The sequence below is a fragment of the Coffea arabica genome, chromosome 6c, assembly GCF_036785885.1.
Source record: "Coffea arabica cultivar ET-39 chromosome 6c, Coffea Arabica ET-39 HiFi, whole genome shotgun sequence".
Taxonomy (NCBI): Eukaryota; Viridiplantae; Streptophyta; class Magnoliopsida; order Gentianales; family Rubiaceae; genus Coffea; species Coffea arabica.
Genome location: NC_092320.1, coordinates 17,495,336 through 17,547,564, shown reverse-complemented (window position 1 = coordinate 17,547,564; position 52,229 = coordinate 17,495,336). Strand labels below are relative to the sequence as shown.

The 52,229-nt window shown below is 34.0% G+C and overlaps 2 protein-coding genes and 2 long non-coding RNA genes across 7 annotated transcripts; 3 read left to right on the top strand and 1 right to left on the bottom strand.

Annotated features, from left to right (window-relative positions):
* Window positions 1-17,901: 17,901 nt before the first annotated feature.
* On the top strand, window positions 17,902-24,603 carry LOC140008005 (uncharacterized). 3 transcript variants are annotated; one of them, XR_011815419.1, is made up of 11 exons: window positions 17,902-17,966; window positions 18,116-18,256; window positions 18,872-18,947; window positions 19,107-19,235; window positions 19,429-19,518; window positions 19,598-19,700; window positions 20,528-20,604; window positions 20,990-21,070; window positions 21,501-21,570; window positions 22,132-22,178; window positions 23,066-24,603. It is a non-coding gene; the product is annotated as an uncharacterized lncRNA (long non-coding RNA). The 3 variants fall into 3 exon arrangements; XR_011815418.1 differs by lacking the exon at window positions 17,902-17,966 and having other exon boundaries at window positions 17,988-18,256; XR_011815420.1 differs by lacking the exons at window positions 17,902-17,966; window positions 20,990-21,070; window positions 21,501-21,570 and having other exon boundaries at window positions 17,988-18,256.
* Window positions 24,604-27,148: 2,545 nt separating this feature from the next.
* Window positions 27,149-28,228, bottom strand: LOC140008525 (uncharacterized). Its single transcript, XR_011815938.1, has 2 exons — window positions 27,830-28,228; window positions 27,149-27,591 (listed from the first exon to the last, which is right to left on the bottom strand). It is a non-coding gene; the product is annotated as an uncharacterized lncRNA (long non-coding RNA).
* Window positions 28,229-34,348: 6,120 nt separating this feature from the next.
* Window positions 34,349-39,849, top strand: LOC113694295 (MADS-box transcription factor 23-like). Of its 2 annotated transcripts, none has more exons than XM_027213211.2 (8): window positions 34,349-34,708; window positions 36,513-36,588; window positions 37,089-37,153; window positions 37,530-37,629; window positions 37,774-37,815; window positions 38,278-38,319; window positions 38,425-38,558; window positions 39,507-39,849. In XM_027213211.2, the coding sequence occupies exons 1-8, from the start codon at window positions 34,527-34,529 to the stop codon at window positions 39,592-39,594; spliced, it is 729 nt and encodes a 242-aa protein (XP_027069012.1). In that variant the 5' UTR covers window positions 34,349-34,526; the 3' UTR covers window positions 39,595-39,849. The 2 variants fall into 2 exon arrangements, with proteins under 2 accessions (XP_027069012.1, XP_027069013.1); XM_027213212.2 differs by having other exon boundaries at window positions 34,351-34,708; window positions 38,284-38,319.
* A 7,303-nt stretch (window positions 39,850-47,152) lies between these two features.
* Window positions 47,153-48,583, top strand: LOC113692369 (protein MIZU-KUSSEI 1-like). Its single transcript, XM_027210764.2, has one exon. It carries the CDS (start codon window positions 47,431-47,433, stop codon window positions 48,244-48,246), a length of 816 nt encoding a protein of 271 aa, XP_027066565.2. The 5' UTR covers window positions 47,153-47,430; the 3' UTR covers window positions 48,247-48,583.
* Window positions 48,584-52,229: the final 3,646 nt, after the last annotated feature.

Here is a 52,229-nt window from a genome sequence, read left to right as displayed (position 1 = left end):
TGGAAGACGTGATTGGGCTCGGAGTTTGGGCTGGGCTTTGCTTTTTGCGATCAGCAAAATCTGTAAAAGGCTGCCTAATAGGCTAATAGGCTGGTGTTGAGCGTGCATTACAGTTTCTGCTTACCCTACAGAGGTTTTAAGGTCAGGCAACTTCAGGGCGCGTGAGGGTTCAGATTCGCTCTTATTCATTTTACCATTAATTATTTCCCTAATTGACATGAAAATCTGTTAGAAAATCAGAATTGGGGATGGATATGAAACTTTGCCTTTTAAGGAACAGATTTGACTTGCAAACTTTCAATCTGTGACTATGATGGATTCGAGTTTCTTCCAATGATTTCTGTAGCAATCTTCATCGTGTAATCACAAAAATACTTGCGTAGGTGATCAACTTTAGTGCCTTTTTTTTAGGGAATAATTATTCTTGTGTGACAATGTGCAACTTTTTTCTTTCTTTTTTGTCTGATTAGTTTATGTTATATGTATAACTTGTAAATCTAATCATAAGCAACATGTCTGCATGAAAACTTTATATTTAAGAAAATTTGAATGTCACGAATTTAACTTGTTTTGGTTTAGAATATTTCAAACATCGATAAGAAAAGAAATTCAGAAGAAGTGAAGATTCACCGGTCTCCATAAAATTTCTATAAGCTCTCCATGCTCTTGGACATATGTTCTTAGAGTTAGATATGCTCTTAGAAGAAAACTACCAAAATTTGATTCCACAAAAAGTTTTAAAGATTATTAAATTGATTTCTAGCCTAGGTCATTCAAAATGAACTCAAGTGGTGATGTACATGATATCCTTTATAGCTTATCATGTTTGCTTTAGATTGAGATCCTCTATGATTGTAGAGGAAATCATATAGAGCAATGGATGATTGGAGATCGAGCTCGAGCGACCTGACTCAATTTTAGTCGTCCATTTAAAATTTTCAAATGGACAACTGAGAACGAGTCAGGTCGCTCGAGCTCGATCTCTAATTCAAATCTCACTAAATTACAATTCAGCTATCAAAGATGGAACAATACAAATCAAATAATTTTTTTAAAACCAAATAACTTCATAAAGCCCAATGCAAATAGATATATTTTTCAACTGATAATCTTAATTTACAAGAAATTACTATTATTTATAGGCCACCTTCTTCTTTTTTTCCAAATAGCACAAATCATTAAGAACTTCCTAGCTGGAAAAGTAATTTATTTACAATTATTGGATTCTTCCTCTGATTTTGAATTATCATTAGTTTAGATAATTAAAGCGAATATGCGATTCAATTATCATTCATTTAAATTAAATTGGCTGTTTACTCATTATATTATTTGTTAACAAATGAAAATTACATGTACAATTGAGCTGACAAAATCGCCATGTAATTTTACATAAATATAGCAGTTGATTTTCAAAAAATATCAATTTAATTGTCATTCATCTAAATTAAATTGGTCATTACATATGTTGTATAAGGGCAAAATGATTGATTTAAGGATCTACAATTCCATTTATAATCACAACTAGATGTAAAATGAGCCTATAGAACCGCCATCTAGTTTTACTCAAGTATAGCCAGATTAATTTGTTTCCAAAATTTATCTATGTAACCAGCCAATACAGCTTGCATTTGCTCAATGAACAACAGTGGAGAGTGAACAACAGTGGAGACTAATATATTCATAACTTTTTATTTTATTTGAATTTTTCATTGATTGAAAATAAATTAAATTACAAAACTGCACTTGCATTTGGAATTACAAATTAGCAGTTTAATTTTTACTGTAATGGAAAAATAATTTGTTCATTATATTTTTCCTTTTCAAATCAACCTACATTTGCATTCACAATTTCTGAATTCCTCCTCTACTTTTAAATTCTCATAATTTACCTGATCCATTTGCACATACAATTTCTCCACTGTTACAAAATTAACCATTGAATTTTTACAGGGAAAAAGAAACAAGGCTGCGTTGCACCAATGAAGAAAACCGAAGGCTGCAAATAAGAAAGATTACGTATTCCTCCGGTTAGTCCACGTGGCAATCCTACAGTGAAAAGTAGAACTCCAGTTTATCTAGTGAGTAGACTAGGAGGTTTTCCCTATAATCTGTTGTCATATATTTTTGTATAAGATAAGATTAACAGTAATGTTTGTGAAATAGCATTTTTTAAATCATAAATTATCAATCAAACATGTGGCTAACAATATAAGACTAAACAAAATCAGAAAACTATCAACATTGCAAAAGATAAAAGAAGATGACAAAAGATTGGCAAGTAGTTTTACAAATAGCTTGATATTTTCAAGTGTAAGTTAGTCTTACAGAGACGGGAGAAGACATGCTGAATACTTAATATAAAGTGCAATGATAATCTGCAATTACAAAATATCCAATATTGAGATCCATTAAGTTGCACAAAAGAACAATTTCTTAATAGATGTCAATATTGTGTCAAAAGATGCAAGATTAGTAATTCAGCTGTAAAGTGCTTCAAGATTAGCAAGATTAGCAATTCAAAAGGCTTCAAGCAAGTTTAGTGTTCATTATCACGCCGCTTCTTCAAGGGACTTCTTGGTGCAAGATTAGTTGGAGCGAAAGCTGAGAGTGCATTGGTGGGCAGTGAGGCAGGTGTAATAGCTTCAGCAGAATTTGATCCAATTTCAGGAGGTACAGTTCCAAAAACCAAGAATCTCTTTGCCGTGGTCATTGGAGGCTGCACTTTGTTTGCAGTAGCAGAAGTTTCAGCGATGGTATCAAGCAGTTTTTTGGTTAATGGATTGAAAAATTCATTTTTGTTAGCGGACTGCAACATAGTAGCATGAAGGTCTGGAATTTTTTCATTCGTTTCTACAGCCATGATTGCCATTGGAATATGAGCTGATTCCTTAGTAATGTATACCTTGCAATGTTATACTTGCCTTCCTTTTAGCCTTGATAATTTGCCTCATAGTAGCGGATGAAATACAAAATCGAATGTTTTCCGATTGCATATGCTAGTTCAACAGAAAAGTTAAGCTCCTGCAATTTTTTGTTTTAAAGTATAAATAATTATCAAGTGTATCCTGAAATATTAGCTATTTGTTTGGAAGTAGAAGTTCTTATTGTATATTTTGCTCCTATACACTCTGCTGATATATATGAATAGGTCTATACAATATGCCAATATATATATGAGCTCTTTGTCTGTTTTAATAACATTTGACCACTACTAATTTCGTCAAAGAGACAATTTATTGAATTTCAGTGTTGGCTTGTTTTTCTTTTTGGCATTCCATAGCATAGCACAGAGGTCTGACTAATGATTAACTAACACACTAGCAACTAAAAGTGCATACACATAGTCAGTTTTAACCCGAGCCAAACATGTCATGTATAGATACCAAGATAATAACCAAGAACTCAAGCACATACAATAAACAAAACTTACTATCAGATTTTAGGGAGAAGAACATATTTTATGTTTCTTAATGGTTATTAATGTTAATAAAAGCAAAAACTTTCCATCAGAAAATATGCGGCCTCTAATTTAATCAATAACATAACAGTTTCAAAACTCTAAATACATAAAAAAAAGTGCAAATCAAAAGCATAAAGCTTAAATTTGATCTTGAGTTTTTTAGACAAACCTCGTAGCAACGTATGCAGATTTGCAAGAACAAAGCACAAATAGCCTATAACAGAGGCAACTTCAATTTAAATGAAAATTTTGGTTTTGCAATTAAAGCCAAAAAAAAAACATAAAATTCAATGCAGATAAGGGGGAAAATTTCAAAATTTTAAAAAATATTAATAAATCAATATAAATAAGCAAGAGAGAAAAGGTAATTTATTGTTTTTTATCAGGTGAAAGATGGAAAAAAAAAGATAGCAAAAAAATAAATCATACCACGTGGGGAAAGTGAAGCAACAAGAGCAAAACACCAATTGTTTTTTTTTCTTATCCTTCTTAAACCAAATAAGTGATCATGATTACTTGTGAATAAGGCTTAAAGGAAGCATCAAATCTATCAATGATCTCTTGGTTGATCAATGGTTTAAAATTGAGAAGGTACAATAAAGGTTAGAGAAAGATGGTGTTTTCTCTAAAAGGTTTTCATGCCCTAGACAAGTTAGACTAAACAAAACAGCAAACAACGCACACACTAAGTTGCTTAATCAATAGTCACTTAGATGACTAAACAAGTTTTGCAAATAACAGCCTTTCTGCATTGACCTTAAAGATCTCTGAAAAATAGTTAATCACTCCTATTTCTCATTTAGAACAACAACAGGGCACATATCTCATCTGAGATATTATAACTATAATTCATTCTAAGAAAAACTATCTTAGGTTCTGTATAACTTCTTATTTTTATGTGTTACCAAACTGTCCATTGTGATTAAAGATAAAAGCACCAGTCGCAGGAGGTTGAAATTAGTTAAAATGGAACTTGTCATGTAATAATAACTTTAGCATAGCAGCCACAACCCCAAAATCAGCACAAACAAAAGTTTGTCTCACAAAATATATTGTGCTAATGACTTTGGCTTACAAAATTTGTTATTGATGTCCATTACTACAATTTTTTTTCTAGTGTATATGTCAATTTGACTGTTTGATTGTACATTGATTATACACAAACCAGTAGGACAGCTTAATTGGCCAGAATCACATCAGCAAATGGATCTCTCTTTTTTGTAGGTATTCCACTAATAATATATATATATATTCAAGAATTCGCCAAATTTCAAAATAAGGATTATTGAGTTGGGACCTGGATTCGTATCTTCATTTTTGGCTTGTTTTTTCAGGTGAATGGGTTGCAGCAGCACAATTAGATTGAGAAAATATTAACACAATCACCTACTCAAATAAACAACCATTTGTTTCACAAAGGATCACACAAAATAAATAGCACCAGCAAACTTAAAATAAATGAAGCAGAAACTGAAGAAAAACTACTAAAAAGAAAAGGGAACGGTGAAATTTCACTATTGAAAATATAGTCACATAAAGAGCAAATTATCCAATTGGCCCTTGAACTCTTTGTTTAGGTAAAACTAAGTCCCTCATCTATTTTTTACTGACTTTAAGCTCTCGAACTTGTAAAATTGGGCACCCGTGACCCTTTTAGCCAGTTTTCCTGGTTTTGTAACCGGAAAGCCAATTCATACGAATGCCACTGTGCTTCTTCAAAGGGCATTTTTGTCCACATCTTCTAAGCAAAAAAGGAACAAATCCTCGTCCTTCCCTCTACAAAACCCTCGCTGCCGCCGCTTTCTTAACCTGACCCTCATTTGATTTTAACCTTGCTTTGTCTTGAGATACATTAGCTCCACCACCAGCAAAATCAAGCCGTACAAAGCCGCGGCTGCAAGCGTTATGAGGACCCCAAAACATACATCTTGGTGGACTCACCCTTGGGCCGGTCACTACTGGTATGCAAAGCCAGAACCCCAGCTCCCACGGCCAGCAAAACAATGGCGTTGACTGAATATGCAGCAAACTTCTACTTGACAAGAAGGAAAGCAAAGACAGCAGTGAAAGCAAGCTGTGAAGCAATGATGATGGAAGAGGTCGAAACAGGAAGCTGAGCCATTCTGTAGGTGTACAAGTAGTCGCCTATGCTGGTCAGGAGGCCGATGACGGTGGCGGCAATGAATAGAGGATATTTCATCAATACTAGCTTGGTGTTTGGCCCTTCAGTTTTGCGGCCGTGGAAATAGGAGATGAGTAGTGGGATGGCAATAATAGGAAATTCTACTGTTTGTAACCAGCCCGAAAGCCAGATTCTTTTGCCTCCTTTGACAAAGTAGAGACGTATGATTATAGAGTGATTAGACCAGTTTTTTGTCCTCTTGATTTGTTTATAAATTTTTTCTCCCAGCAAACTAGATTGCGTCAGAAAAGCAGCTCAATTGAACCAGTTCAATGTCAATGCATACAAAAAGAAAAAAAGAAAGAAGAATTGATTGGAAACACCTAAAAAGACCCTCAGGCTTAGAAGGGAGCCAAGTACTCCTTAAGGCTTCCCGGCGATCTGCCGAGGAAAACCCCGTCTGAATTCCGACGAACCCAAGAAGCTTCCGCCGCTCCGTGCTAGTGGCATTTCCGATGCCAGAGTCTCCTCCTCCGAGTCGCCAAGTGCTGGAAATAGAATAGAAGGCTCTGAAAGTGTCCTGAATACGGCCACAACGGAAGATAGGAGAGGGCCTGGGATGAAGGACGGCGAGGAGAAAGAAGCTGATTCTAGCAACACCGATGAGGAAGTAGAGAGCTGAAATTACGGTAATGGGTAGAGGAGTCCTAGGTCGGGATGAGATTTGAAGTGGTGAAATTACGACTTGGGCGAAAGTGATGAATTTTTCTGCTTTGATCTGTCGAAAGTTGAAACTTGCCAAGGCTGCGACAAAAATGCCCTTTGAAGAAGTACAATGAGATTCGTGTAAATTGGCCTTCCGGTTGCAAAATCGGAGAAACTGGCTAAAAGGGTCACGGGTGTCCAATTTTACAAGTTCGAGGGCTTAAAATCAATAAAAAATAGATGAAGGGCTTATTTCTATCTAGACAAAGAGTTCAAGAGCCAATTGGATAATTTGCCGTCATATAAATGAAGAAAAGCTGCTCATAGATTCAAGAAAGACAACAAACTGACCTTCAAGTTAAAGAATTCCTTGACTGATGATATGAATTACAGCAGAAGGAACCTATCAATTGAATCATATGTGTATATTAGAATTTATTAATCTGTCTATTATTCATACGGGAAAATTTGACAAAAAAAAATGAAGGATTTTTTCTCACCAAAGAGACTCCAAAGAGAAAGTGTAAAGATCAAGATGCTTCTTCTTGCAATTTATAAGACAGAGGAGCCAGCACCATGCGCTGATAAATACCTCTATTCCATTTTTTGATTTCATAATTTACTGGAAAGGTTACAGACTAAATGAATAGGAAACCTATTTCTTATCATAATTGGAATAAGGGAAAAATCACATCTGAAAAGATATTTCTCATCATAATCGTACGGTTGATGAGAATTGAAAAGAAAGCATGATTTGAGCAGAAAATTGAATGGCATAGCTAATGAGAATAGAATGTCATATCTAATCTAACAAAAAGTTCCCAATTCGCTCATTTGAAGTACAATTATCACGTTAGTGTCCAACAATTCTTGCAACATGAAATCAATAGAAAGAGAAATGGGTTAACATGAAATCAATTCTTGCAACATGAAATGGGTTAATTTGATATTAGAGAAAGAGGAAACTACGGCAAGTGTAGACAAGAGCAGTTCACCTGCTCCTAACTTTCCTTTTTTGAAGTACAAACATCATGTGAGTGATCAGCAATCTCTGCAACATGAAATCAAGTGTCTGCAGGAGTAGCAATTGACCTACTGGCTTGAAGAAGGAACTCACAAAACCCATCTCCCAAATCATGTAAAAATTCCAACTTTTTGGCTAGAATAGACGTTTCGAATTGGGTTTGGTAGAATAGCTGTTTGGAATTGGATTTGTTCAGAATAGGCGACCGAATTTTGGCTCAGAATAGCCGTCTGGTAGAGAGAAAGGAAGAAAAGGCTTCAACAGCAATTTGAGAAAGAAACTGTTCAATGCCAAAAGAAAGAACAAGTTTTGGACAATTTAGAAGGAATATTTGACTTTTCCACATGGCAAAAGAAAAAGAAAAACACTAATGAGAAAGAAACAGTTCAATGCCAAAAGAAAGAGAAGACTTCAGACAATTTGAAAGAAATATTAAGAGAAGACTTCAGACAATTTGCAAGAAATATTTGACCTTGCCACTTGTCAAATAATTAAGAAGCCACTTGGCAAAAGAAAAGGAAAACACTAAACCTTCATCTTTTCTTATATACAAGATAGATATTGCAGAGAACCAATTGCTGTAAGCTTCGGTGTCTCTGGTTATCTCAACAAAATGGTGCATTTTTACCATTATTATTTCTCTTTTTATCTTTTTTCTGCCTGCCTGTCCAGTAATTTACAAAATTCAGTTCTCCTTAATTGAAATTCTAGACGCTTATAAACCTAGGTTTAATTTAAAAGACGAATGCATGTACAAAATTGTTATATTATTTTAAAAGACACTCAACCTGTCCGTTATAGTAGGATTCTTTGGAATTTGTAGTTTACTTTGTGTAATTCGAATTTTGTATCACCATATTTCTTTCGAGAAATGCATGATTGATTTTTTTTTGTGTAATTAATTTCTGCACGGGAGAATGCCAATCTATAATCTTTACGATAAATTACTTACCCATATATACTTTACTCCTCATCTTATATTTATAGCTAAAATGCTATTTAGCAATTTCTTTTGTTTTTTTTGGGGGGGGTCGACATAGGAGCCTGTTGCTCCTTTGTGGAATTAGAATTTCGTTCATATATAGTTTTACTATTCATTTTCTATGATTCTGTCATTTATTTTCAACTCTGTCGACGGCTTATTCCAACATTTTTTTGCACCTCTTTTCGATGGCTTATTCCAACGTCGTGATTGGCAAAAGCACAAAGATTATTAGGAATATCAAGAAAAAAAAAACAAAGGAAGAAATTAGACACATAATGTCACTTTTAAAAGTTCATAATTTACCATTAATTACAAGAGCAAACTTGTTCCAATTTATTCCAAAAAAAAAAAAAATCCCTCCATCAGCACACAGTGATCCATTGAGATTACCAGCTAACTACAATTTACTCACACCAACTCGCACTTATTCGCCTCAACTTTCATCGTCTTTGTCTACTAAAACAAACTTTACAGAGAGAAATTTCGATAAATATAATTTTAGTTAATTGCACACTTATCAGGAAGTGCCAAGAAGGTTTTGGTCTCTAAAGTTGAGAAATCAAGAAGAAGCAGAGATTCTGGATTCAAATCTTCTTTTTCCCATTTTCAAACCCTTCAACAAGATGACAGAGCAAATGTTGAAACTGAGCTAGAGAAGGGAGGCGTCAACCAAATGGCTGGGATTTCTTCCAGTTTTGTCATTCTTTAATGAACGAAGGACTTCCATTGCTTGGAAGTGTACTAAAAGTTAAACTGGTGCTGGAATCTTGTTGAATTCAATGAAAGCAAAAAAGGAAGAACACTGAGGGTATAACAGAAAAGACCAAGAGATCGAAGTCAGTCGGATAAATCTCTCATTCAACCTTGATTAAAGCAACCAATCGGATTTATCATCTACAGATCAAAATAATGTATTGGAACCGTTGTATGGCAGGAACCAATTCATTAAAAATAGCCCGCCGTGTGTTTGGCATATGGCGGCCCTATTTTAATTTATTTACGCCTGCCACCTTATTTTTCCTCCATTCTCAAATGAGTACGTTTGATTATTTAACTTCCATGTCTTGCTTATCAGTATGCCAAATATTGAGCGCTCTAGAAGTTCTGATTCGTGTTGCGAATTAAGTTGGAAATCATGCATTGCCATCTTTCCATATCCTTGCATTAAAGAGTCAGCGCAAGTCATGTTTTGTTCAAATAATACCTGTAATATTCAACTACTCACAGTTAATACACCATTCAGGTAAGTTGATAGATCATGGTCAAATTTTTTGCAACCGATTCACCATTGTGCATTACGGTTCTTACTCAGGTGCAATACTTAATCCGAAGAGAATTCGAGTCTCAGTTGGCTTTAGGGTTTGCAATTGCAGTTTCTTGACTAATTGATGGAACCTGTTAAGAAAGTACAACCATAGAACATAAGCTTCTGCTACAGATTAATGGAAATAATAGCTAGAATCACAAACAAAGCTTTAAGAAGTTCCATTCTGCGTGACAATGCATTTTTGCATTCAGTGAGATGGTCAAGCTACTACAATCTAATATTACCATATTTGAGCCAATATAGCAGATATCAAGCTCAGCTGAAGTCTCAAATCATCTAGTAATCTGTGACAAAGACCTCTGGCAGTTATGCACCCGTAAATTTAACTGGACTGCCTAACATCAGACTGCAAATCCAACTGTTGAATTACAAGATCGGAGACGGTGTTTCAACCCTGACAGTTATAATAACGAGTTGTTGTTGTTTTAGCATCTCGTATGGCTGCTTATTCATTGAGATTTATGTTTATCAACGTAAATGTGATGCAAAATGAAGCTTATGATCAGATAAGGAACAAATACTGGAAAACACTCTTAACAATCAACTACTGGAAAACACTCTTATGACAATGAACCATGGAAAACACTTTTTCTTATTACAATCAACTACTGGAAAACACTCTTAACAATTCAATACATTATCTTGAGCAGTCTCTGCCTATGAAATTAACCTTTCTGAAGCTTAAAATTTCGGACATGTTTAGGAGTGCACTTCAAAACCTAAATATAAATAGCTTCTTATTGGGGTTCCCATTAGCTTTCCAGCTATTTAGCTTCAAAATTAATAATATACTATCTTAGTTTTTTTTTAATATACTATCTTAGTTCTGCTTCTGTTCTTGGATTTTCATTTTATCATTACTATATAAAAAGTCTTAATCTTGGTATTAGGGAGTGCAAGTGCAAGCAATTTTTTATCTTAGTTTTTGTTATCCCTAAATTACCTTCATATCTTTTAATTAGAATTATGGTATTTTAACGTAGTACTAATTAAAAGAAATAAAAACACTCCAAATGATTACATCTTAATAGTATTGATAATTATAATTAAAACTTGCTCAGACTCCATCTCCAATTATTATACATATCAAAATTTCTTAATTGAAGCATGAAAAACTTCTCATTAGTCATTAGTTAAGATTATGAAAAAAAAAATCAATGTCAAAAAATAAATACTTTCTAGAAAATGGAGAAACATACGAGGAGAAGAGAACCCTTATTCTTCTGTATATTTTCATCCTAATATCATGAGCAAATTTTACAATTATGCACTTTTTTACCAATATGAAGAATTTTCATGTTGCACCCAATGGAATTTCAATATACAAAAAATGATGACATCTTTATAATTGAAATAGTAGTATTAAACTAGAAAAACAAATTTGAAATAGCACCACAGAAACCATTATTTTCATTAAAGCAACCGATCAAAACAAGAAGAACTAAAAAAAATTGAAAACTATATATAAAATGAAATAAAGTAAATAGCAAATGAATTAAAAAGATAAAATACAATTCAAATTATACCAAAGACAACATCCAAATCGCTGATATCCAGAGGAAGACAAACATTATTATTCACAATAATATAGTAATGCTTCATTTGTATTGGTTTGAGCAGACCAAATCCATCCATCAAGTTAGAAGCCATCTCCAATGATAAAATAAGAATTATAATAAGAGTAAAACTTAAAATGAAGAATGATAAAATAAAAATGATATCCAAATTACTTTTCGTGATGCTCAAATACCCTTATTTTTCTAATGATTACATATATTTATTGTATTGCAATGTTAGTGAATAATGGAAGTAGTTATGAAATGAAAAGCTTTAAAATTAAGTAAATTTTATTTACGGTGACAATTGTAATTAGATAGATTTAGTGTGTTCCAATAATTGATAATAATGATAGCGGTTATGGATTAAAAATTGAAAATTAAAAAATAAAACACTGCAATATACAACAATTAATATTAACATTTTTAATTAGCCATAATTCTCATTCCAATTGCATGATCATTAAAAAAACTAACAGTAAAACAAAAAATATTATGCTCAAATGAAAAAATTAGACTTGTTACTTTTGCTTTGCATTAGATTGTGCTAAAAATATGAAGAATAAAAAGGAAATTAGAAAAACTCCAACTATCCCTATCTATAAAATTTCAATTATCAAAATGTACAAATCAAAAAAAACTTTACGTGGTGGATCATTTATACTCTATTATTGACAAAAATAGAATTAACATAACTCAAAGAATTCAAATTACATGTCTGTTTATTTTTCTGACCTAATTATATTCTTCGTTTATAAAAAATTGTAATGATTGTAGTTTATATGCAATAGAATCATGAATATAAAATAATTTTGGTAAAACATGATATTATCAATATATGATATGTTAGAGTTCAATCTATAAATCAAAATCTCAAGGGACATGTCAACTACATTTAAATGATTTCTGTCTCTTTTCATTTAATAATATTTTTAAATGTAACTAACTTAAAAATATAAATAACATAAAATACTATATTATAATGTTGATGGTCAAAATTTCATAAAAAAAAATTTTAGTATCTAAAGAATAATATATTTTAAGATATTACAATCACGTGCAAAAGCATGTAAACTATTGCTAGTATACTTTAGGTACCAAATGACAACTAAAACCCATTTCCTTTAAGTTAAGAGACCAAATTAAACAACTCAATATGCAATTGATCTTAGAAGCCTGAGTCTGTTAAAGTTGTCACAAGATTTAGTGAATCTCATTTAAAGGGCTGTTGAACAAAGTGTTCATGAGGCCATAAAAACTGATAAAAATGAAAATGATCTCCTAATCTTTGCTTGAGCTTGCTGAAAAAGGTTATGAACTAATTGTGAAAAAATTGGCTGCTTAGAATTTAATACATTGTCCATCAATTGAAGATGAGTATAATCTTGAAAGTGACTTTAAGATTCATTGAAAGTGACCTATCAATTGCAATGATGTTGTAGTTAGATTCAATTGGTGGTAACCGATTAAGACTCCAAGTAACGCTAGTCCTTTAGGCCTCGAGCAAGGCCTGAAGATATGCCTATTATTCCCACTATGTAACTAAATTTTGTTTCCAAGCCAAATTACCAGGGAAAGGAAATCTTCCAACAAATTAATCTCCTAACTAATCTGGTGGAATTCGCAACTGGAGACATATGCCGCAAGAGTAAAGGGAGGGGTAGTCTGACCAGCATAACTTGAATACAATTGTCTCTTGCTGAGGCCCTTCGCGTTCTACTTACTAGAATTTACACGACAACATTGAACAATCAGCTCAAGCTAGAATGGACTAAAAAATGTTAGCCAACATATTCCCTTCCCGTTCGTGATACAGCTAATTTTACATTGTTAACATTCACAGCAGATGGTGATATTTGCTATTGTGTACTCATACGAGGAAAGTATCTACATCCATGACAAATACTAGGTTTGAAAGTCAATCAGCAAAATTTTCAATTAGAGGAAGAGGGTACGATACCAGGTGCCTGGCAAAAAGTAGTCGAATAATTAAGGCAGATAAATCCAATTCCAATTATACAACAAGTGTGCCATGCCATGAATAAAATAGATGATCATGAACACAAATATTAATATAGTTAGCCTATTGCACTTGTTCTGATGTCGTATTTTCATAGGAATGATATTTTGACATTGTAAACTAAACTCCTAATGCTTGCTTTTATGATATCTGCAGTTAAATGTGAATAGTTATTTTGGCACTTGGATGACGATAGTTGCAAGAGTGTTTATCATAAGGACATCAACACCTAACAACTCACTCCAACATTTACCGCATTCCGTCATACATTAATTGCTAATACTTGATTACTTTTCCATCCCTTCCTGCCTCGTTCTTTCATTTGTGTTGGAGTATGATTCAGTTGGTTTGTTTTGGTTGGGGGCTAAGGATATGTGTACTTTTGGAAAAGATCAGTAGTTCTATTTTGCCGGAATTTTGTAGTTGAGGCCTGAGGGATGAGGGATGGTCCCGATTAGACTTAGATAGAAATCTACGAGAATACTAGGATGTCCTTGTGTGTGTGTGTGTGTATTATATATCTAACGAAGAATACATAGCTTAGAAAAGAAAACTCTAAAGCATTTGTGATTGTAGCATATAAAAGAAAGCGAGCCAGTTTTGAAGGCAATCATCATACAGTCAAAAATAGGGCATTAGGCTAAAGAAGTAGCAAACTGCAAAAGGAGTTCCTGCATGTGTCACTTAGGCACAAACAACTCAGTTACTCAAAATCTCTCCAATCATAACCAAACTCTTGTAATGAGCTACGGTAAGCAGCAGTTGTTATAGTCTAAGTACCAGAATATCATGCACTTGTCCAAAAGAATTTGTTCAGATTGAAGTACAACTAATGCGGTGTCACACTGTGAAAGCATTCGAGCAGTTGCTCCAGATTCAACCCAATCGTTGATTGAAGGTGGTGCAAGATTTCCTTGAAGTGTGGGTGATTGCTCAGTTTCGAAAGAACACTGCAAGCGGCAATGATGGATGGGCGGAACTTCAGGACTTTGATATCTGGACAATGGAAAATGGGTTAAATATGGTACAAAGTGTTTACACTCACAAACTGAATTTGAGAATTACTTCTTTTTCACGTCAAAGCATAATGCATAAAAGCAAAAATAGATTTTGAATCCTAAACAAGGTATATAATTATATATTTAATCACTAATCAGCCAAAGACAGTAAAAAAGAGAGTTAAGAACTTGTAATCCCACTGCAAGCTTAAAGCATAACATCTCAAGCAGCTCAAAAAATGAACGGAACACATTCCCCGCCACCGAAAAGTTAGCTGCCACCATAAATTTCCCGAGTAATCAATCCTATTATTTGAAGTTGCACTACAATTATATCAGCAATAACATGCACTAGCAAATTCGCACAGATAAGATACCATTAAGGATTAAAAGAAAATAAAAGTATCAGACAAATATTTGATGGTAAATAAGGTATTCGTCCTCAATTTAATAAGGAAAACATTGTCCACAAACATTTTTACAAATGAAGGACAAACAAAACATTAGTCATCAAAATTAGCGATCCCTCCCAACCTTGAAAACAACAAAGAAAGAATCTTTTCAAGAAAATATTTTGAAAAATAAAAACGAAGGTAGATGACTAATTTTACAATTGAAAAGTGGTAAATACTTCAGGGAAGTTTCCATGGCAGAATTCCCCATACTTATAACATCAGATGCTACAGATATTCAACTAGTAAACTTAAAACTTAGTACTTACTGTAGAACATCAGTTTCACACAAAATATGGCCCAACACCTCAATTCAGTTGGGTTGTTAACCCAATGTCCTACCACCTGGATGAAGTAGTCTACAAAATTCAGGGGAGTAACTGAATTCAAATTGAAAGAAATCAGAGTTGAGACATGATTCTCGACGGCTCTAGCTTCAGGGTCATATTCCAAAACATGATCGACATATGAATATGTTATCTTCAGTGCCAAGATCCAACAACTAAGCACAATAAAGTACACGGCATCAGGATGCGCCTGCATGGCAATCAATTCTTGTTATTGTTAGAAAATTGGTTTAATTTCTTTTAAGTAGGTTTCTTGTTTTATGTGGAAGTAATTAGTTTCCTAATTGGTTTTAGTTATTTGAAACAGTTGTCAAGAAATATTCTATTTAGTTTAGAATTAGAAGTTATTTCCTATAAGTGTAGGAATTATAATTGATTTTCTATTGTTATTTGGATTTTGACTAAATAATGTTCCCTATAAATAGGTGAGCCGGCATACTACACAAGGGTACACGAGAGGGCATCATGTAGTCTTATATATGGGGTAAGAGAGAATTCTTGAAAAATGAGAAATGGTATATAAGGGTTGAATTTGGGTTCAAGTTATATTCTTGTATAGGGTTTTTCTCTCATAATAAAGAACGGGTTTCTCTCTGTGGATGTAAGCTCGATGGTAGAGCTGAACCACGTTAAATATTGTGTGTCGTTTATCTTTCATGCTTGTGATTTGTTTGTCATTAAATTATTGTGCACTTGATATCTTAGTAGTTGTATATTTCACGCTTGAATCCAAACAAGTGATATCAGAGCTTGGTTGTGAGATTGGGTTGCTTACAAGCACTTGGATGCTAACAAATTGAATGGTTAGATCAAGAGTTTGGTTATTTAATATTGGATCCTGGTTAACTATTGAAATCAAATGGATTTGTAGTTGTTACTAATTGAATAATTTAATTAGTGGTATCCTTGTTTCAATGATTTGGTAAAAAGTATTGATGATAAAGGATGGAAAGTCGAAAAGTATGGAGATTCTTGACGGTGCATTTAGGCAGGTGATTCAAGGGTCAAGGAAAAGGTGTAGAGTCAAATGTTGATTTTGGACATGAATCGTTGGAAACTTTCTCACACCTCCAATGGTTGATACTTCATTCCGGTGATTTTTAGATTTCAATTATATTTTTTAAATGGTGTGGCACGTGTCCCAAAGAAACAATGAGATCTAGTTTTCATGCGTCAGAAGACTCTGATAGTTATGAATTTTTCGTTTTAGGTGGAGTTTTAAAAATCACACGTGGTAAGATAGTCCTGAAGATGGGAAGAAGTATGGTGATTTTACCACTTGGTTGACTCAATAGTTAGGGTTAGAACTCACAGAAGGGGATCTCGGATTGCAAGTGGTGATGAGAAGAAATCCTGCAAATGGAGATGGTGAATTGAGGCACTTTCTCAAGTGTCAACTGGAGATTAGACTCGGTGTAACTACACATGTTCTTTACCGATTGAATCAATTTGGTGTTAGGACTATATTGATTCGGATGTGTAGTTCAGTACCATATTATTTGGTAGTTGAAGGCAAATGGTTGCTAAAAAAATTTTTAGCCAAGGTGGAGATTTGTTAGGAAATTGGCTTAATTCTTTTTAGGTAGGTTTCTTGTTTTGAGTGGAAGCAACTAGTTTTCTAATTGATTTTAGTTACTTAAGTAGTAGCCAAGAAATATTTTATTTTGTCTAGAATTAGAAGTTATTTCCTACAAGTGTAGGAATTAGAATTTGTTTCCTATTATTATTTGAGTTTTGGCCAAATAATATTCCCTATAAATAGGTGGGTTGGCATATTACACAAGAGTACACAAGAAAGCATCATGTAGCCTTATACATGGGGTGAGAGAGAATTCTTGGAAGATGAGAGATGGTATACAAGGGTTGAGCTTGGATTCAAGTTGTATTCTTGTATAGGATTTTTCTCTCATAATAAAGAATAGGTTTCTCTCCATGGACGTACGCCTGATGGTGGAGGCAAACCACGTTAAATATTATATGTCATTTATCTTTCATGCTTGTAGCTTGTTTGCCATTAAATTGTTGTGTATTTGATATTTCAATAGTTGTATATTCCATGCTTGGGTCCTAACAATTATGATCAGCAATAGTCATTGGGATGACTGACACTACTGAAAATAGGTATTGTGGGAGTGGGATTTTACCATATATCCTTGCTCAGCTCTTGACATGTAGCGATCGTAATAGTTGAGTGTCAGAAATGGAAGATATTCACTGTTTTCCCCAAGATCGGCTAAAGCCGCAACTTTCTGTAGAAACGCAAAAGCATGATCAAATGGGTTCTTTCTTTCTTTCTTTCTTTTTTAATGTTTTTCTTGGTATTTTTCTCAAAGAATTTGAAGTATAAATAGGTTTCTTGAAGAATTTTCTCTGGGTTTCTTCAACATATTCGGAAAAATATTGTTCTGGGCAGCAGAGGACTAAAGAGTTCTTGATTGTGAAAAATACAAATTAATGAAATGCATTCATCATATCATACCTGATAGATGATACTGATTGCTGTGTGTCTGGGTATGTTGTTTTCTGGCACCAGCCAGTAGCCTGTACTCACCATGGAATCATCCTCCGTAACTAGTAATCCATTGATTGTTTCTTCATCAACATGGCAATAAGCCTTCGCATTTTGCAAAGGAATGGGCATGATTAGTTCTTGACCTTAGTTGCTTGGTTTTTCTCAGTTGTAAACTTGCTTTGGAGGGAAAAATTTGGACATCAGGGTAATTTGGCCAATTTAACCATTGGGTTGGGACAAGGGGATGGGGTTGAGAAAGCCTATGGAGAGAATTGGAGCCTATGAAGTGAATTGGGCTGAACTTTCAAGTAGAGGCCCCAAATGCTTGGGTTCATTAACATAAATAGTATAAGAGCCAAGGAATGGTTTAGGTCTGAAGTACATGATGTTTTCATCGGCTCTAGTGCTGGTCACATGCTTGGATAAGCAGCACCGTTTTTGGTCAAAACTAAAACTAGGTATCTAGGGTAAAGAATTGAGACCACGCAGTTCTCTCTTTCTTTTCTCTTCTTAGAAATTTTGTCGCATTTACGTTTCTTCTCCTCTTTAAAACGTTCCATCTCTCATTTCTTCTTCGTTTTTTTTCCTTTCTCCTGTATGATCGTAGATGAACTTTCGAAATATTCGTGGACGATATGCTCTGTGCTTGTGTAGGTGCCATCTCTTTTGCTGTCGTACTTTCATATCTCTGCAAACAAGACGGGAAGGACGTTATCCTGAGACTGGTGGATTTTTAATTGGTTTGAAGGTAAACCCTAAACAAGCTTGGACAGAGAAATTGCGGCATCATTCAGATTCGCATTTGAGTCTGTTCATTGGTTATTAGCACGAATTGGCACTTTATCTTTGCATTTTTTATGCCATTTTATTTTTAATTTTTTTTGTCTTTGTTATAGGAAGACAATTCAGAAAATACTGTCAATTATGAGGTAGATGATATGATTTTTGTTAAAGAAGAGAAAGTTTTTCCAACTATTAAAGCTGATGATTTCCTTATAGAGAAAGAAATCAAGGGTACCAGTGATACTATGGAAGCAAAGCCTAATGGCAAGAGAAAGTTGCTTGAGAAAATCGCTGAGAAAAAAGTTTTTCTCCTTTATCTCACACTCTCTCCTCTCTCTGGGTTCCTTTAGATTTGGTATTGGCTTCTATCTGACAACTTTAAAGTTAAACATTTAGGGGTGGTTTATAATTTTCTACCATTTTAGTTAACATAACTACTTCAGATGTTACTTGTTACTGATGCTAGTGTTATATTTATAATGAATACGTCTCACAGGACGTTTTATTTGATTATTATGTGGTGATATTGAAGATACACTTTTCTATGGCAACATATTAAGTTTAGTTTATGCATTTGCAGGAAGCAAATAAGCCTCCTGATAGTTGGTTTGAGTTGAAAGCTAACACACATGCCAGATGATATTACTGTTGATAAGGTTAGCGAGTAATGTTGTTCTTTTGGTTTCTCGTATTCTAGTGAATTTTCAAAACAAAAATTTAGCATTTCAATACGCCTTTTATTGGTTTAGAATCTTTCATTGTTTTAGCATCTTATATTTTCTCTGTGGATGTGGCCAACATGAAATCTTGTGCAGGTTGTAGAAGTATTCTCCAAATGTGGAATCATAAAAGAGATGAGACTTCTCTGCCATTGTCTTAATCATTCTCAGATGAAGTAAAATACATCCTTTTACTTTCAACCTTGTGCCTTAACCTGCATCTGTGTAAGTTTTTAAAGCAATGGCTACTAAACTATCCAGCTATTTATAGGATAATTATTAAATTTTGTTGCTTGGCATAGATATCTATTAAGTTGTTTGTGATACTTTGTTATATCTATCTTGTCTTGTGGTGCTTAGATACATGAGATGCTTCATGCAACTTTCTTTGACAAGTTCCTATGGTTCTGGCATACAGGATTTTGAAACGAAGAAACCTCGTGTAAAGATCTATGTTGACAAAGAAAGTGGAAGGCAAAAGGAGGATGCACTTGTGACCTTTTCAAAGGTACTGTTGGAATTTGTATCACTGAAATTTGCATCCTTTTTAGCCATGGATCTTATGTTTTTTTTTGCTGTGCATTCAGGAGCCTTCAGTAGATTTGGCAATCCAAATTTTGGATGGTACACCTTTTTAGGCTGGTGGCAAAATTCCTATATCTGTTACAAAAGCTAGGTTCAAGCAGAAAGGTAATACATAATATATCTGGATGGCAAGTTTCCTCCTAACAATAGTTCTTCATGCATAGGATTTATATCCACGGTCACTGTTCAATTAGCATATATATATATATATATATATATATATATATATATATATATATATATATATATATATATCAAACAATAAACTTTATTGCTTAATGGTGGATGCTGGATTGTGCTAGATTTACGTGTCTTTTCATGTTGATTTGACAACTCTTTGTTGATTTCACAAGGGAAACATTCTTACCAAAGAAAGTGGATAGGAGAAAGAAGAAAAAGCTCCAGCACCTTGAACAAAAAATGCTTGGCTGGGGTAGAGTTTTCTTTCACAATTTTTACTTTCTTAGGGACATATTTGAGAAACAGAAAATTATAACTTCTTGCTCTTTCTCCAGATAATTTTTCCTTTTAGTTTTGGGGTTTCTTTTTCCCCCTTTTCCTTTTTCACCAGAAGCAGGGAAAGAGGGGAGTATAAGTTTGCTATTGCATGCTTTTGACTCTTTCACTTATCACTTGTTTTAAGCTTACGATCACAATTTATAAAGACCCTGAATATAGGTATTGTAATCAAAGTGAATTGTGTTGCCCAACGAGCTAACAAAAAGGAAAAGTAAAGAATATTGAATTTATGCATAGCACTTCGAGTCAATTCTAACATGACTACACCAAATTCTATGGACATTGCTATAACAGTATTTTTGCACTTATTAACTTTATGTAAAATGTTTCTCGTTTTTACCTGCTGCATCATTGATTATCTTGAAGTCACTTTTATGTTCTTAGATTTGTGTTTTTATTTGTTTTGTTGTTAGGTGGTAAAGATGATGCCAAATTATTGATTCTAGCCACTGTAATTCTGCAGTATATGTTCACCCCAGTTGAAATCAAGGTACTGCTAAGAGCACATCTCCTCCTCCTCCTGTTCTTAAATACAGTTTCTCAATTTGGCAATCGTTATTTGGCAATTGTTGGATATTACCTAATCTATCTCTATAGGGAGAACTAAAATGGTTGCTCAGAATCATGGAAATTTCTAATTAGGTTAATTATTATACCAAAGGGTGGAGACGTTTTACTGTTTAAAGCTTTTCTGAGCTATTTATGTTGTGTTAATATTTGGATCAGAATTTTGACCTTGCCCTGGTTGTTGGGTCTAATCACATTTGAAGTTGTTTCGTTTGTGCTTTTTTTATTACAGTGTTTATCAATTGCTATGTTAAATTATCTTTTGGGCTCGTAATCTGCTTTAAGTTGCAAATTCCTATTTTTGATAGGCTGATGAGAACTTATGCTTTGAATTGGAGGAAGATGTTAGAGATAAGTGTACAAAGCTTAGTCCACTAGAGTCAGTCAAGGTATCTGTTATGGTTCCCGTCAAGTGTCAATGACCTACTTGATTATATTCTTGTTAGTCTACAAGTTGTGCAGTTGTTTTCTTCAGTGTGTGCTTTGTTTTGCTGATGCTGTATGTTACGTACTTCTATCTTGCTAAAGTTCCACTAAGCTTGTAATCTTAACTTTGAGTAGAGTAATGTTGTCACTCTAAACATCTTTAGTAATGGTACTTTTTCTTCTTTCTATGCTTTTTTAGGCTAGAAAAATATCATTAGGGACTCTATTATATACGAGTTAAATTCACCTGTTGCTCCTATCTTGTATTCAACTTTTTAATACATTGCATGATGTTGTGGATTGTTGTACGCACCATCTGATCATTTTTATTTAGTGCCCTTATTTATTATTGGTGATTTTTGTAAATTGAGTGCTTAAACTTTACTATTGTAGGTTTGACTGTAATAATCCTAATAGCTATATTAGCAGCGGTAATCCCAAAAAGAAAGATGGATTATTTCAGGTTATGCCACTGTCAAGCAACAAGTACTTTTTTTCCTCCTTTTTTTTCCAGAGCATTGGATTTATGTGTTCAATTTATTTTTTATTCATAAAGTTTAAACTACCAAGCTATCTTGAGGGATATTTTGTAATTATGAATTTGTTAGAAGCGGGTGATATGTTATTTCACATTTTTATTGGTTGGAAGAAATATGAAAGTGATCTATTTGAAAAAATCAGAATAGATTCTAAGGAGACCCTTGTGAAACTATGGTGGAAGTTATTTCTTTTTGAAAATTTTTAACTCATAAGGAAAGTGTTAGGTAAATGGTGTAAAAGATATGATTTGTTAATGAATCTTGATAAGATGAAACTTTTGAAGCAAGTCTAGAGGATAACCTTGAATCCTGTGAAATACTTTTCTATCTTCTTATAATCTTGTGTATTTATTTTTAATTAAGAAACTAATGTGTATGAAGGTTGAATGGTTAACTGGGTTTGAAGGTTTTTCTAAGAGTCTATGTTGTGACTATTTGAGTTGATTTTCTGAATTTTAATGTTTGGATTTTTTGGTTGGTGGCAGTTGAGACTTGGGAGTGTGTTTCATGAGGGAGAATCACTTGTATTTAGGTTTGTTTCTTTCTTTATTTCTTCTCTGTTTGAATAATCTATTCCAATGCTTCCCTATTCAGTTAGTTTCCTGTTTTATTTTTAAAAGTTGTGTTGCCTTTCTTTCTATTGTAAATATGAAGCAATTGTTGAGTTGTAGATAGTTTTTTTGCCCTGCAAATGCTTGTTTGATGGGTCTAAGCCTAGATAGCCCAAAGGTAATATTGGTTCCTTAACAGGTAGTTTTGTCATCTTGTACCTTTATATTCTTTTTTTCAGCATAAAAAAATGCTAAATTTGAAAATTAATATGGTTATGCATGTTGTAGAGTTGTAGATAGTTTTTTTGCCCTGCAAATGCTTGTTTGATGGGTCTAAGCCTAGATAGCCCAAAGGTAATATTGGTTCCTTAACAGGTAGTTTTGTCATCTTGTACCTTTATATTCTTTTTTTCAGCATAAAAAATGCTAAATTTGAAAATTAATATGATTATGCATGTTGTATTCTATTCCATACTTCTACTTTATTTAAAATACCTAGAACATTATTTAACCTTCCTTTTGTTCATTTTGTTACAGAGCATCCTCTAACATGCTTGTTTTCTTTATTTCATCAATTTGGTGGTGAGAAAATTTGTGAGAGGGGCCCTTACTTCTGGGTGGTTGGCTTGTGTTTTTCCCTGAGATTTTAGTATCTTGGCTTTTCTAAAAATCATTTGAAATTAATGCAGTGACTTTAAATCTTGTTCGGGAGATCTTTTGCTTCTCTTCCTACAATGCTTTTCAAATATTTTAAGCATTGTTGTCACTTGGCTGATATTTTCCCTTTTGTTTGTTTGAGCTTATGATTTTTATAGTTTGAGCAGCATAACTTTTGATATTTTTTGTTCTGTTTCTCTATGTTTTGAAGCCATGTGATTGGCGTTTGCGGAAGGGAAGTTGCGCATGCCTAAGGGTGAGAGCAGCATCATTGTTGGCTCTGAACAAATGTTGATAGAGATTGTTCACATTCATGAGAAGATTAATTGCTTTACTCAATTGGCAGTTTTGCTCTATCTTCTTTTTTCATGAAAAAATCGATTGATAAGAAAAGTAAAATGTGGAGAGTCCAACTTTTTGAAAGATCCAAAAAATATATAAAGGAAAACAGTCTTATTCGCTTAGACATGATGTAGAAATTGAGGAACAGTATCAAACTAATGGCCTTACGATGCAATGGGTAATAAGTATACGAATTGTTGTCGAGGTGCTAAATGAACAGGGAAGCAGTTCTTTGCCGCCCGAGTTTGATCCTACAAGCTTTAAAGACTTAGCCATTTATGCTGATTCTTTTTGCTTTCTTTTTTAGTGTTTGGTTTTGGTTGTCTCCTTTTTTTATTTTAACACAGTTAATTCTCTCATCCTCCCTCCTTTCCCCCCGCCCCAAAAAAACAACAAACACCTCTGGATTTCAGTTGAAGCTCAGCTACACTAATGTTTTGTCTTGTTCTTGTGGAGTCCAGTTGGAGTATAAAGGTGAGGTTCTTTGGGCTTTTGGAAGAAATAGCTCCTAGCGCTGAAGCACCCTCCACTGATTGTCCCATCTCATAATATCCTTCTGCTGTGGTTGCTGACCACACAAGCTGTGCTGTCTCAGAGACTAAGAGAGATTATACACTGATTGCCTCTAATGTGCTTATTCAATCTGAAATCTTTTTGGAGAAAGAAAAGATTGACATCAGTTATGAGTTCCCTTCTTAAGTGGTGTTTGAGTTCTAACATCAGCATATTCGATGATATCATGGCTATTGAGGCTTAATTCGTTTCCTTCTATACTAGATTTCATTCCCTTCACATTGGACTTTATGCATTTGGTCATTGGGAACTTAACTTCTCACAGATAGCTTGTTCATGTAATTGAATGTTCTCTTTAATATGTGCAATAGACACCTATAATTTTCAAAGGGATTAGTCACTCGCTAAACCCAAATAATGATTTGGTAATTTAGGCTGTATTATTCCTTGTCACAGAAGTTTCCGAGGAAAAATTGTATTTTGTTTACATATGCAATATCTCAGTTTGTTTTTTGCATTTCAACTCACCAGATATGGTAAACTTGTGTTTTTGACATATCCTATTTCATTTCCCATTGTATTATGTCTTTTTAAATACATTAGAATGTTAAAGTCGTGGAATTAAGGAACCAGATACTTGAAACTTATAGAGAACAGAATTGGTCAGAAAACATGCATGAGTTTACCTGTAATAGTGCCTTATGTTGATCTTCTTGACTCTGTTATTCTGCTTCGATGCTGTTTGTGTGTATATGTTAGAGGTGGACCCCGGAGAAGACTTAATGTACTCTCAGCTAGGTTTATGATGTACTGGTACTGGATAACATGTTGTAAGAGTATATGTGCTACAGCCAATTTGCTACTATAATGACTACCAAAGATATCTTTGCATCATTTTTCTTCCTTTTTTTCCCCCTACGAGAGCCAATAAAGCTTGTTTTCTCCCTGGTGTGTGTGGACTATAACACTTGCGATAGTTTGGGGTGCCTGGGTAAGCAAAGCCTAAAAAATGATAGCCTGTCATAAGTGGGAAAAGCCTTTACTTGTAGTCATTATCAAATAATATTTATTCTTAACTAACTATACAGATTATTATTCATCTTCATGAATCTATGTTTAATTGGGCATGTTTTCTGCTCATTCTAACGAGCATCGCGTGATTTATGCCTCCTAGTTCTATATATACGGTTGCCTGCATTCTATACATGGTCCTCTTTATTTTATTCCCTTGCTTTATATGCTACATATTGTTTGGAGAACGATATCTATCCGTGAAAGTACCCTAATCCTTTCGAAAACTACATCTAGATCTTTAGGTACATAATTCTTTAACCAAGTTCGTATGAAGTAGCTGAGGTTTGGATATTTTGGCTAAGCACATGAGAAAATAAAACCTTATTTTCATTGGTAGTTTCATGCTTTATTTGTCTATTTTTAATTCTTACAGACATTTGGTCAACAAAGTTATGAATAGCCAGCTATATAGCAGCGACCTCGACTCCAGCACCGCAATCTAGTGCTACTTTCTCCGATATTAGAGAGGTGTTTTTTACGAAAACAATTTGAAATGAGAAAGATAATGGTTAAGCATCCGCACACAACTATTACTTGCAAGCTTCATTGGATTTCTTCAAGCTCAATAATAGTTATTGGCTTTGCTTATTGAACTATCTTTGAGCAATTGTGATAGTCTTTATTTGGGACTTGCTTGAGTTTTGTTTGATGACAGTGTCTACAATAAGCAACTTATTAGGAATTCCAGTGCATTAAATAGAGCTAGATTATCATTTAGAAGACAGAAAAATGTTTACAACAGAAAGGGATAAAATAATTTTGTGGGTTTAGGCATCAGACGTCTTCCTGTTTACACACTAATTCACGACATTAGACGTCTCATTATTTGAATTTCTGCTCATGTTATGAGTGTCAATGCTGCCCCATCTTAGAAGCTACTTGCAGAGCAACAGCTTTGTCTAGGTTAGACAATGAATGTCCCTCAAATCACTTGGTGAGAATGAGTCCTTCATTGAGAATCCATGCTGGAGAAAAAATTTAGTTCTTCACTGAGAATCCATCATAGCATGGTAATAGCTCTTCAACCTCAATTTGTGAACCGGAGCAACTCATGCTTTTCTTGATTTGGTTACAATTAATGGGCTCAACCTCTGTGTGTGTGTATATATATACACACACTGTACAGTAGTCTTTGATCAGAGAACCACGACTCATCTTGGTGGATGCCTCGACCATACCATAATAGACGGTTGCACCAGGTAGGTGTTCTCTGTTTCTCTTTTGGGTCATATCATCACCAGCATAAATAGCAAAACAGTCTTTAACCTTATAAGATGAACACAATTCAGGATAGACATAAATAAAGTCCATTCAAGCATAAATAATCCGTTAAAAACATTATTATGTGCAGTCAAGAGTAATGAGTTGGTCTAAAAAGCATCAGCTTTTCCTATACATAGGAATTAGGGAAAGTGGAATATAGACTGGCCAAAGTGGAAGCACAAGCGGGAAGCACAGCCAGTACCCAACATCAATAAACCGACAATTCTTTACAGGGTCATGAGGAATACCAAGTGCTTCCAATTTCCTAGTTCGGATGTTGTATGAGACCACGTCGTAGCCCCATTTCAAATAAACAACTTCTACATCATACGGATGGAAACATACAAGAGAGGGACTAGCACTACGGTGATACAAATTAGTGTCAACTACAATGTCTTTATTCGCAACTGCATGCTGCAAATGCTAGCGCTCATAACTGCAGTCCTCAAGCACCTATATTTTGAAATGTGTAAATCCACTTTGTGGATGACATGAGTGAGTAACTTCAAAATACTTGAGATATCCTTGATGGACACCGCACATGCTAGAAACTGAACTATATCTTCCCCTAATATTTTTCCTGTATACATTATATGGAAATTTGATGAGGTGCAACTTATTAGGACAGTTGTAAGGATCGTACGCTATAACTCCAAGGTCATAATCTTCCCAATGCAAATAGCCGTTCAGAAGTACAGGCTTCTTGCGAGACGAGACTTGAATTTTGCATCTGGAGTCAACAGTATATTCAACCCATTCTCCCATTTCAGAAGAATATATCTCAAATTCGAGGAAATTTTGTTTTATAGGAGAACAATGAATTAACAATAGTTTATAACTTTTCAAACTTCATGCTTCAACTTGTGTAATGAACCCTGCACTGACTAGTCTGGAGCCGTATTTTTGTTGAGGAAGAAGAAACCATTGCTTGGTTAAAGGATTACAAATGTAGTATTCGCGAATGCGATTGTCAGAATTGTCGTTGTATTGGTACCAACTATATAGCACGAACCTATTTTCAACTGCTTGAATGAAATACTTTTTCCCTTTAGCTTCCTGAGAATTTGGCAGATGAAGGACATGATAATTAGGGGAAGTCGAGTTACTAGGAGAATACATAATCTCCAATAACTTGTCCACAGGAAATTGGGACAAGTTAGAATTACCGTCAACAGACATTCTCTTGTAGATAAAGACCCATGGAGGGCAATACGGCACTGATTTTGAGAGAGCTAAGGCTAAGACTGAGATTGAGGCTGAAGCCCGATAGACATTATAGAAACGGGCAAAAAAAGAATCTGAGATTAAAGAAAACCACTATCTTGAGACACATTTGCACCTAAAGATGACCCTTAATAGGAAGCCTACAAAGAACTTTCATCAAGAACCAATCAGGAAAACAGCCATCCTCAGAACTTGTCGGACATGGACTTGTAGATTTCACAAGTCTTCTCCTTTTGGAGAGCTTCTTCACATCTACAAGACAGCAACACTTGACTCTTCCATTGATTGCCATCTCAATACTTTTTGGCATTATTGATTAGCCTATAATTTGAAAAAATTCCTCACAACGATAAGTAAATATTAGAGAATCATATTCAAACCTTTAGTACAGTAACCAATCTGAGTAATATGGTACCTAAAGTTCGGATTTAAGGTGTTTTATCAGATTTCATCCGATTAGTAGAAACACAACCACCACACAGACGTGCACGGAAATTAAATTAATCAGGACAATTCAAAGAAAAGGAAAAAGAGGAGGAGAAAGATCAGTTTCACAGACCTCCTTGTGCAGCAGTGAAGAATCTTCGGCAAAAGGTCTCTTATAATTCCTTCACCATCTGCAGAAACTCTTCTTAGAATTTGGATTTTGCTAGTGTTTCAGGAAAATTGATGCTGGATATCCAGGAACAAAAGTGCTTGAGTTCAGAAAAAGCCTAGAATGGAGTGCAATAGAGTCACAACAATAGCTATTTAAAGAAATTTTGGGGAAATCAGAGGCCTAATTGAATTTGGAGGTTTCAGCCAAATTGCCCGAAATTTTAGGGAAATCCAAGGCCAAATTGAATTTGGACGATAAGCTAAATTGGTAGATTTGAATTACAGTAGGAATATAATTTGTTGTCGCAACGGATAATGAAATGTGAGACATCTCACAGGGAGGGGAACAAGAAATTGCGATAGAGAGTGGTACAAAAATGGAATAGAAGATTCATTGCATTACATCATTCTATACACGAGTAAATAATAAGAAGTTAAAATCATTCAAAACATCATTTATATTTTACTAAATTAATTTTTTAATCTTTCACTTTAAAAATGGTATCTTTACTTCCCTTATAAAATTAAGTTAATAAATTTGGTTCCAATCTAAATTGTGACTACTTTTTACCCTAAATTTATCATATGATCCATCTGCGGTTATTTTTTGTGTGGCAAAAAAAAAAATAGATTCCATTTGTATGATCTTACCAATATTTATTTTTGTTATATTTGACTCAATTCAGATTCATTTTTTTCTCCTAAAAAAACTGACTCAATCTATATTCATAGCTACAACACTTGATAAGTATAAAATGTTAGTAATTCATATCATAACTAGGTGTAAATAAAGAATAAATCCCATGATCAGTGTACTATAAAAGTTCAAAAATGATTAATAGTGACAAATATATAAACTATCAAGAACATCAATACCATTACATTTTTAGAGACTTATGGCACGAAGTGATTATTACTGTAGGGCAAATTTATTCCCATGTATCAATTTGGGCAAAAATTATTTCTACCATACACTGAGCTTCTAATCAAACTAGCTATAGTGACTCCACCAACTAAATGTGTAATTATTTGGTATATCTAAATCAAGTGAAAATTTAAAAATGTTAATATTCAAAGACACTAGAATGGCAAAATTTTCTTAAAAAATTGCAACTAACAAAACTGAGTACTCTTTATAAACCCAGATAAATGATGATCATGACAATAATTTAATGAGGCTATTAGCTGAAAGGACACAGTATGAGAGAACGGGTATCATTTGGTGCCTCTATTTACACAAAAAAAAAAGGTTAATGTTGGCATTTGAATAAGTTTCTACAATCAACCACAAATGATGTGGGCTTCATTTAGGGGTGTCAACAGATCGGGTTCGGGTTGGAATTGAAAATTTCAGACTCGAACCCGTTTTTATGTAGTAGACTCAGATCCGACCTTTATATCCGACGGGTCTTGATCTTAGAGTTCCGAAACCGAGTCCGGGTCGGATTCGGGTCTAAAAGGTCCAAATTTAAATATTTCAAAATTACAAATCCAATCTCCAAATTTAAACAAATCAAATTACAAAAGTTAAATCACAAATAACTCGCAATAGTCAATCCAAAACTAATTACAAATCAATTTACAAAGTCATTACTAAATTGTTAATTTGATAAAAGAATGAATTTAGAAATATTTATATTTTATAAGTATTAATATATTGTTCGGATCTAGGTCGAATACGAGTCGGAATCATGTATTCCGTATTCTACCCATTTTTTTTATTAGAGTAAACAGATCAGGATCCGGCTCGGGTCCGAATCTAAACTCGACCCGTTAACACCCCTAACTATATTGCATCTTGGCGCAATAGGTGTAGATTTTGATTGTATAGATTTAGCCCCCACCTTAAATTTTTAAGTATCAAATTCTAACAGGTCATCAATTTGTCATAATACCGTGTTTTTATCATTTTTATTCTTTAACTTAATTATTTTAAACTCATGTCAAAGAGTCGAGTATTATTCTAGACCCAACCGGGCATCATGATAATAAACTTATTCAATATTATGAGTAAAATATAAATTACATATTGGAACATATTCAATCTATTATTATGTGATCTTGAAATTTATACACTTAATCGTCTGTAATTATCAATGCTGATTAGTAAACAGATCTACATGAGTTTTGGGTCATATGACCTCTTTTAAACTTATTGAGATATAGGCTTGGGCTTTGGCTTTATTCTGAGCGAACTGAATGAGTAAAAGATCATTGTCTACTTTTGGGTTTCACAAGACAAAATACCTGAAAGCAGTTTTTATGAACTCTTGACGAGCTTTCTAAACTTCCCTAGAAAAACCGTTGCAGCTAATACGTTATTTGTAACTGAAATTGGTGAACAAGTACACTGTAAAAACATGAATCACACTAAATGAAATTACTAAACTTTGGTCAAAATTCTTCTAAACTTGGTTTATTTAATTAAAATTCTTCTGAACTTGGTTTATTTTCCAATAAAATCTTTACTTAAGTTTTTAATGTATATCGAAGAGACATGCTAATGTAAGGGCAAATTACGTTACAGGCCATAGACCACCAGACAAAGTCTATATCTAAACCGTATATAAACTCTATGCAAAGTGGGTACAATGTTGATTATTAATTTTTTTTATTTTTGTAATTTCCTTCACCTTAATCGTTAGAACAAAATTAGTAAAGAGATATTAATGACTTTCGCTCCATTTTCAATTTTTCTCTAATCAGTTTACCTTTTTAGTGTGCTAACACATAGGATATGCCTTCCAACTAATGTATCTTAAATTTGCACAAATAACATTTAAGCTCCCTAAAATCGTATGTTCTGTCTTGCTGAACTTAGTTTTGTAGTGTTTTGCTTGCGTAACTTGATATTGTATTTCAAAATATCCCTTTAAATTATTTCATCAGTTATGCCTAATGAAGCACATATCTTTGTAAGGCTAAAAAATATTAAAGCAAAATTATGAAAAACTCTATTTAATCCAAATTCTTTATTTTGGCTTTTCATGTTTTTAATGGTTATTTTCTTCTTTCTTTATATCAACACAGTTCATAGTCACCAATATCAACAATTTAAAATGGGACTACAGACTTGGTCGTTTGCAACTTTGATAAGTAAACTGGAAAAAAAAAAAAGAGGGTTGATCTCCGCATCATACTTCAAAATTATTGCCAATGTGATTTAGCGGTTAATTGGTAATGACAAGTGTTGTTTATGAACTACATTATATCAAAAGAGAGAAAGAGGGAGAGGTGTCAATACTCATATGATGGTGCTAAACAAGATATAGGTCAAAGCTAAGGGATAAATATTTAATTTGGTTGCTTTGACTGAATAGATGTTGTCCATGTAGAATAAGCAAATTAATGCACAAAATTATTAAATGAAAGAGCATATTATCCGGAAGGTCATTAAACTTTTGCAATCATCGAGTTTTAGCCACTGAGCTATTAAAAGCCTGATTTTGATCACTGAAATGTATAAAATTAATATTGAAAGCCACTCCATTAGATTTAATAGTTAAGTATGCCAGATCTGACTGCTCGTGCGATTCCCAAGACAAAAGAAAGGGGCAAATCAGGGAGGCAATTGATGGGGTAATAATGATTCTTTTGACATTCTGCCAGATGGGATTCGCTTAGTTTCGGCGGTAGCTGGAGCAAAACATTTTTGTGGGATTCAAGAAGATGATTACGGACTTGAATGCTGGGGGAACTTTAATTCGTCTTTGGTCTCCAAAGAGTTCTAGTTTTCTTACCCTTGCTTCCACAGATTTTGTTACCTGCGGCGTCAGGGAGGCTAATCTAGTACTTGATTGTTGGTTTGCAAATGGTACTCCACCTTTAGATTATGATCCTCCATTGCAGTTATGCAGTCTCGGATTATGCAGCCCTGCTACTTATGGTGAAGGAAAATTTGCCTTCAACGCCAGCATTTTCAATGAGCTAGATCTGACCAACTAGTGTGTTTGGAAAGATCTCAAGATTTGTTCTCCTTGTGCGCAGAATTGTTCTGCAGGATTTTTTCACTTCGAGTGCTCGTACTGAGGATGCTGACAAGGTTTGCACGGCTTGCTCCCTCTGCCAGAACAACTCTTGCTGGGATATTTATGGGCTCCAATTTTCGCCGGAGATGAAGCCGAAGCACCAACATCAATTGCGTGAATTGCTACTTATAATTGGGTCTTCTGCCTCAGGATTCATGTTGATTTACTTGGCTGATACCTCTTACCCCGCGTCACATCCGCAAAAGGAGGAGGAAAAAGGATACATTTTGCTTCCTGCATTGGCAAACCTGAGCAGGAGATTGAAGTCAATGGTGATCCAAATCCTCTTTCGTGTGTGGTCCAATGTCTTGGGATTGCCCAAGTGTTCCGGCTTTCAGAACTGAAGGATGCCACCAATGGTTTCAAGGAGTTCAATGAGTTTGGTAGGGGGAATACTAGATTTGTCTACAAAGTTGTTCTTCCCGATGAACTTTTTGAATTGTCCCTTGAATAATGTTTCCTCTTGAACTTCCTAAATTGCCCTTTTTTTGTCTTGAGAATTATGCCGATACTTAGATCTGGCATACTTAACGACTAAATCTAACGGAATGGCCTCGAGTCTTAGCTTTATATATTTCAGTGGTCAAAACTAGACTTTTAATAGTTCAGTGATCAAAACTCAACGATTGCAAAAGTTTAGTAGCCATCCGAATAATTTGCTCTTAAATGAAATGATGGAAAAATAAGCCACACTTATAAGCGCGGCAGACAATTCCAAAATATATAAATGCTTGAAATTAATCTCTACACAAATGCTATATATGTCTATTCCTATGTCTCGTGTTGTTTTACTATGAATTAATCTCTACACAAATGCTATATATGTCTATTCCTATGTCTCGTGTTGTTTTACTATGAATTATATTTGAATTGACATTGTATATTGATAGCATATACATTAGTACCCTTGATTGCATGCCACTTAATCCCACATCAAATTTGAATTTTTTTTTTTTGCATATGTGATATACATCCAAAAATAGTAATATATATATTGTCGTCGTGTACAAGAATAATCCTTATTTATTTGTCAAAAATTTATACTTATTGAATTTGTACAATATATATGACTACCGATATGTCTTCAAAATATATACATCATCACAAAATTTCATATTATCGCATTCTTTTTTGATAAATACATTATATGAAATTTCTCAAATGGTTTCCTTTAATGTCGAAAATATTTATACTTAGAAACATGAATAATCATCTTGAATTTAGAAAAAAGAAAAAAAATGAAGTCAGCTGTCCTTAGCTTTCATATAAAGGATAAGTCTTCTCAATATGAGCTGAATAGGCAAATGTTTGTACAAGTAAAATATAGTGATTTGCCTTAACTATTGTTCTTGATGTCCCATTAACAACCACACGATAACCGTAACATTCTAGATGGCCAAAACAACCAAATAAAAGGAAGGCTTTGTTACAAATCAAATTAGATTGAGCAACATTTTTGTTTTACCATGTCCAAAGGAATTAAAACAAAAAGTGCAAAAAAAAAAAGCAATGAAAACAAGTTAAAATAATAGAATCGAATCAAAGTTATGAGAGCCTTCAAATGAATAACCAGGGAGAAAAGCATTAAAAGGATTATTCAATTAATATGACACACACACACTTTTTATTTTTAAATTTTCTAGTTCATAGCATATTGCAGTTCCATGCAAAAAGTTTATCAGTAAAATTTGTGATGTGCAAATTGATGTCGTCTGCTTTCAATTGTGCTTCATATAGTAAACTTTACAGGAGAGTAGATATTAGTTTGGGCCGATCAAATTGAAAGCTAAGACCTTCAATTTGAGAATGTAACGTCTAATATATTGAACTATCAAGAAGAATTACCAGCAATAGAAATAGATAGCTAGACATGAGTTCAACCCAAATTTGCTATCCATAGGTTACGGTTATCGATTACTATCTTTCTATCTTTGTTTATTGCTTTTCCTCCTTTTGCTTATTTTCCCTTTCTTGGCTAAGCTCACTTTTACAAATGTCCAATCAAATGTTAAAAACGAACATATGAAAAGTAGTTTCTTTCTTTCTCCCTTTTGCTTATTTTCCATTTCTTGGCTAAGCCCACTTTTACAAATGTCCATTCAAATGTTAATATAGCACATATAAAAAGTAAACCATTCCATTCCAATTCCTCAATGGAAACATCCAATATAGTGCACGTTTCATTTCATTTTTAACTCCTCAATTTCCTAACTCCACACCCCATCTCTCTTTTTTTTTTTTCCCACACAAAGCAAAAAGAGTGATAGATAAAGACACGTCTCGTATCCTCATGCTATACTAAACGTTCCATTTTATTGACAATGTTCCCAAAATGGTAAAGTCCCCTCCAAAAGGTAAATGCAAAATACCACATTAAGGTGTTTGCTTGAATTAGTAAACTCATAATTTCCTTTCTATATTTTCTTCTATATTTGGTTACACTTTCCACCATTGGACCTGTGTAATTGAGACTTACCAAAGAAAGCTATGACATAAACCCCACTGAATTCTCCAAAAGCTACAATCTATATATACACACATGGCTATCTCTATATATCATATTCAAGAAAACCATAGTAAACAATCCCTCTTGATATCATAGGGAAAAGAATCTCCAACGAATAAGAGAAAATGGGGAGGGGAAAAATTGAGATCAAGAAAATTGAGAACGTCAACAGCAGGCAAGTCACCTTCTCAAAACGCCGCGCCGGCTTACTGAAGAAGGCTAAGGAGTTGGCTATTTTGTGCGATGCAGAGGTTGGCGTTATAGTTTTCTCCAGCACTGGAAAGCTTTATGAATTTGCCAGTACTCGGTATGTTTGTGATCTTGATCATAAGCCTTCTTGCCTTGATTTCATTTCTTCTTCTTTTCTTTTTTATCTGATATTTTTGGGTTTTTTTTTTATATATATTCTGTGAATTAAAATTTTCTTGAATATACACAGAACCAGATTTTTGGACCTTTTATGGCTGTGAATTAACATATCCTCTAAGCCCAACTCTCCAATGGAAATGAAACAAAAAAAAAAAAAAAAGAAGGCTTAAAGGAGTGATAAAACAGTAATATTTTCAGATTCAATATATTTGGATAGAAACGTCAGTTTCCTTATCTTTTGTTTGTTATAGAAAAAAAAAATAAAGAAAATGCAATACTCTAGAGAATGGTCTTTTGTACTTATAGATGGCGGCTGTTCTATGTTTTTTTTTTCTTGAGATATAAACCTTGCTGCTCAAGTAAACTTGTCAATTCATATGCATTAATTTTTTCATTTTTTTTTGCTGAGGCATGAATCAGTTTTCAACATTTTCTTTTCTTCCTCTTTCTGCCTACAGAGGAATGGTTATTAACCTATTGACTTTTCTTCCCTTATGTCATATTTAAGAAAATAAGTAGCAAGTGCGATTTTTGCTACATCCAAATTTGGATTCATTTCAAGCTGTTGATTTTTCTTTTTGTAGTAAATTACCGTGCGTAAATATTACCATGTGTAAATATAAAACCAAATATTTCAAGCTGTTGATAAATCTCAAAAAATACTTAGGTAAATTTAAATTTCTAGAAAGCACTGCCTTTTTTTTTTTAAGAGTAAATCAATTATTCAACTACTATCCTCCTACAAACAACAAGCTATTGAAAGTTAGGACACATATAGGCCTCTTAATTTATTCTTTTGGTCATAAGTTGAATTGATAGGGACATTAGAAAACTTGGAATCTCGCTCTAAAAAAAAAAAAAAAAAAAAAAAGAAGTGTTGTGACAATACTTTATACTCTTCCTAGTTCCTAATCCCTATTAAGAGAAAAGCACGCAGTCCAACTAAGTCAACCAAACCTATTGACAAAAAGTTTGGCTAAACTCTCATTGGTCGAGAAAACTAATGCAAATACAGACTTTGAAAATTACTTTTGTACATCTTTTTCTCTCCCATTTTTGTCAAAAGGTAAAAAAAAAATAACAAAAAGGGCCAAGTACACAACATAGATAAAGGATCCGTTGAAGCTCAATTAATTATCTAATGAAATCGAAATGCCTTAACAAAAGCATTCCTAGTTTCATTAAATTTAGTCTAGACTAGCCCACAATTATTGACCAAGAAAATTATCTCTTTTTTTTTTGGAAATAAGAAAATTATCTATAAACTTTGAAATTTAGGAATTTCGAGGAAAGAATTTACATGGCCAACATGGACATCCAATTGGACAACATACTGAAAAATGGGATGGGCCAGTTAACCACTCCCAGAGTGAAAAAAAAAAAAAAAGTTGTGACTAACCTTGTTCTGGCCCAACCCTTTGACCCAAGCAACAGAGACAGAAACTGAGTGTGGGCCCTCGTTGCCCGCATGCGAGATTACGAATTCTGGGCCACAACGAATCATTTCTTAATTTTCTTTCCGCCAAATTTCTTGCACGAGATTAAAGGTTTCTTGATTAAACAAAACAAACTCAAAGAAAGAAATAACAAAATTCTTGAAGCAAAAGCAATACTGGTAGAAAAGTAAATGGTAAATTCTTTTTCTTTTTATGTATTTTGGACTGCCTGATATTTAGGATTAGTGGTTATTAAATAAAATTTTCACCTGCTCTTCTTACATGCATTTGTGTTTTGTTTCGAAGCATGGAGCAAATTCTTGCGAGGTACAACACCAATCCAGAATCTTCAAAGCTTATTACAATGGAGAATAAAACAGAGGTAAATATTGCACTTATGATTTGCCAATACCTCTTAAATAGTGCTATGTATTTCTTTGTTTTAGATGTACTTGATAATTGTAGTAAAAAAAATGGGTTTTAGATTATCTGCTTTTACTCTCTTATTCTACATATTACTATTGCGGTTATTGTCAACATACCATGTAGTATAACATGTGGCGAAAAAATAGTAAAGGAATAGAGATTAGTACAAGAAGTGAGATAGAGGATTCAAGTCTAAACAATAGTAATATAAGTAGTTACTATAGTTCGACTCAACATGTAAAATTATTCAACTTTACAAGTTCAAAATTAATAGTTATTACTAGTTAAAAATCCTTGAATTCACCATGATGCCTTAAAGTGGCAAGGCATTCTTCGAAGGTTTTAGGTATTTTAAAAAGCTCTCTTAGCTCTTAATATTGAGAAACTGCATAATTTAAGCTCATAAACAAATGGGATGTGACTAACACGATCTGCTTCTTCTTTGTTATATCCTAGAATGAACCGCAGCCTCAGGCAGATGCTTTGAAATCTGAAATTGCGAAGCTACAGTTGGTGCAGCGGTAAGCCTCTGCTTTTGATGCATCTAAGTTCAAAATGGTACAATTCTTCTGAAAACAATATAAACCAATTAATCATCTATAAACTTCAAGATCATCTAAACAAACACAATAATGAAAAGAAAAATTTTCACTCAAAAAAAAGTTTGATTGGACCTGTTTGTTTAGCAAATATTGGTACAATGTTACACAGTAAGATCTCTTTCACATACATAATTCATTCTTGACATAAACCAACAGACCACTATAATCTCAGGAATCTGTATAACAAAGGTGAGGGGCAGGGGGGGGGGGCCTGCAAAACATAGAAAAATATGGGTACATTTTCCTATATGCACAGGAGTTGGGATGCTCATTCTTATCACTTGGATTTTTCCAGTCAAATGACGGGCAAGGAACTTGGAGGGCTGAATTTTCAGGAGTTGCAGCACCTGGAGCATCAGTTGCATGAAGGGATATTAGCTGTTAAGGACAGGAAGGTATTTCTCGAAGGCATGGATCTTGAGTTTTGGCAACGTGCCTACATCAAGAATGTCCACAATTCTAGGCAATTCTTGATAATTGGACTGGTTAGGAAACAATCTCGTCTGATGGCGTTGATCAAGGTTTCCTTTGTATTGCAGGAGCAGGTCTTGCTGGAGCAGCTTGAAAAATCCAAATTGCAGGTACACTCTTTGTTCATGAGGCAGGGAAAAACAGAAAGCAAGTGCTACACTTTTTTGTGCATTTTGCACTCTATAAGTCTTGGCAACTTCCCACAAAATGTTAACACCCAAAAAAAAAAAAGAATATATTCCTTTCAACCACTTAATAGGTGGATATGGATATATAAAAGGCAGAGGGCATTATTTTGATGTAGCACTTTCCTGGTTGCCCCCGTATTCCATATTTGAGCATGTTGAACCTACATTATCATATTTTTAGAATTCTTTTTCCATTGAGAATGCACTCAGTTAATTCATCTGCAAGAATTTTGTTATAGCAGTGCCTTTTTGAAGACCTATCTCTTAAATTGTACGTTACTTGGTTTATTCAATAAAACGACAAATATTATTTCGCTAATAATGGATTTCATTTTTCCATTCTTCTCTTTTCTTTTCCCTTTTTCTTTTGAATGTGGATGGTAGGAACAGAAGGTTGTGCTAGAAAATGAAGCTCTTCGTGAACAGGTAGGATTTTAAAAAAAAGTGTTAAAGAATTAGTGGCATTACTCTTGTATATGACACTAATTAAAGGTTTTGGGGTTTAATTAATTTCGTATTTGCAACATGTAGGTTGAGGAGTATCGCTTAAGGTTGTATCGAGAAAATGGTCAACTTGGGAGGAAGAATTCTGGTGTATGCTCAAGCACAGTCTGTGACTGCAGATCAGAGAAAGATGGAAATTCAGACACTTCATTGCGCTTGGGGTAAATATACTGGACTTCTCTTCTTCTTAGAAAAAATATTTGCTATTATTTCAAAGCCTAATTTGACTTTGTTAGAAAAATTCATGAAATTGGTTTTTGCAATATTTCAGCGTGTTTGCCTGTTAGATAATATAAATTGTAGTTGAGGCAAACTATAGCATCATTTGTCCAGTGGATACACCACTGGTTATTTTAGCATAATACACAATTTTTTGCTATCATGATTATGTGTCAAAAAAAAAATGAAAGAATTTTATCATACACTAAAATACATGAATGGATAAGTTGAATTTGGACCTCCAAAGCAACTGATTACCATTTATTAAAATGTAGGAAGGATTTCTAATCTTTTCATTCATTCTCACATTGCATTCTTAACTTATATTTTAGAAATTTTACACTTTTTAGTTTTCAAAGGATCCTAAATCAGTTTAGACGGGGCTCGATCCTGCAGCTTCTACCTTGATAGGGCGGTGCTCTGACCAATTGAACTACAATCCCAGCCAAAAAAGGAGATATTGAGGAGATTTTTATTCTTTTATCTCCGCATCGAGTCTTTATAAAAGATAGAGAGTTATACCCTCTTGTGATAGATTGGATTGGTGAATTGGGCAAAATATTGGGCCGAGCTAGATTTAAACCAGCGTAGACATAATGCCAACAAATTTACAATCTATCCCCATTAACTACTCAGGCATCGATCCAGATTGAATCACTTTTAGATTCATTGATAATCCATGATTAACTTCCTTTAGTAATACCCCACCCCGACAAATTTTCTTTGAGAATGTTAGGGACAAGAGCCGTTCTTCACACTCAATATAAGGAAAATGGTGTGGACTGTGGGAGTTTGCACAAGCATATTATTACCTTATTTATGCTAGTTGTCTGTACAATTGGAGTGACTATTTTGGGATTAATTCTAGTCCTTTACCCTATCTTTTGCAGGTTATCAGTTGATATATGTCACAAAAGGAAAAAACCAAAGACTGAATCCACATCCAATGATTCAGAGACTCTAACGGTGTTAGAGTAGCCCTACCTTTATATCTTGCTCAATATATGGAGGCCGGTTGCTTTCTTATATTAGTTAAACTTTCCTATATCAAGAACTCTTTGGATTGCGATTGTGTATTTGCTCAAGGTCAAAGTTGCATGAACTTGCACGAGCAGATGATGAGCTCAAGCCAATGAATTTCATGCAAACGATTAGATATATATGCTGGAAAACAAGTCTTTTAATTGACTTCAACATTTAAATACTGCATTTGGAAAGGCATGTTTTTGGACACCTTGCTCTTCCCTGCAAATTAAACCTTATCTTTTGGTCGATAAACCCAAAGTAGGTTTATCAATGATAAAATCTATGACTCTTCTAAGCTGAACATTTACTTATGATGATGATAGGATGGTTGAAACCCCTTCTGGACGTTGAATGGCCGCTTCATAAGTAGTAGTATATTATGATTACTAGAAGGGGCAATTAACCGTGCAAATTGAGATTAATTAAATACCAGCATAAATATCTTGAACTAAATCAAACATTTTACTCTTACTCCTATTTCCATTAAACAGGTTATCTTATCATTCAACATTAGAAATTGATTTTCATGGCAGAAATTACTCTGCAGGATTATATTATATGGGATGATTGATAAGGTAGCTACTAATTTGGTCGATTAAAAAATAGGTCAATCTTCATTTTCTTGGTATGCAACACTTGATCTAACATGTTCTAAGCCTATTAAGTATTACATCATAGACCTTATATCAAAAATTATGAAATATAATTAGTGATCCATCGGTTCAACCACTCACCCACTGGTTGAACCAGTAACCTGTTGACCCACCTCGTTCGTCGGGTTCCCTTCCGAGTTGGGTTTAATAATTATGCTATTAAGTATTACATCACTTTGTCTGCTTAATTTTGTTTTCATTATGATACCATTGACTTCATTAACACCATCAAAATGGGATCTCAACGTCAACGGTGATATTAACGGGTGGACAGCTTTAAAAGCCTGAGCCACAAACGTATCCTGTTCTGTTACACATAAATGTATATATTATACGTTGGTCATGGAGGACCGAAGGTGACATTCTATTCTATTACAAACGCTAATTGTATAGATCAAGGTCTCAATGTATTTTTTTTTACCAAAATAAATGGTCTCAATAAATTTTAAGTATTCGAAGGTTTTGAGTCATACCCAACTTAGGTATATGAAATATTTTTCATTCTCCAGAAGGCCTGGGGCTGGGGAAATCTTAATTGCCGGTTGAGGAAAAGATAAAGAGAGGATTGAGTCTTTGTTGAAGAAATCAGATTCCTATAATCCTAGACATTAAATTTTTTTGTAGTTATATACTACTTGATTGTAGTCAATTGGGAAGAAAAAATAAAACGCTTTTTTTTTTTCCAAAAAAGAAGAGCCTTTTCTGAAAGCGCTAGGTACTTCGTTAATCGTCTTTTCCTCACACATGTTGTCCTATGCATTATTATTCTATCAGAAGAAAAAATTTTGGTACTGCCAAAAGGAATTGACTTTGCAAAACTGCTATATTTTAAAGGAATATTGAAATGTATATAAATAAAAAATTTCTGAGGAACTCAAAAACAAGAAAATTATGAGTAAGACGAGTTCAAAGTTAAGAAAAAAAATCAATGAATACTATTGCATCTATACTTAGAATTTTCCTAATGCGGTTAATTAGAATTTTTAAAATTTTCTTTTATAGATTTCTGGGCATTGTTGTGATACTAAGATTCCAAGGATATCCAAAAATTGTACATTTTAAAGATAGCATGAGGTCTTTACTTTAATCTACAGCCACCTTCAGCATTACTCTCTTGATAATATAATTTTGTTCATTTGTTTGCTGAAATTACTTACATGATAAACAAGTTCTCTTCAATTCCATATACAAGCTAAAATGTATGTATAAGGAATTATTCAATTGAAGACGCTATTAATAATTCCTTCTTTTTTTTTTGTCATATGAAGATCATTGCAACTAAAATGAATGTCTTAACATAATGAAGAGATTTGAACTTCATATTGGTTTAACAAAGACATGAAAATGGAATCTGGTTAAGTTGGCTTCAAAAAAAAATTCTGGTTAAGGTGCACGCCGATTGAAAAAATACAATGTGGTAATTTAGATAGCCATCCTAGGGAAATTAAAATGAATTATTTTCTAAATACGGTTTGTTAGAACTAAGCCTTGGCGTACGTCTATCAAAGAGTAGGGGCTGAACCACATATGTCAAGGGGGGTAATTAATCATTCTAGTTAACCATTACTTCAATAATTAGTTGTTCACATGCTTTTTTTTTATTTATTTCGTTATTTAATTTATTGGGATGATATTAGAATTACATGATTCAAAATCTCTAGCTTTGATTTTGGACAAGGTATTGTAATTTTTTTTTTTTTTACGGAGTGGGTGTCATGGTCAATCCTTACGAGGCCCGACTAATTCCATTCCGGCCCGGAAGGAGAGGCCCCATCCCCCCGAACACGATAACCACAGGACTCGTACCCTTGTGGGTACTGGACACCAGCTCATAAGGAGGCTTGTTGAGACCAACCGAGTTGCCTATGAGGGACAGACAATTTGGTGGGAGGCAAGGGTTGAACTCCTGACCTCCCACCCCACCAGGAGAGGTGGTGGCAAGATTTTGTAATTAAAATGGTTGAATTTGTACGTTATGCAAGAATTTAACAAATTTACCTATTTTTAATTCATTATATTTCAAGAATTGGTTATATATATATATATATATATATATATATATATATATATATATACTAGCAGTCTATCCTTACTCCTACACTACAAGGGAAGGAGATGCTGAATTAGGCTGGTATGGAAACTAAGGGAAAAAAAAAAAAAAAAAACTGCCTCCAGAACCCAATTGGGCTTTGATTTTTTTTTTTTTTTTTTTTGGTCACAATCATATTATATTTGATATATGTAGTTTTGATTTTTGATACCATTCTAGCATTAGCTTTGCATTGGTTTACTAATTATTACTAGTCTATTGGTCACCCAGCGGTGCAGACTATTGCGGTTACCTGGGTGCCCGCGTGGCAAAGAATGTAAAATGATCCTAGCCGTCAAGATGGTTAGGCCACCAATCTCATTAAGGTATATTATAACAGCAAAACCCTGTTTGGAACCGGCCGAAATATAAAACATTATTGTTATCTAATCTATAAGTTAATGATAGGTACTTAAACTAATTGTGATTATCAAATTAATCCAAAAGCCCTTGTGTACCATTCCAAATAGATAGGGACAAAGTGGTCTATATCGTCCTATTATTTTTTCATTGACATTAATCATTTGTCTTCCCTCGTCCTCATATCACTTTCAACTATACTCCCACGATTTAGGATTCTTCTCCTAGCTATAGCTAGCCTAATATACTAATATGGTTTCTTTGTTAATTTTATTTACATCATGGAGGAGAATGAAAAAAAAATAAAAATAGGAGCCCATGTACTAGGTGGGGTAGGAGCATTACTTGTTCATTAGCTTAAAATTTCCTCCTTATAATGTCAAATGATCATAGTTTTGGAAAAAAAATAAGAGGGCCAGTGTGCATATGTCGAATTGGTTTAACTGTTCAAAATAGATTAGAACAAAACTCAGTTTACCAAATTATGCTAATCTTGTTAATTGTAGTTCATTGTCAATGTATAAACCACTTCTTTTTACAACCTTTTACAGCTGCACTAATTTCTGCAAATATAATAGATTTACACAAAAAAGAATCTTCATGCAAGCTTGGGCAAGACTTTCACTTTAAAGCTTTTATAAACAACGTTTTTGAAATCATACCATTGGTTATAACTTCAAATTTCTTTTGGGAAGTGCTAGTATTTGTATACAAGATTGTGAAAGAATAATGTGTTGTTCCCAATAGAAAGGAGGCAGTCCAAGTGCTTAGAGCAGAATTTAGAATGCGTCGAAAATGTGAATTGACATTCATGCTGTATACAAGCTATTTAATTCTACCATTATTTTCTGGACGACGAATGATTTGGATGGTACAGGAGGAGGAGGGAGCGAGCGAGGATGAATGATTTGGTTAGCATAGAAGGAGCGAGTGTAAATGAAAAATTTAGGATTGATTGGAGACCTTCCACTTACACTAAAATTTAAAAAAATACTTAAATTCATTTGAAGACAACAATAAATTTGAATTTATGGGAAAAAATGTGCTTCACTACAATTAACTTTGTCATCTGAAGACCAAAAAAAAAAAAAAAATAATCACCTACTTCATCAAATAGTTAATAATGGGAATTAGGGCTTTAATTTATGCGTTTTCGAGAGGCTAGTTTAAATTTGGTCCAATGGTAATTGCCGATGAGTTCCACCCACACATGACCAATGTGAGCTTCTCAATGTCAAGCATGGCCAAGGTCAAAGTGTATTTCTCTCCTACATTACCGACCATTTTGAGTCACAATCGCGTCTTAACTACCCCTAGCCGTAATGGCTTTTTTTAATGCTGCTAGGGTCAACATGCAATTGCAAAAAAATCAAACCCATTGATAGAGGAATAAAGCAGCAATCAAACTACGGATAGAGGATAAAGGGATATATTATTAGGACCTTGACCTCTTGAGAGAGGTTGCATAAGAAGCATCTCTGCTTCTCAATCATGATTATGGAACAAGAAATCCTTACCGTTCGCTATTCTATTAATTGGTCTCAACGACCGGCAACGCTTAGTCCTTTTAATTTCAACTTATGCAGAATAAAAAAATCTATAAATTTAGTACCTTTATCAAAAAAAATTTTAAATTAAAGCATGCCAAAAGATATAGCACCTTAAATTTCTAAGCTAATTATTATTTTACAAGACTTGTGCTCCCCTTCCTAATCAAATTGACACGGTACAGAAAAACGTGACATGATGAAGGGGTTACACGAATACCTAATACACGATCGACTCCTCAAAGAAAAATGGGATTCAATCCAGAAACAAAACAAGATTCAACAGGAATCTCCACTTGAGTGCATCCAAGAACAAGAATTAATCAAACACAAAAGTGTTAGAGATTGATCATAATTGTCAAAAGTCTGATAAAATAAACTCTAGACATGCCCCCATGTATAGCCGGTGACAAATTCTAAACTAAAAAGGAAAAGAAAATACAGCTAAAATAGGAAAACGACTAAAATCACGAAGCTGCACGCAACGAAGTCCAAGGCCAGGCTTGAAGTCGATCTTGAGGCCGGACATGCTATGATCTCATTCTAAATCAATCCGGAGGAAATTCTTTACACATATATGAACAAATAATCCCACAATCCTTCCTCAGAGTTTGTAAGATCGATGCTTGCGACGAAACTTTCGCACTAGTTATGAACATAGGAAACTGCATACGATCCTGAGAAGATCTCAAATCCAACAACTTCAGTATCTTCTCTATTCTCCAAACAAATTTTATGATTTGTCCCCTGGTTGATGAGGAACTCTCTTCATGCTCAATTTTCACAAGAAAATATTCAACAGGAAAAAATTTATCAAACATAATCATTTCACCAATACTTATATTTTCTTGGCCCGAGAAGACAATTGATTTCGTGGGTGTGATGGATAACTCACAAGGTGGTGGTGGATTTGCAATTGGAGGAACTTGATTGATTTCAACCTCCCTAAAAAGGTCTTTTATTTTCATCATTTAGAATCCCAAGTGCCTTTACTTGGGGTTCTTCGATTGAATTAGGAACCTCATTTTACTGCCTTGGCACCTTCAACTTCCTTTATACTTATATTTAAATTACAATCCAAATGTGCAGGTAACAAATTAGCTGCAATCAACTGACCGGATTTAGATTCTGAGCTCGGCTTCAATGGCATGAGGACAATATTTTTGCCATATTTGACAAAAAGATAAATATTATCACATCCACTATCTGTTGTATTTACATCATACCGCCAAAGCTTACCAAGCAACAAGTGACAGGCATCTAGATCCATAATATCACAGACTTACTCATCGTAATATTTACCAATAGAAAGTGGAACACAACATTTTTTGCAATTACCTCAACAAGTTCAACTTCTTGTACCCAACTAACCCTATCCTCAACAAGTTCAACCCCTTGTATATAACTAACCCTATTAGGTTTCTAATGCTCTTTAACAGATAATTTTAATTGATCAACAAATTTTTTAGAAACAGTATTTGAAGAGCCACCATTGTCAATCACTAAATTAAAAACTTTAGTAAGAATTCTCCTGGTTTGAAATAATTGATTTCTCTAGGTTTTAATGAAAGTTCTCCCTAGGATTAGGGTTTAATCCATTAAAATTTCCCAAAGTTTCTTCATTTGAAATTATGACTCATAGTCTGTCTATCGATGAGGTTGATGCGGACCGCAATGAATAAGGGTGCGGTCGTGAGCAACTCTCCAGGTACAATCACCCTCTTCTTCGCGATCCAAGGGATGGTGATGTCCATCAATGGTTGTCGCGGGAGAAACTTCTTCTGATATCATCTAACGCAGCACAAAAACATGATATGATGAAGGGGTTACACGAATGCCCTTCACGATAAATAAATCAAGGATGATATACGATCAACTTACTAAAGAAAAATAGGATTCAATCCAAAACCCAAACAAGATTTTAAAAGAATCTCCACTTGAGCGCACTCAAAAATATGAATTAATCCAACACAAAAGCGTTAAAGTTTGATAATAATTTGTCAAAAGTCTGATAAAATAAGCCCTAGGTATGTCCCTATTTATAGGTGATAAATTCTAAACTAAAAAGAAAAAGAAATACAATTAAAATAGAAAAATTATATATCCCTATTTATCGCTGAAGCTACGCACGATGAAATCCAGGGCCGGACTTGAAGCTGGTCTTGAGGCCGGACATGCTCTGATCTCGTTCTGCATCATAAATTTCCTGCTTTTTGGAGATTTATTTAATTCTATCTCGATTTACACATTTCAAAGAAAACAAACTTGATTTATATATGTCAATTTATTTGGCAACATTGTAATTATATCCTAGGAGTTAAAACTTGATCAAACTTTATTTGATCTCTCTCTTTTCTGTTTTAGGTTATTTTTACGTCATCTTGTTTTTTTTTTTTTGTTCTTGTTATTGTGCCCCTTTTCACTTTAATTTTTCGCTTTTTGTTAGAGTTATTTAGCTCCAATTGGATTCATATTCCTTTTGTTTTTTATTCTAGAATAGACTACAAGCCTTACAACAAGGTTCAAAAAAAAGAAAAGGCTTGAAAATCAAATAAAAAAATCTCAAGTTTCAAGAGAAACTTAATTTATATATATTTTTTAGAATAACGATAACATTTTTATAACTTAATATATCATAATATAGAGGAAAGGAACCTAAAGAAACTTGATTTACATACGTCAATCTTAGTTTTTGCATCATCATTATACGCTAGGAGTTAAAACTTAGTCATTCATGATTCAAAGTCTGCACGTGCAAGTCTTATGATGCTTAGCAGGACCATGTAATCATAAATTAACAAATCAATAGCATTATTTTATGCGTGTAACTGTGTATAAAAGCAAGTATAAATATAAGGCATGACTGTATGAAATGATCAGCATCATCACCACCACCACAACCCTCCATGGTTCCCCTTTATATTTCCCACCTCTCAAACACTATAATCACCCTTGTCGGCCTCTTCCACTTTTTCCTTTCTTTTTCTGTTTTGTCTTCATAACAAAAATTTAACAAAAGCTCAAATTTTTATCTCCCTTTTCCCTAAATTCCTCCCAAAAGTTTTTCCTCCACATTTGTCGAGAAAATTGTACACAAAAATTTGCCTTTCTGCCTTTCCATATTCTTCCTGCAGTAACCATGAAAAATAGACAAGTAATGGCTGTCAACACCCTACCAAGAACCAGCAGCTGCAGAAGTACACAAGACATTATTCCCACAAACTACTTAAGGTCATCATCTTTCGTCCCTGATCCTTCTGAAGAATTCTCCGATCGATCCCTCGTCCGAAGAGGTGGCTCCCCTATCTCTTTCCAACGTTTCAACAAAGCCCGTTATGGATTGTCAACTCTTCTTAGGTCATTCCTCAACATAATCTCCTTCCCAGCTATCCTCCCCACGTGCAGATGGCTTAACATCCCTACCCAACTGTCGATCACGCCTTCATTAGGCCGGAAAGTCACGGGAACGTTGTTTGGCCACCGGAGAGGCCACGTTAGCTTCGCAGTTCAAGAAAATCCCAGATCAGAACCGGTTTCTATAATCGAACTAGCGGTCTCAACTGCAACTTTAGTGAAGGAGATGTCATCCGGGTTAGTGCGAATCGCGCTGGAGTGCGAGAAAACCGTACCCTCCCGTGGCCGGTCCACCAAGCTGGTTAGTGAACCAATGTGGACTATGTACTGTAATGGTAGAAAATGTGGCTACGCGCTCACACGCGCGTGTTCGGACTCCGATTGGCACGTGCTTAACACCATACAGAGCGTGTCGGTTGGTGCCGGAGTTATTCCGTTGATGGAGGATGGCCGGAAAGCCAGTGCTTCGGAGGGGGAGTTGCTGTACATGAGGGCCAGGTTTGAAAGAGTTGTGGGGAGCCGTGACTCGGAAGCTTTCTACATGATGAACCCTGATGGGAATGGAGGGCCTGAACTAAGCATATTTTTGCTTAGGATTTGAACCCCAAAAGAAAAAAAAAATGTTATATGGTGTATAATGGAAAAGAATTTTACGGGTTTTCGGTTAATTCACCCTACCACTTTGTATTGTGCATTAATTTACTTAATCAGTGAGGATTTGATGTATCAGTTTTCTGTTCTTGATTTGGTGATGGACATATTTTTAGATGAAACGAGGAAGGAAGAAAGGGTTGGTTATGGTAGCAGAGAAAATCTTTGCGCATGCAGGCACAAGATTTCACGGTAGATTGAGATGTTTGTGTAAATTAATTGGCTATGCAGTATTTTATAGGACTTTGTAAGGATCTTATAATTTAATATTATGTTTCTTTCTTTAATCAATTATTGTATTGTTTCTGCTAAGTGTCCTCTTGATGCATCAGCTAAAGCACCTGCATACTCTTCATATCACTATCGAGCTGGTTCTATAATTCTCATTAATTGGAGTTCTCTCATATGACTTTGGGGGGAATGCATCAACTCAAATAGCTTGCAGACATAGTAGAGGTTTTTTTTTTTGGAGTTCTATGCATTGTGACTATTGACTTTGATGAAAAGCAAGTCATGGTCTACTTTGTGATATATTTATGTCTTTATATGTGTCAGGACATGTGACATATTTTGTCTTTGTCATATCTATCACGAAAATGATGAAAATGGTAACAGCAACTTTTGAGAAATTAGTTTGATGCGTAAGTTTGGATACCTTATTCTTGTGAAATTCTCAAATCTCAGCTATTGCCAAAATCGCCAGTTTCTGATGATGCTCTCCTCATAAAAATTGCAAACCACAATTAGGGTGCTATTGCTCATCTCAGATCCCCTGCCACTTTCTAGGCGAAAAGAAAAAGTGACTGAAAAGACCTTCTGTTTTGTTTAAGTTATTCTGCTTTAATTAGGCTAAAATAATGCTGCTAAGAAATTCTTACATTACTTAAATTTAAGAATTTCAAGGGCTCCTTCTCTTTGCTAGCTGGTTTTTCAATTTATCACAAATTAATGTAGAAGTGGTAAAGTAAAGTTCTTATTATTGACTTATCAAAGAAGGGTATTACTAGTAACCAGTAACAATTGTGTAAAGTGACATTAATCCAAATGTTAATTAGTTGTCCCTCAAGGGTCTTCTAGATTGCCGCAAGTACAGTCTGGAGCCCCGCCCATGCTCATCTAGCGTTACACATTTCTTTTAATTGTATTTTAGCTTAGAAAAGGTGAGATTTAAGGAGGTAAGAAAGGGAAATCGGTGATTTGAATTTAGAACCTCTAATTTCTGAGAGTTTGATTAGATTGATTGTGAGCACATAATGCAATTATTTGTGCTCCATAGGTAAATTAAAACTAATGTGGTTGGAGATGAGCTAGCCAAGAAATTCAAGGAATTAACAGCAGTAAAATAAACAAGGATAGTAGAGAGCATATGCATTACCATTATGGCAAGAATTAGATGCATCAAAAGTTTGTATCTAGTCGTTAAAGAGTCATGATAATGACCCACACAAGAGAAAAGTGAGTGTAAACTAAAGGCACTACTAGACTTGTTAATTATTTGTGTTCAAGATGAAATCAAGTTTCTACACCAGATCCACTGAGTAAGACTTTCACTGTGCAGTTTTCTTGACATGTGATGTAAAAAGGTTGCATTATTCCCTTAATCTGTGATTCAGGTACCCACATGGACCAGCTTGTGTTTGTTCCTTTTAGTGTCTTACTTATCCCTTTATTTATTTATTTATTTTGTTGATGTAAACTGAAGACTCTTTATATGGTTTATCTCAACAAAATGGTATACTTTCAACATTGATTATTTCTTCTTCTTTCTTGCTGCCTGTCCAGTAACTTACAAGGTGCCCTTTTGCTTAATTGAAATTCTAGATGTCACACAAGCAAGTAAATTCTAGATGTACCAAATAGTTATTCATTTAGAAGACACTCAATCCGTACGTTATAGATAGATTCTTTGGAGTTTAGAGTTTTCTTCTGTAATTGGAGTTGTGCATCACCATATTTCTTTTGAGAAATGCATGATTGTTTGCACTTAATGTCTGCACTGGAGGATGCCAATCTTTAATCTTTCCAGTAAATTACTTACGTCTATATATATATATATATATTCTACTCCTCGTCCTGTACTCATAGCTAAATGCTATTTTGGCAATTTTGAAAGTAATTAAAGTGAATAGGACACGAGAATTTTTTTTTTTAATGAGAAATTTTGAATCCAAAATCTTTTGTTTACAACTTCTCGTCTTGCCATCTAATCCAATCCTCCCCAGACATGGTTGCTTGTTGCTTTCTTTGAAGGTAATTAGTTTTATTATTCACTTTTGTGTCACAAAGACTACATGGTTTATGCACAACAATATAGTACATGGTTTTATGCACCTCTTGTCGAGGGCTTATTCCAACATCGTCAAAAAATGGCATTGAAGGAAGAATGTCTATGCAATATACAAAGGGAGAACGTTACTACATGGTATAAATACATAATGTCACTTTTTAAAGATCCTTATCTACTATTAATTTCAAGGGTAAATTTGTTCCTATTTATTCCCCAAAAAAAAGGGAAAAAAAAAAAAAAAAACCTTCCCCACCAAAGTGATCCGTTGAGATTACCCATTAATTATAACTGTCTCCACCAACTCTCACATATTCCATCAACATTCATCATCTTTGTTTACTAAAAACACTTTATGAAGAGAAATTTGATAAATACATTTTTTGGTAATTACACATACATTATGGTGTGCCTTACACATACATTCATCATCATTGTTTGTTATTTTTATCATTAGTTCTAAGAATTCTCAGATTTCATTTGTCAAATCTAAAAATTCTTGAATTTGTTATGTCAATCTAATTTTTTTCCTTGGACCAAATTTGTTTCATATTAGATCTAGCAATTCAAAACATGCATAGAATGGAACTAGAGCTATTTATTTATTTAAAAGATATTTTGGAGTTTCATGATGCTATCATTTTATTTTTTGAGATCTAATTTTTAATTTTTCAGATCTAATGTACCTGTTAAATTGCAACACTGTTATTTCTATTACATGTTTGTTTGATGTATTTTCTGCCATTAATGTAGATTTATGAGAATGAATTAGAAAATTCATTTATCAACAAAAAAAAAAAAAACTTTCACATCTCGAAAAATTCATCCTCATCTTTATAGTTGATGCCGACGTAATTGATATCCTTTTTCAATCAATTTATTATTTGAAAAAATAACAATAAGTGCTTGATTAATTAAGCTGCAGCATGGAAGGCCAGCTTCCAGTTAGCTCTATATTGGGCATCAAGCGGTAATGAAACTAGCATTTATTAGATTAAAAAAATGCACCAAACAAGAAATAGATTGCTTTTAAATTATGTAAATGCACTAACCAAAAAAAAAAAAGAAGAAGAAAGAAAAAGATAGTGGATACATTGTAATACACAAATGGCAAGTATATAGTGAAAGTCTAAAAAGCATAAAAATTTGCAGAAACTATACATCTATGTCCTTCCCAAATGCACATTTTTAATTGTTATTACCCGTCATTACCATATATATAGTTGGCATGAAGTGGGCTAACTATTTAAACCCTAATAGGGATATAGCTAGTGACAATGGTGGGTAGCAAGTCACAGGTAGAGATGTAATCGAGCCAAGTCGAACTCGAGTATTGCTATACTCGAGCTCGACTCGACTCATATGTACCTAGACTTGAGCTCGATTCGAGCTCGACCGAGTCCAAAAAATCAATACTCGAGGCTTGACTCGAGAAACTCCCTTTAAACTCGAGACTCGACTCGATAAGGCTCGACCTTTAGGCAAGCCTTATCAAGTCGAGTCTAATCAAGCTTCTTGACTTGACTCGGAAAATGTACACTTCTGCCCTTATGAAATTTTATTATAAAAAAGAGTATATTGTAAATTCAATATAAATTATACCCATAACGGTCATTTTATAATTATAATATATATATATTATTTAAATA

Bases quoted from the DNA above. Each gene is read 5' to 3' on its own strand.
- LOC113694295 (XM_027213211.2), top strand. From the start codon at position 34,527: ATGGGGAGGGGAAAAATTGAGATCAAGAAAATTGAGAACGTCAACAGC. The intron at 37,630-37,773 runs GTATTTCTCGAA...TTTGTATTGCAG, and splicing joins TAGCTGTTAAGGACAGGAAG to GAGCAGGTCTTGCTGGAGCA. The intron at 38,320-38,424 runs GTAGGATTTTAA...TGCAACATGTAG, and splicing joins ATGAAGCTCTTCGTGAACAG to GTTGAGGAGTATCGCTTAAG.
- LOC113692369 (XM_027210764.2), top strand. From the start codon at position 47,431: ATGAAAAATAGACAAGTAATGGCTGTCAACACCCTACCAAGAACCAGC.